The 72,089-nt window shown below is 41.9% G+C and overlaps 1 protein-coding gene across 3 annotated transcripts; it reads left to right on the top strand.

The window, feature by feature from the left end:
• The first annotated feature begins 44,490 nt into the window (after window positions 1-44,490).
• Window positions 44,491-52,072, top strand: gata5 (GATA binding protein 5). 3 transcript variants are annotated; one of them, XM_084015152.1, is made up of 7 exons: window positions 44,491-44,804; window positions 45,238-45,848; window positions 47,439-47,608; window positions 48,821-48,949; window positions 49,693-49,777; window positions 49,859-49,986; window positions 50,851-52,072. In XM_084015152.1, the coding sequence occupies exons 2-7, from the start codon at window positions 45,329-45,331 to the stop codon at window positions 50,968-50,970; spliced, it is 1,152 nt and encodes a 383-aa protein (XP_083871278.1). In that variant the 5' UTR covers window positions 44,491-44,804; window positions 45,238-45,328; the 3' UTR covers window positions 50,971-52,072. The 3 variants fall into 3 exon arrangements, with proteins under 3 accessions (XP_083871278.1, XP_083871277.1, XP_083871276.1); XM_084015151.1 differs by lacking the exon at window positions 44,491-44,804 and adding an exon at window positions 44,981-45,058; XM_084015150.1 differs by lacking the exon at window positions 44,491-44,804 and having other exon boundaries at window positions 45,031-45,848.
• Window positions 52,073-72,089: the final 20,017 nt, after the last annotated feature.

Below are 72,089 nucleotides of genomic sequence, written 5' to 3'. Positions count from 1 at the left end.
CTTGTCTCTTTTTTAGCCCTCAGTTTGGTTTCTCCCTGCTCCCATCTCCCTGTAGTCTTTGCTTCTTCTCACTTTACCTTGCTTCCTTCATTTTCCATCCCATCCTTCCTGTTCCTCTGATCTTGTTACCTCCTATCCCTCCCAGCCCTTACCTTTTCCTTTTTCTCCAATCCCTTCCGCCCGCCCACATCACCCTCTTCCACTTCTTGTTTCTTGTTTCATTTTCTTTGGGCCAAGGGAAGCGTCCTCTCCCCTTCCTCCTCCCCTGTTTGAAATGTGCGTGAGAGAGGAGAAGCTCTGGAACAGTCCTTTCCGAGTTTTCCAGGTCACGCTCTCCCTGCAGACAAATCCACCTCTGGCTTCCCTCTTTTTCTCTGCCACCTAATGCTTGACTTCATTCAGACTTAGAGATTTCTTTTTATTTTACTTTTAGCTTGATTGCTTGACTTGGTAGTCCAACAAATTTAAATTGTCAAATTGATAAATGACTTGATGACATAATTTGAGAGAGCAGCCAAGATAAAAGTCATGCTAATATACAGTAACTATACTAAGAGGTTGTGTTTCCATTTTAGGAATCTTGGAGGTTTTCCAGCTCTTGGTGCTGCAGATAAGTGTGACTTCTTCTGCTGTTTCTGTATTCACCGAGACATTATATCATGTGACATTTGTATGTAGGACACTTGTAAACAAGCATTGTAAATGTGAGTTTATGGTCTCAATCTCTAGTCTCAATCTGTAGTCTTCTTCAATCCAGCATGATGTTCATTTAGTACATTATGGTCCATTTAGAGTCCAACAGACCAGAAAGCAGGGGAAGCTTTAGGGACGGGGCTACCTGCTGATTGACAGGTAACTACCAATACAATTTTTTTTAACCTTTATTTATACAGGTTTTCTCTCCTTTTCAACTTGTTGAGTCATTTTCAAGAGAGACCTGTTTCAGACAAACAGAATACAATACAAGAATAACTACTTAGGGGGGTTAGCTCAGGAGGTAGAGCGGGTTGGCTGGCAACCGCAAGATTGCCGGTTCGATCCCCGGCTCCTCCTAGCTGAGTGCCTGGTGTCCCTGAGCAAGACACCTCACCCTAATTGCTCCTGATGAGCTGGCTGTCGGCCTGCGTGGTTTACTCTGCTGTCGGTGTGTGAATGTGTGTATAAATGGGTGAATGTCAGTCATTACTGTAAAGCGCTTTGGATAAAAGCGCTATATAAATGAGGACCATTTACCATTTTATTTAGTTACAGAGAGACAATATCAATAGTGTACAAAAAAGAAAACAAGAGTCCGTTGCTTTCTGTGTTTTATTTCGATAACTGTGTGTGTCCTAACCTCAGCCGCATTCACAAGCTCAGTAAGTGATCTACCATCAGTCAAAGGACCGGGATTCCGCCCAATGAACGCCAGTTCATTCACGAGCTCCCGTGTGATGGTAACAGCTTACTGACCCTTCGTGTATTACGCGCTCATTCCCTGCTCTCTCTCTTTGTCCCGGGTAACACACATGTGCACACACATACACCGCCCCCACACGTATCCTATGTCAGCTGTTTCCGTCTCTGGACGCTAGGAAGATAGCTCTACCTGGTGGCTGTACCCGGCCATCTCTTTCACTCTCGCTATTCTATCTGACGTCAGCGGTTCTGTCTCTGAACGCTGTGAGGAATAGCTCCACCTGGTGGCTGCGCCAGGCCATCTCTCTCTCTCTTTCCTCTCCCCACACACACATACACACACTCACACACTCCACGTGTGTCTCTTCCTTTGTTTAGCTTAGCTTTGTGTGTTAAGTAGTTATGTAATAAGGCTTTGTTAATTGCAGTGTTATTGATTGTGATCATTATTACTGATTTTAATAAATCTTATTATATTATAACTAGCGGTCTCTTGTGCTTGTTGTGTATATGTCACTGGATAACAGCAGGTTGTGAAGGCTAGTGCTTGAATTTCACGCTTTTTTAATTGTTCGATTGTTTTCTACTTCTATGCCAATGATCACGATGATTGGCATGTGAGTATAAAACCTTTATATTGAGACTGAATACAGTTTTAGTTTATCTTTTCCCTGATCCCAGGGTGGTGCCCCGTATATGCATGATTATATCATAATAATACATTAAATATAATTATTAATATCAATAATCATATTGACATTAATTATTATCTGTTGATAACCAAATCTGCTCCTGCTACTACCCCAACACAATCATGGAAAGGTACATACCCACGATGCTACCAAAAGGCATAAGATAAATGCAGACGTTGCTGGATTAATATCCATATTCACTCACTTCCTGATTACTGGTCATATGATACAGCTTTCTGTGTTTGATATCTGACATCCTAAAAGTAAACAAATACAGAAACACATACAATGACTTTAGAATGTAAATGGACTGGGATTAATACAGCCGATTCAGATCTTCACCAATCAAATGAGCTCCTCTCCTGCGTTAGGGGAGGTTCAGTGCAAGTTCCGTAACTTGACAACCTGATGACAGAAGCAGCGCCGCCGCTCCCACCACGCGCATCACGCGCTGTGCGCGCGTATCATAATAATAACAATGCCGATATTATAAAAAACAGGAGAGAGAGAGGGAGATGTTTTGGTCCGAGAGGCTGAGTTTCCGTTACACGTGCCATCCGCCTTTGATCTGACGTCAGATGTAACGGGACAATCTATATAGATATACATTCACGTGTTGATTCAATTAGTTGCATTAAATAGTGTTTGTTGTGATTATTTATTGCATTTAAATGTGCCTGGAACTGTGGAAACCTGCCTGTGAGGTCTCGGTGACGTGTACGCACTGCGCGCCATCAGCCAAACTTCCACTCCGCCAGCTGTGATTCGCCTTGAATGAATGGACTTTATTTACGCCTTGCGCCTTGCGCCGAAAGTAGACCAGGTTGGAGCTGGCGAGCTTTCAGCGCAGTCTCGACGAGGCTTTTTGCCACGAAACTTCCGCTACGCCAAGTTGAATCTGTGACGCCTCCCCCTGCTGTGCCGCCACACCCATCTTGGCGCAGGCGATCCACCAAACTGCCAAACTGACCGCGCGCAAGGCTGCGCGTGTCGAAACTTGCATTGCGCCGGCTCCGCCACCCTGCGCCGCCCTGCGCTGCGCCACGAAACTAGGGCCCTATGTGTGGTTCCCCTCCCATCGACCTGTCAGAACATCTCACCTCATTGTCCCAACGATGCTGAGGTGAACCACACAGGAAGGGGGCCTGCAAAACAAAAAAACACACTTCAATCCCCATCTGGACAGATGACAAAAATGGAACACATGACAATACTTTAATTATTGTAATTAAGATATATTACTCAGAAATTAGTCTTATTTTGTGTCAATTGAAAAAAAAAAACTGATGCACCAGTCTTGAGAAGGTGCTTTACTACTATCTATATTTGGGGAACTAAGTCATGCAAACATTCTGTGCAGATGTCCCTTTGGAGTGTTATGGCCCAATTACAATTTTTCCTCTGAACTGTCGAGATAATCCTTTAGTCATACTTCAAATGATTGGCCTTCACTTTACTGCTGCAGTAGTTAAATTCCTTGCTCAGCAGGGAAAATGTTGTCTGTGGTAAAATGTATTTATGTACATCCTATTTTTCACCAAATAGATGAGTTGGGCACAAATGTGGACAGATCTGCAAGCTGCAGACATTTCTTACCAAATAAAAATCCTTTGACCTGCATTCAAATGATTAATTGTAGATGTTTACATCCCCTCTCGGTACAAATTGTTTCATGTTCATTTTAATGGCCCAGTAGTGGATATTTAGCTTGTTAGATACCAAGAAAAATGTAGTTATTTTGCCCATCCCCTCTGGAGAATTGGCCAAAAACATTACTGCAGCCCTTTGTTTGTCCTGCATATCCTGCTATCCTCACCCCTGCAAAATAAAAACAATGAAACTGTTTGTCCCGGTTGTGTTCGCTGATGTCAGTTTTTTAAAATGATTGGTGAAAATGTCAGTATACATCATTAAAATGAGAAACAGGAAATGGTACAGAATGTCTTAGAACTCCTCTGTGACTGTGAGCCTATGGATGAGGGACGAGTCAGAGCACAGGGTTGATCAAGGGCCATCTCAAGGTTTTCTTCTGCCTCTCACCCACACACTCTCACACACACAGCTGGAGGTTAAACTCAAGCAGTAGAGCAGCCCAAAGTTTGATTGTGAAAGTCCACCTTCAGCGCAGCCCTGCAGAAGTAATTGATTTTCATTTTGGCGAACTGCTGGGTGCATTGCTCCGGAGTCTGATGCTGAGTGTTTGTTGCCATCTACATATCAGGCCATGCAGCAGTGATGACTCGACAGAATGTCAAAGTACAGCAGCAGCGAGTCCTTAGAGTCCTCATAGAGAACATTTAAAGTTGATGTGAGGAACTGTAATACTGATGCCCATATATGGCGTAGACAAGTAAACAAAACAATATATACAGAGGTTGTATTGAGGTACATTATGATGCGTTCAAGCTCTAACCAGTAACGAATAGTATCGGGTAAAAATTATAACATTATCGTGATATGTTCGAGGGTTATTTTGTAAAATGGCGGAAAAAAAGGAAATTTCATATGAATATAATATATAAATGTATATTTTAGAGGGAACGGATGAGAAAAGGCAAAGTGGTCTGTGTGGAGGCAACAGTAAAACGCAGGACTCAGGCCCGTTTCTATTGGTCCACTTTAACAGGACTGAATGTTGTTCATTTAGAAAGGACTATATGTGAAAACACCCTAAAACTTGTCTTGTAAAAAATCTCGTGAGAGAAATGAGGGATCAACAGTGAGCATTAAACAAAAAACAATGATTTATCTCAAGGATACACATGATGTGTCTGGTGGAGAAAAACTGTTCTATGAGCAGAAAGGATGTAAGTTTAAAAAATAAACTTTCCAGGCCACCGTTAAAGGAGTACTCCACCAATTAACTTTCACATACAGATAACCTTGGCAGACTCACACTTGAAGAGTTATAATCTTTTTAATTGTACGCACTTATTTTCCTTGTCAAAACCTAGCACTTACATTACCCACAATGCAACTCATCTACAACTAGTTCAGTTGGATTCTGGGTAAGTTCTGTTTGTAGAAGGCTACTGAGATAATGAGCAGTGAACTACAGAGGTCACTTTCTTCTCCACCTCCAATTCTTTCAATTTCAAACTTGACTCAAGTGACATCACTGGAGGACATCAGACTTTACACAGCTCCCTATTATTTCACTGAAAGATTACAACATTTTCAACACCTGGAAAGACACCTGGCTTTAATTTGGTTGTTTTTTATTTCTCAACTCAGTTTGCTGCAGATTTGCTTTCTGAATGTTTTTTTTAAAGGCTTTGATGAATGCCACTGGTCTGCGGCTCTGAACTGTTTGTACTGGTTCCAGTGGTTCCACATCATTACACCACTGATTCCTCAGGACCGTTTGGTTCTGCCTGCTTTAGACGGAGCCAAAGTGTAACTACTCTGCTAATCTGATCTTCTGTCTCAAATGAAAGGATGGAGTCAAACACCACTTTCTCTGTCTTCCTCTAAAACACACTCATAAACACACATTAATCTGTGGCTTTGCATGGTGACAGTGCCCCATTTTACTGACAGGTCTCCATCTGTAAGAATCAATGTCTCGAGCCAAGAGTTAAGGATGAGTCAGCACTCTCTATGGCTGTGTTCCAAATCACATCCCCGCTCATATTCATAGATGACGGAACATTGAGTATGTAGTGCATTTACACTGCATAGATCACATAGTCAACCCTTCCAATACAACTAAATTGCACTCTCAATTGAATTTAAAACATGCTAAAAAACAACTGGAGGTTAAGGTAACAAAACTACTTTGTTACCTTAACCTCCAGCTAGCTTTAGTACCCAACCCACCTGGTTTTTGGAGCCACGAGTTCAGCAGTCGTCATCTTGGATTTTGACTGTCGTCATTTTGGATATTTTGCAACCACTGAAGGAAGTGACCATATTTGGACTGTGGAGGAGCGGCAGATGGATCTGATGAACACAAGCGGCAGAACAGCACCCCGAGCAACAACCTTACTGGATCTGCATCAATCTGGATTCTGGTGTGAATCGGCTAACAATGTTAGCTTCATAAGTCAAGGCCAACTTTACAGCTAAGTGTTAAAGTCATCTTAGTAGCTAACTGCATTGGTGGCATGGTAGCCTGGTAGCTTTCCATCCTGGTAGTGAGGCCGTGGTAGAGACCTGTCAATCACAAGGTAGCCACACCCCAGGCCTGGACTGGGACAGAAATTCGGCCCTGGACTTTTTGGTCCAGACTGGCCCACCACACTCCGCGCGCAGATACTGTGCCAACTCAGCCCGTTGATGTACTGTACATATAATCACACAAGCCCTTAATAACACTACACTGAATAATATCCCCTTATATTCTGGAGTCTTAAATAAAATAAATGATGACTACACAGTATGTGTTGTTTATTTAACTCTGACTGGAAAAAAATATGTCAAGCATATTTGAACAAATTGGACAGTGGGCACGAAGAAAGTGTATTGATACTTAAAACACTTTAACTCTGGTGACCTGATTTGGGGGATGTAATTATAGGTCAAAAATTGTGAAAATAGCAGATCTACATGCTCAGTATCTTCTTCTCGACATTGAATTGTGGATCATAAACCAACATTGAGCGTATCTCATACAAGCTTGTTTGCTTCCTGGTTACAAAGTCCAATCAGAGCCAGAAAGTAAACTTTTGGCCAATGGGATGCAGCCGAGGAAACATGTGTTCCAGAAAGTACAACGAGAGTGTGCTTGTTATTGAGGTCAGCGTACGCCGTAAGGAGACTCTCCTGTACTTGGTATTAGTGGCTAGCTCCACCCGGGCCACTTACGTAAACTGGAAACAGCCAGACATTTATAACAAAAGTGAACCCAGAACCTGCTCCTAGCTTCAGAAAGAAACATGATATGATATCAATGTGAACATTTTAATTACTTTTATTGGAGAAATACAGTAATTTTAGATAAAGACAAAGACAAAGTTGTGATTTTCAAAGGGATGATTGACATAAACCCACTTAACAGTCTCTAGAGTGTTTTTACAACATTTCAACATGAACAGAGGTTAAAATAGGGAGGCTGAGCTCTACTAAAGTAAACACTGATGCAGGTTAGTGTGTGATTTCTTTTGCTTCCTCTCCGTTTCCTCACACTCACAATCTCTCTCTCTCTCTCTCTCTCTCTCTCTCTCTCTCTCTGTCTATTCCCCTCTCTCTCTCTCACACACACACACACACACACACACACACACACACACACACTCTCTCTCTCTGTCTCTCTCTCTCACACAGACACACACACAATCATTTTAAAGTCAGAACCACTTGGACCAGTTCTTCCTCTGTTGGTCGGAGAAGGAGCTCTGTGTTGTACTCAGATACTTCTGTCAATGTGATCAGTCTCCCTCTACTGGCACCGAGGCCTTTCTGCAGCAGGCGAACACACACCAATGTTCACCAGCAGGAAATGTGGGCTTTACAGTTTTTCTCAATTGTTTGCACACAAATACTGGTACTTGAGACACAATGACCACAACATGTAACTCATGCACCAACACCCTCAACTAACTCTGCTAAACTGCAAGCACAATTCCTGCTTTACACTCAATTTGCAGTTTTAAAACACACTTTTTTCAAAACACTACACACAATTCTCTGCATTTGGCACAATTTTCATGAAGAAAATCTCTTGTTTTCACAAGGAACACACTGCCATTCAAAATTCTAAAGTTAATTTCCCTACTACGCACACTGACTCATCACATGGGCAAACACCTGCAACACAGTTTTACAATTTGCAATCAGAGCATTAGCATAAAAGTGCAACAGGTGAGCTCTTCTGTTTTGGAGCAATGGATGCCAACATTGGCAACTGAGGCAGAGCCAGAGGAGTGAGAGTACGAGGAGGAGCCTAGCATGGATTTGCCATGCTAGGCGATATTTCCCCCGCTGCTTGGCCTTCGCTTGCATTGCCTGTGATGTGGATGAGGTGCTGTGGCCAGACCGAAACACAAGAGAGGATGCGGGATAGTTGTTGTTTTTTTGTAACTGTATACAGTAATTTCTTCTGGTTTTGTATGTAGACCACTGTATATGCAACTTTGTGTTGGTTTGGATGAACACTGTGTACATTACAGTATTCTTGTGGGAAAAATAAAATATATAAAAACAATATTCTAAAATATTTTACAACACATTTATGTATGTACTGTCTGTAGTGAGTGTAACACTGAACAAAAAAAGGCCTAAGTCATTATGGTAAATGGAGAAGAAGTGTTCATCGTGTTTTACATTGAGCACATCAGTGTTCAACTGGTTCTTATAAATGTCTATTCATATGATGGTTTGTGTGTGTCATTTGACAACAAAATACCATTTTGAGAAGAAATAACATTGTTTTGAATGTAAAGTTTCATTTCGCAGGAGAATTGAGGGGTTTTGCCCATTGTGTGTGTGTTTTTTTGATTTGTGTGTAGAGTTCTGAGAGTATGAGGCATGCATTCAGAAAATGTGTGTAAACGATCGGGAAAAACTGTAATGTGTTTCTCATATAAATATTGAAGAACATTGGGAAAATACATTTAAATGGAGAAGAAATTATAATATGATGTTTGTAGGAATCATGTGTGAAAATCAATGAATAAGTAAAAAAAAATTGATGAAGAAAAGCTGCAATAACCTCCAAAAAAGAGGTGTGAAAGAACATGCACCTGATATAATATGTCATGTCAAAAGGACAAGATATCCACCCTGGCTGTCCTGAGCCTGAGCTATTTGTATTTTGAAACTGTACACAGCAAAGCTGGTTGAATGCTGTCATGTCAGGTTTCCATGTTCATGATAGATGCCTTGTTCCCCACTGGCTGCAGACATGTAGCAGGGCTCAGGTAGGGTAGCGGGTAGTCAGGTATTCACAAGTCCTTTTTTTGACAACATACCCATTTTCCACATACACCCTTCGGTCCCACCATACTTGTCTTTGCAATGATCCATCCATCCCCATTATCCTTCCTAATGTGGCATATTCCTGCCCCACCTCCCCAGGGAGAGAGAAGGCCTGAGGAAGGGATTTCTTGGTGGTTGAGTGGAATATCAATGTGGGGAGGGGCCGACATGGACCAGGTTAAAATGTAATAACTTATATATTTTCTACTTGCAGATATGGTCACTGTCATCACAATAGTAAATCTTAGTCTCATGCCATGATTCTAAAAGTGTAGACATTTCCTTTAAATCCAGTTGCTTCTTGTGAAGAAAGGGACAAAATGTTACAATAGAGAGGCTTAGTCCCGCTCCTTCAGGTTGACCACCATGAGAGCTTTTTTCAGAAATAATTATTTACAAGAAATATGTACAGTAGTCAATGGTGAGAGACATCATTTCCGTGATCCCATTAGAATTGTGCCAGGAATTACACATATGGGGCCCTAGTTTCGTGGCGCAGCGCAGGGTGGCGCAGGGCGGCACAGGGTGGCGGAGCCGGCGTAATGCAAGTTTCGACCCGCGCAGCCTTGCGCATGGTCAGTTTGGCAGTTTGGTGGATCGCCTGCGCCAAAATGGGTGTGGCGGCGCAGCAGGGGGAAGCGTCACAGATTCAGCTTGGCGTAGCGGACGTTTCGTGGCAAAAAGCCTTGCCGAGACTGCGCTGAAAGCCCGCCAGCTCCAACCTGGTCTACTCTCGGCGCAAGGCGCAAATAAAGTCCATTCATTCAAGGCGAATCACAGCTGGCGGAGTGGCAGTTTGGCTGACCGGCGCGCAGTGCGCACACGTCACCGAGACCTCACAGGTAGGTTTCCACAGTTCCAGGCACATTTAAATGCAATAAATAATCACAACAAACATTATTTAATGCAACTAATTTAATCAACACGTGAATTTATATCTATATAGATTGTCCCGTCACATCTGACGTCAGATCAAAGGCGGATGGCACGCGTAACGGAAACTCAGCCTCTCGGACCAAAACATCTCCCTCTCTCTCTCCTGTGTTTTATAATATCGGCATTGTTATTATTATGATACGCACGCACAGCGCGTGTTGCGCGTGGTGGGAGCGGCGGCGCTGCTTCTGTCATTGGGTTGTCAAGTGACGGATCTTGCACTGAACCTCCCCTAACGCATTAAAGGAGAGGAGAGGAGCTCATTTGATTGGTGAAGATCTGAATCGGCTGTATTAATCCCAGTCCACGCCTCGTCTCTTCCTCGTCTCCCACTCACACCTTCTTCTCCTCCCTCTTTCCCACTTGCGTGGGTGGGAGTGACGGGAGGTGTGCCTGCGCGAGCCCGCGAGCCTGCGCGGTGCACGAAACTTGCAAAGTCCAGGCGGACACACCCCGTCGGTGTGGCGCACGTGCGCTGCGCGCTGACTATGCCTAGTCTACGAAACTAGGGCCCATGGTGCCCTAGTTTCGTGGCGCAGCGCAGGCGTAATGCAAGTTTCCCCCTTGTTGCAAAAAAACAAGGGGGAAATGAGACCGACCCGGGGACACAGGGGCCGAGGAATGAAGAGAAAAAAAACAGACCGGCATCGAGTGTGGGCGGAACGAGATCCGGGAGGCAGAAAAAGTGTTTTGCAGCGCAAAAAGGCCACGGTCACACCGATTCAACCGAGTTTGGTTCAACGCCTCCAAACAGCTAAGTGAAGGAAGGAGAATCAAACTGCCCTGAGAAGTATGCGTGTGCCAGTGCCGGTAGTGTCTATCATTGACGTCAGCGCGCTTGTCTTCCTGTCTTTTAGCGGCGGCGGAGGAGCACCGCCAGAAGGAGTACCAGGGCCGTGACGGAGAAATCGATGGCCGCCGGAGTCTCCGTGTGCCCTTTTCCCCACCAAAGACTGGAGTACTTCCTATCCCCATTGTTTTACAGACTTCATTGCAGGACAGTGTTTTAGCATTGCATTTTAATCCCTTTTAGTTATTTAAACGGTTTTAATTGCTGTTTTAAATCATTTTAATAAATAATTTAAACTGAAATAATGCTGTTCTAACAGTGGTGATCCTTTGTTGGTATTTTTTAGGAAAAAGATCCTCACACTATTGTGTGACATGTGCACACAACGACTCTTCATTAAACTGATCTAAAATGACTTAGCCAACTCATCGCGACTCAGTGGTTAAATACAGGTCACATGCGAGAATCAGTTTACGGAACACAAGGAGAGCAGAGACCATAGCGAACACAGGCTCAGGTATAAATACAGGGGTGAAGGCTTGGTTTATTTGTTTTCTAATGAAGCACCAATCCAATCTAATAAGTGATTTGGTGTGCTGTACTGCCATATCTTTTAACCCAGACTCCAGCATCAGCAATAAAGGGAGGGATTTATGATGGAGGCATTACAGAGAAGTGAGTGTCGGTGTCTCCGTTTGAGGGAGGAGCTGATGGCCGTATGAGTGGTAACATCTAAAAGGGTGAGGTGTGGCTCAGAGGGGGAATAAGGAAGATGGGGAGGAAGGAAGAGTGGAAAAACACTTAGAGAGATTAAACACAGTGGGATGAGTGAGGACTTTGTTTTTATGTGCATGTCTCTGCAAATGTTCTGGTGTATGTGTGTGTGTGTGTGTGTGAGAGAGAGAGAGAGAGAGAGAGAGAGAGAGAGAGAGAGAGAGAGAGAGAGACAGGCTTTTGGATCAGTTTCAGGTCCTGCCTGGCAATCCATTATGGATTAGTGGTGGGTCGGCCCTGTTTTTATTATGTATGGAATCTATCATTAATGGACATCTAGAGGACTTCATAGGTATTCAATGAGAAAGACATCACTCCACTGTCAGCACTAACACTGTTTGGCTCAGTGGCGCTTGCTGTTGTGGAACCAGGAAACGGTGTTAAACTACTATTATTGGGACAAAGAGTGATACTGGGCCTGTTATTCCATTCATCACATGATGACATCAGTGGGAACACACAGTGATCCACCACAGTGGATGGAAGCAACAGGAGAGAGTATATGTATTCATATGATCCGACCAGTTTTAACCCTTGAGACAAGCTGAATGAACATTTAAAATGAAAACATAAAGGAAGAAACCGTGATGGTTTTACTTACACTGAAGAGTAACTAAACCCCAGAGTTAAAACTGAAGTGCCTCCAGCCTGGAAATGAAATAGGCCTAATATGAAAAAATGAAAGCATGTGCAGGTGGGAAACTGCCCCAATCATTTCTAAAATGAGTGTAGCATTACAATCAGTGTTTCTCTCTTTCTGTGGCAAATGAAACTAGCTGTTCATCTGAAACCAGAAGTAGATGTTCACTTCACACTGTTACGTTGTAGGCCTAATGCTTCTTACATTATGTAAGAAAGTACACTAATGGTGGCTGTTATTTATTTACACTAGCTATGTTATTTGCTGTTATTATTTGAACACAGACCTACACCAGGTTTTTTTTTTTTTTTGCTGAAGTCATTTTCGTAATCGTTTTACAATGTTAACCATGTGGCCTTCTTTCTGCAAGCTTGATGTGAAACATATTTCTGGAAAAAAATTTGGTCCAGAAATATTGACATTCAACGTATCCCGAGCAGGCTGAATCAATACCAAAATTGTTTAGTCCCATGTTATTACACTTGATTCTGATTGGTGATTTACAGCATTCTAAAGCCTGATACTTCTTTATAGCTGCTATGAACAACAGACTGTTACTATGAACACAGTTCTAATCTCTGTACACAGTGGGAGGACTGTTTATTTGGTGGAAGTGTTCAAATAATTTTCAAATCAATATTTTATATCCAATTATTGACCTCTTTAGTAAGTAGCTGTGTAATAAGTGGGATCATGTACAGAGAGCAGGTCATTATTGTGAAATGAAAAGCAGGAATCACACTGAAGGCTCACTGTACATTATCCCTTACTTAATAGTCATCACAGGCATTCTGTCCTAAATCTTTTTGACATTGCATTACCTTACATTCATTTAGCGACTTGCAATTTCTGTCATCAAGCTCTTGGAGGTTGAATCCACTTATTGTAAGTGCACAGGGATTTGGATTGTTCTTCTTTCTGCGCCAGGTTAAGGAAAATAATAAAAATCCTTTATCCTTGGATAATTCAAGTCCAGTGAAAAAAAAAAGGCTTTATGTGCACATGGGCCCAAATCCCTTCATTCTAAATGAAAAGCGTAGAGCAAAATTGTGCCATTTGAAGTACAGATTGTCATCGCGGACAGGGGCAGAGCGAGTCAGTCAGGAAACGGTTGCTGAGGATGCAATAAAATCAAATCATTAAAATCAACTTCAGGTCCACAGCAATGTTGGGGGAAAAAATTGGGGGGAACAAGAACATCGGTTGCGACCGTTTTCCTATGTCTATTGCAGCCAGAACCCATCTATTTAAAAAAAAAATTGTGGACGGCCCACTTGACGGCCCATCTGACTGGGGTTACAGGGTCCCAAACAGGCTACCTATACTGCAGGAAGTGCTACAGTGCATTCTCCCTCCCGTTCAAGATCCATTCACTTCCAACTGCTGTATAACACCGGGCAATCGACACCATGTAACTGCTGGGACTAAATGGCCCCCAGTCCTCTGTTTGATGCATCCGTCTGCAAGATAAAAAGGAGAGGGATAGCGTTAGGTGTGTGGAGGGTTTGTTTCACCCTCTCAAACGCCAGCTGGCACTACTTCGTCCACTGGACCGGATCTGAGGCACCTTTCTGGGGTAGGTTAGTCAGGGGACTGGTCAGGTCTGCAAACTTCGGAATGAATCGCCGATAATACCCAGCCAGTCCCAAAAACTGCCTCACCTCCTTTTTGGTCTTGAACCTCAGGCAGGCTTCAATCACAGCGGTCTTATCAACCTGAGACAGTACCTGCCAACCACCCAAGTAGTACCCCAGATACCATACCTCCCTTCATTTAACCGCACACTTCTTCGGGTTGGCCTTCAGCCCCGTCTGCCTCAGTGACTCAAGGACCACGGCTACCCGCTGCATATGCTCCCCCCAGCTGTCGCTGTGAATGATGACATCATCCAGATGCAGCACCCGGTCTATGAGGCTTTGAAAGATGGCTGGGGCACCGAACAACCAGAACGTAATTGTAACAAATTGGTGTAAACCCTACGGAGTGGAGAAGGCCGTTTTTTTCCTTAGACTCTGGAGACAAGGGAATCTGCCAGTAGCCCTTGGTTAAATCCAGTGTCGTAAAAAAAACGAGACGTGCCTAATTGATCCAGGAACTCATCGATCCGGGGCACTAGGTAAGCATCAAACTGTAAAATATCACAGGATTGGTGGATTTTGGCACCTCATGAAGCAAATCATCCCTATCCATCACTGTACTCACCAGAGAGACAGGTAACACCTCTCTCCATGCTTTGAGGAGGTAGAGCTGGTAAATTTGAGCCTCTGAGCCTCATACCTCAACCTCATAGTCTACGTCACACACTCAACGAGTGGCTTGTCGTAGAGGGCAAACACCTTCTTGGGTTCAGGTAGGGACTCAGAGGGTAGGTTTGACTGGGAAAGAAAATTAGAGTCTGGCCACAGTCAATACAGAGCCTCTGATGGAGATGCCGTTGTCGTTCTACAGGGGCCAATCTCATCCACCCCAGCTGCATGGGGTCCTCTGTGCTGGGAGAAGATGGGGCTGTTGAAGGAGGAACAGTGGAGGATGCTGACAGAGGAGGTGCAAGTGGCACAGGCTGTCATAGTAACATGGGCTGAGAGAGGTAAAAAAAGGGACATTCCGCCTGTCTAATGTCTCCCTATGCCTCTCACGGAGGCGGTTATCTAACCAAATGGCCAGGGAAATTAACTCTTCTAACGAGGAGGTTTTTGTCCCAGGTGGCTAACTTGTCCTTTCACTCCTCACTCAACCCACAAAGAAAAATCCTGTGTAAGGCTTCCCCCTCCCACCCACTCTCGGTTGCAAGAATCTACAGAGTATGTTGAATAGCCCTGGAATGAGGAAAGGAGCCGTTTACTTGCTTCTTTTGCTCGTAGGGGATGGTCGAACACCTTACGCATCTTGCCCATAAATAATTGAAGGGAATAGCAGAAAGGTGAGTCACTGTTTGATACGGCCAAAGCCCAAGGCTTTCTTAGATAACAGACTCACTATGAACCCTAATTTTGATCTATAATTGGAGTAAGTTAGCAGCTGCTGGTCAAACACTAAAACAACTGGTGAAGATAATGACTGCATGACCCTTATTCTCCCATGGCAAACAGATGCTTTAACATTAGTTAGCTAGCTAATTGGTTAATAAACTGCATCAAGTCAGGCAGATAACTTCCAAAAGCGAATAGCTAAGGTTAGCAAGTACAAATTTGTAATAGATTGAGCCTTGAGCATTTAATTCTGTCCATCATTTTACAATTTTGACTGCTGTCCAACTGTGCAAATATGTCTGGTATTTAGTGCGCTTCCTGCTCCAGTACGCTTTTATTTTTAGTTATTCGGTATCTCCTTTTCCTTTTTGCTCTGCACACAATGTGTACTATAGCTCTCTGGACAGGTCAAGGTAGGATCAGAAGAAAGCCACCTCATTCATCAAGCAGGTTATGCTTTAGGGTGGGGCTACCTTGTGATTGTCAGGTTGCTACCACGGCCAGCCTCGCTACCATGCTACCAATACAATTAGTGAATAAGATTAGTTTAACACTTAACTGTGAAGGCCAAATATGGTCACTTCCATTTATTGCTAAAATCCAGGATGGTGATGGCCAAAATGCCGAACTCAAAACCGTAGTCCACAAATCAACAGGTCACGATGACTGCATCCACTTCTTATATACAATCTCTTTTGGCATCCAATAAGGATTCAAACCCACGGATCTGTTATTATCTGGCTTTTTTGGGGGGGTCTGGGTCTGTCTATATTTTCATGAACGCAATAACTCAGGAACACGTGGAGGGGATTTCTTCCAATTTGGCAGAAACTTCCATCAAATCCCATGAGCTGATTAGGGGGCGCTTCTATACTATGCTGAATCCTTACTGCAACAGCCCAGGGTTTGAGTCTGACCTGTGGCCCTTTGCTGCACGTAATTCCCTCTCTCTCCCTCTTTCTCCCCTTGGCAAATGGCCAAAAATATGATAAAAAAAGAATGAGCTGATTGGTGGTTATTACTACGCCTTAGTAAGCTACCTTGACTAAAGGCGCAACTATTAACATTAAACTATCAGACACAACTTCAGTAATTCTGTGGTGGATCTTCATATAAGTAACCATACTGTATAACTAGACTTTCATCTGCCTCTACCAACCAGTCATGCTGCAGTTTACATCCATGGCCATCCAAAATGTCACCTCTTTAGACATTTCCATGAATTAGTTGTAAATAACATGAATTCTTACCTTAAAACCTGTTTTTTGCACTTCATCCTTTAGTCCACGTGGATGTTTGTGTCAAATTTGACAATATTCCGTCAAAGGCGTTCCTAAGATATCACATTCACAAGAATGGACTGGAGGTGCAGATGGACACCATCCACAGCTGTCACAGCGTGGAGGCAAAGAAATTACTTTGGGCAAAAATATGTATCCTGATCTATTTTTGGGGTCATGAACCTGGACATGAACATACACACATATCAATCAGCCTGGAAGTTTGTCCTGCCATGAGTGTTTCAATAGTGATATGACAAAAGGAGAATGGTGTATGAACTTTCCAAAAGTCAAAGGATAAGGACTCCATGTACGTGGGAATGCATGTGTGGGACTTCAGGTGGAGGTCCTCAGGAGTCAGTAGGGGGAAGAAAAAAGAAAAGATGAGCAGGTTCAGGAGAACGTATTGATCGTGGCACGGCTGAGGCGGAGCGGGGCTAAAAACTATTAGAAAATGCCATCATGTTGTTTATATGAATAAGCCTAGCTAAAGTTTATCATGGCACATTGTTACCTTTGAGGCTATTGCACTTTGTGACAAGTCATATAGCAAGGACCTAGAGGTTTTTCAATTATTCCAACCAATTTGGAATAATGTAACTGTGACCTGAAGCCGTTTACGGTGGAGGCATTATTACAGGAGAAAGGGCTGAGTGCAGACGGAGGCAAAATGCAGAGCAGGGTGTTTTTTTACCCTTGGATTGCCCTAATTATACAGAGCATTGATTTTACAATGCATCCATGGATTGATTAGAAGAGCCCTGCACCTCCCCGAAGGAAAGGGGGATTCGCTCCCTGGTCTCCTGCTCACTCTTCTCCTCTCCTTTTGTCCTTTGCTCCCATTTCATTTTATTTCACCTGTTTCTTTTCTTTTCATAATTGTTGTATCTCGCATCGCTCGCTGTTTCCTGTCCAGTGCTCCTCTTTATGATCTCTACTGATGAGCTATGTCTATTTGACATTTAAAACTTGATTTAAAGTTGACACAAGGGGTTAACAACAGTCCTGTCGTAGATAGGAATTATGCTGTTTTCACACCAAATGCAAAGCAAACTTTCGCCTCACCTTACTCACCACCAACACCAATCCCTATACACCATCATGGCCAAGTTCCAGATATGCAGGTAAAACAAACACCGTCCTGTCTGGGTTCATAACATCACTCTGAAGTGCTCGGTAAATTTCACCAAGATGGATTCACTGGATCTGGAAAGACACACATCGGCTGGTTTACCACAACTGGAGGAACCCAACATAACAAAAAAAGATCCTGTAAGTCATTCAAATGAGAAACATAATAAAATCATTTTGCGATATTAAGTCATAATATTAAGAATGCCTCATTATTTGAGATATTGGGCCCTAGTTTCGTGGCGCAGCGCAGGTGGCGCAGGGCAGGTGGCGCAGGGCAGGCGGAGCCGGCGTAATGCAAGTTTCGACCAGCCGCAGCCTTGCGCACGGTCAGTTTGGCAGTTTGGTGGATCGCCTGTGCCAAGATGGGTGTGGCGGCGCAGCAGGGGGAGGCGTCACAGATTCAGCTTGGCGTAGCGGAAGTTTCGTGGCAAAAAGCCTCGCCGAGATTGCGAGACCTCACAGGCAGGTTTCCACAGTTCCAGGCACATTTAAATGCAATAAATAATCACAACAAACACTATTTAATGCAACTAATTGAATCAACACGTGAATTTATATCTATATAGATTGTCCCGTCACATCTGATGTCAGATCAAAGGCGGATGGTACGCGTAACGGAAACTCTCGGACCAAAACATCTCCCTCTCTCTCTCCTGTTTTTCATATCTATCCACTGCTAATAAAATGCATCTATGCCTGAAAATACAGCAGCTCGTGCCTGGTCTCGCGCCTCGGCAGCCTGTTGTGTCCGTGGAAACGTGCAACTTTGCCGCGAGCTGGAACAGGAGTTGGGGCTGCAGCTGGTCTGAGCGGCACGCGAGGTCCCGGTGTCCCGCCGTTCTGGTGTTGGACGGGGAATCCGGTGCAGCTGTGGAGCGCAGATGATGAAGACGGTGATGATGATGATGAATGGCCCGGCCGGCTTGCTATTATGTCTACTGCTGTGCGCTCTGACCCTGCTTTGTGATAGACATGCCTAAAAGGTGCCTAAAATTTCTATAGTGATATAATATCGGCATTATAATTATTATGACTATACGCACACACAGCGCGTGATGCGCGTGGTTGGAGCGGCGTTGCTTCTGTCATCGGGTTGTCAAGTGACGGAACTTGCACTGAACCTCCCCTAACGCATTAAAGGAGAGGAGAGGAGCTCATTTGATTGGTGAAGATCTGAATCGGCTGTGTTAATCCCAGTCCACGCCTCGTCTCCTCCTCGTCTCCCACTCACGCCTTCTTCTCCTCCCTCTTTCCCACTTGCGCGGGTGGGAGTGACGGGAGGCGTGACGGGAGGCGTGACGGGAGGCGTGCCTGCGCGAGCCTGCGTGAGCCTGCGCGGTGCACGAAACTTGCAAAGTCCAGGCGGACACACCCCGTCGGCGTGGGGCAGGTGCACTGACTATGCCTGTTCTACGAAACTAGGGCCCAATAAGTCATTTTGAAACATAAAGTCATTATTTTTAGATACTTCTTAGTTTGAGATGCAAAGTGAAGATATTGAATGTTTTGTACAACTGTCCTTACAGAGTGTTTGAAACAACACTCATTCATAACTTGTCAAATATTGAAGCTTGGTCAGTGGCCCTTTGCTTCCAACCATGATAATCTACAAACCCTATAGCATCAGTTTTGGACATCAGGGACATGTCAAAATAAACTTCCCTTTCCTGGGTGAAAGTCCTGTGTTTAATTGACTGTCTGAATCTGCCACCACTCCGAAGTGGACTACCGATGCTAAAGGCTGCCTCTATGTGTCGGCTACCAAGCTGTGGTATTTGACGAGCAGGGAGTGATAACGGATTCCCTGGAAATGTTCTAGAAATATGCAGATCCTAGTACATAAAAACTGCTGATATCAACTTTTTGACAACACTGACGAGCAGTGCGAGTCTGCGCTGAATAATTACTAATATTTTAACGTATTTACACGTCTGATAAAAACACTAGAAAAACAGGTTCAGTCTGGGCCAATTCACACTTCTTCCAAAAAAAGTGTACAAACTATGTCAGCATCTCTCCTTCTTTCTGCCCCCCCCCCCCCCCCCCCACACACACACACACACACACACACATCTCTCCTTCAATCCTGCCCTCCCTTCTTCTCATTCACTCCTCTCTTCCCCCTCTCACCTCCCGCCTTCCTCCTCTCCCACCCTCCCCTATGTGCAATAAGGTGCGCTTGTCAAATGGCAGGGAGGGGCTGAAGGGAAGCCAATATATAATAAAAGACAGAAATGCAGAGATGATGATGTTTATCTTATAATGAATAGATGAATATAGTGGTATACAGTCATATTGGAAGGATCAATTGCCGTGGGCAACAGGGGGAAAACTAGTAGTGCAGGAATGGAGAAAGACGAGTGTGTTTAAAAATCAATTACACAGTAAATATGACAGGAGTCAGCAACGACGTCCTCGGGGGAACCCAGGAAATATGTTCCTGCCTGCATGTCGGTAAATCTGCTCCCCCTACAAATGAATTACTAATTTTATGTACAGGAGTGGGAAGAAAACCCCACCCTGTGTGTATGCTGCTTATGTACACAAGCTATAATTCCCATGGGAGGGAATTATTAATTGATGGAGTAGAGTGAAGGAAGTTTTTTATTTTTTCTGCCGAAGGAAAGGAGGAACGAGCCCAGCGCAGACCCGGTGTTACCTCTGATCTTTGGGAGTGTCAGCAGGTCGGCGAGCCAAAGGAAATCACTGCAGCAGCTCCTGCTTTGAACCAGCCTCAAAGATGAACCTGAGGAGGCTGAGAGGAGTGTGAGAGGTCAGGGAGGGAAGAGGGAGGAGGGGAAGGCCAGGAATAACTGACAAGCATGTGGTGGAATGATGTGGGAACAGAGGTCTCGATGGGAGTTTACATTTTAAAAGTGACAATGTGATGAGAAGACTAGAAGATTAGAAAACTGGAGACAGAGATGCTCGTACTAAACACGCAAACACAAAAAAAAACACAAAGCACATTGATCAGGAAAGCTGTAGCATCTTAACCAATATTATTCTCTCTGCTGGCCATCAGGGGGCGACTCCTCTCTGAGTGTATAGAAGTCTATGAGAAAATGGTCCTACTTCTCTCTTGATTTATTATCTCAGTAAACATTGTAAACATGAGTTTATGGTCTCAATCTCTAGTTTCAAGTATTCTTCAATTCAGCATGATGTTCTAAGTTAGCTAGCTAGCTAGCAAGACGACCTGAAGGCCGTGTTGGTGACGTACGTTGTGTGAGACCAGAGATGTAGTTCACTGAGCAGTTTCACACTAAACTAAATGATACGACAAACTGAAACTTTCTTGACATGCAAAGTTTTCTTTCAGGTTCTGTGGTGAACATCAGTAGGGTGTGACTCGTCTCTTTATTTGGAGTGTGTTCCTCCTGGAAGTGCTCCTTGCAGCATTTGGAGAGCTGCTCATCACTCGTTGACTTGAAGTGAAGAAGAGTTTGGTTGTAACGTTAACATATCATCCAGCAGCAAAAGTGAACTGCAGTCAATGATGACTGACGAGTGATTATACAGAGCCCTGAAGTCATTCATTCAAGGTTTCTTCCTCTTGAAGGTGTCGCAAGTCCAAGTTGCACCGACTTCGAACCTTCACATCCTTGTGATCCTGGCAATACGCCTGTCTTTTCTTCTTAATTGTCTATTTCTGTGTGAATATATTTAGAGAAATGCAAAAGCTCATTGTCTTTGTATGCATCATGCTTGGCCATCAAAGCTTATTCTCATCACAATTGTGTTATTGTATACCAATGAAAACCTAGAAGCTTTGTAACTTCCTGTCATTGACAATCAAACCCAATATCACTGGTTCCTACTGAAGATCGTTAAAACGTCAAAATGAAGTATTTTTTTTCACAAGGATCAATAAGAACAATTCCAAGTCTTTGGAAATACTAGTCCATTATTTACTTAGACTTTAAATCTTGATGCTAAAGTGTGCGTAGGATCGCAACACGAAAGACGAGCGTGTGCAAAAAACAAAGTTTATAAAAATGAGACACGAAGAGACTGAGAGTCTGAGGCGTTGTGGTCAGTGAACTGAGAGCTGCACTATATGGTCAATCTCATGCTATATATTCAGCACATCATTAGTACCATCACTGCATCTCCTCGCATTAATATGTAAGGATCATTTCCTCCCCAAGAAACTATAAAATACAAAGTGACACAACTGCAGAATCATACAAACACATTGCCAGTCTCTCTCTCTCTCTCTCTCTCTCTCTCTCTCTGCATTTTCACCAGCTCTGCAATTCCCCCCTATAGTCTTCATTTGGGTGGCTGGCTTGGCTTGGCAGGGCAGCAGTATTGGGTCCGGCCCTAATGAAGAGCATTGATCCTTGTTGGGTTATGAGCAGGCTTTAGTGGCCGCGTTGAGATGTTAATAAGTCTGGCCTTATTCCGGAGGAGCTTTAATTAGCCTGTTGGAAATGTGCTTACGGGGCGTACTGTCACTCTGTTGTGGCACACATTGCTGAACACGTACACACACTCATACACACACATACAGGAGAGGTCGCGCACAAGCAAACGCATGCAAGGGCACTCACACACACACACACACACACACACACATACATACACCCACACCCACATAGTAAAGTCACTCATTTCATGGACCACCGAGATGGTGATCAAAACAACATTCCCCATTTATTCAATTAATACTTTCATTAGCGAGTCAGGCTGTGTAAATTCAGTTACTCACGCCACCCACACACACTCATCTTCAACTACTGTGCCGTTTGTACTCTCTGTTCTTTTATTTGTCCTCGTTGCTTCTTCAACTTTGGTTCAGGGACTTACCCAAGGCTAAGCATTGATCCCTGTTGCTCTTAATTCTTAATTCCTGCGTCCTGGTTCAGACGACGTGATATTTGTGTCACACAGCCTCCAGTCTATGTGAAAATTATCCTACGTCTCACATGATTTATTATCCCAGTAGACATTGTTAACATGAGTTCATGGTCTTAAGCCTTCTTCCACACAGCATGATGTTCATTACGTAGTCCCCTTTAGAGGGCTGCAGGGTCTGCTTTAGGGCGTGGCTACCTTCTTATTGACAGGTGGATACCACGGTGTCGCTACCGCACCGTCGCTACCGTCGCTATCATCGCTACCGTCGCTACCACTCTACCAATGCAATACGCTATCTCTCTCTCTCTCTCTCTATCTCTCTCTCTGTCTCGCTCTCTCTGAAATCCAATCCAGACAACACCGACACTGTGCTCTTGTTTGACGCTTATTGATAGTATTTTTAAGGCTGCTGACTCTTGATTAATGAAATTGACTAAAATTTGCATCTCTACTGTTACTAACTCGACTCCTCCTGGGATTACTCCTGGGAGTCGCTGTGCTTTCTTGTCCGCTGAGGTCCTGACCGACGTCGACTGCTAACTGGCCTGATGATGAAGCAATATATTGTGGCTCTACCTGCTGCTGTGATGCTGCTCATTACTGACGGCTTTCTCTTCTACGGGCACGACCTGATGGAGATAGATCCATCTAAACATGACTGCGCCTGCCGCCATGGACGACTACGGTTAATACTGCTACTACTGCTAATATTACTTCTGTTAATATTACGATGACTGCTAAGTATACTTATGTTAATATTACTACTACTGCTAACATTACAACTACTGCTAACATTACTACTACTGCTAATATTACTACTACTGCTAATATTATTTCTGTTAATATTACTATGACTGCCAATATTACTTCTGCTAATATTACTACTACGGCTAACATTACTACTACTGATAATATTACTATTAGGCCTACTGCTAACATTACTACTACTGATAATATTACTATTACTGCTAACATTACTACTATTGCTAATATTCTGCTAACATTACTACTACTGCTAATATTACTTCTGTTAATATTACTATGACTGCTAATATTACTTCTGTTAATATTACTACTACTGCTAACATTACAACTACTGCTAACATTACTACTACTGCTAATATTATTTCTGTTATAATATTACTATGAGTGCTAATATTACTTCTGTTAATATTACTACTACTGCCAACATTACAACTACAGCTAACATTACTACTACTGCTAATACTACTACCAACACCAGATGCAGATGGAACCCAAGATCCTGGTCTACTCCAGATTTCTGCCTCAAAGTCTGTTACGGCAGTTTTCCTCGCCACTATGTGGCGCTGTAACATTGCTGCTGGTGATGTTGGGACTTTGAAGATTATAAATATTTTTGCATATTTGCATTTTTTTGTAATCTTGTAAACAATTCTCAAAAGTTTATTGAAAATGTATTATGTGTCATTATAATATTATTAAAATCATATATTGTGCATCATTTAGATTATATGTTTAACAATGTTTAATTTATTGCATTAAAGTGGTGATTAGTGGGCATATAATTCCTCCCTTTCTGAATTCATAGCACCAACATTGTTCACATTGTGCAGAGCGCTCTGTGCTCCTGTTGTTCAAAATGATGGAACGTTCGTGGAAGGCAAAACACCCTGCAGCAGTTGTCATCTACAGCTGTACTGTCGAGGAATATTGTGATATTAATTTGTTTTATATCTTAATTCTGCCAACACTGCAGCTGTACCAAAACCAAATTCCACCACCTCTTGGCGTGTGGCCATCAAAGCCAAAGTGACTCACAGTGACACCTGACTTAAAGGAAAACACCACCGCATTTCCATACTGAACTATGTTCTGCTCTGATCTTAGACGAGGTGATACATACCTCCCTCTCCTCTGTGCGTGCACTCAATGGCTCTTGCGCGCACTCCACGCGGCGCTAATTTGCTAGCATGTAGCTTGTCCCAGTATATTCCTTAGGATCCAAAGGGGGGTGAAGTTAGAAGCGACCAAGCACTTCCACGTTGTCCCTATTTAAATACGGTTACGTGAGTAGTTACACGACCCAAGTTTGGTTACACAAAATGAAACATGCCAATTTTTCTAAGCGGATAACAAGGATAACTATATAGTATGGCGGAATAACAACTGGAAGCACTTCGACGTCGGCGCAGTAATATCATCACTCAAAACATGACGGGACTATATACCTTCTGCTTGTTTTCACAACCCTGTACGATGCACGTTATAACCATGATGTTTGATTGTTCACAAACTATCTTACTACAACCTGATGCTTCCTCAACTGTGCACAAACTACTACAGGTAGTGCAGGCGACGGCGTGCAGGTCACGTAGGTTCTATTGACGGAAGTAAGAGGGGGAGCGGAGTGATGATATTACTGCGCCGACGTCGAAGTGCTTCCAGTTGTTATTCCGCCATACTATATAGTTATCCTTGTTATCCGCTTAGAAAAATCGGCATGTTTCATTTTGTGTAACCAAACTTGGGTCGTGTAACTACTCACGTAACCGTATTTAAATAGGGACAACGTGGAAGTGCTTGGTCACTTCTAACTTCACCCCCCTTTGGATCCTAAGGACAAGCTACATGCTAGCAAATTAGCGCTGCGCGGAGTGCGCGCAAGAGCCATTGAGTGCACGCACAGAGGAGAGGGAGGTATGTATCACCTCGTCTAAGATCAGAGCAAAACATAGTTCAGTATGGAAATGCGGTGGTGTTTTCCTTTAAGTAAGGCGTCGCCTGCAAAAAAACATTACCTTCCTCTGGTGAGACATGTCTCTTGCCTCCTTTATTTGTAGTGTTGTTTATATGAGCATAAAAGTTGAAATATTCTCAACTTTTCAGCGGCAGGCACGGAGACACACCGCTCTCAGTGTTACCCTTGGCCTGGGCAGCCAATCAAATGGACCAAGAGCCGGTTTTGAGTACTTAACCACTTCCTTCCTGTTTTGGTGGCAGTTGATGTGGTTGCAACGGACAATGAAAGGTTGATAGTAGTGTTTTCTGTCCCCCGCTGCGAGTCCTCTGGGAAGCAGCGGCTCATCCACGGTCATGGGCTGTTGGGGGCTCAGCTATCGTCGTGCATTCTGTGTAAACCTACAACTAAAAAGATGTGTTTAATACATTATTATTTTTGTCACGGAAGCTATTTAAGTCTTTTATTTGCTATTTTGTGGGAAACCATAAATATGTATTTGTTAGCTGTTTTAATATGAATGGAAGTTGATCACAATACTTTCCTATAACAGCTCATCTGTGAGCTGTTGCTATTCTCGCAATATTAAAATTAAATTACATTGTGTATTGTTGACACAGTAAATATAATTGAACTAGCTATCCATGTGAACACACCATTCACATGCACACAAAGTCGCTGCCTGCAAAGAGTGAACTTCCCAACTGTTGGTCTGTAAAGGTCTTGTAGTTGTTGATATGCTGACCTCAGTGCTGTCCAGGAATAGCTACCTGGGCAGGACCCCTAGAGCCACATTCTAATAACCAGCATGGGGATCGCTAGGACACCCAGCAGACGTACCGCCTGTCCACCTCTCTCTCTCTCTCTCTCTCTCTCTCTCTCTCTCTCTCTCTCTCTCTCTCTCTCTCTCTCTTTATAACAAGCTCAAATTTCCCTCATGCAAAAACTCCCTGTAGTCAAAAACAGCTTTGGACAGCAAACCTGAACAGCTCAGGGCTGCAAGGACACGCTACCCAAAACTCGATGCATTTATTAATAGACAGTGAGTTTGTCTGTGTGTGCACTATATACCTGCCTGTACATAAACTGCTTACAATTCTGGGAGGATTGTAGATAGAACGTACAGATATGATTACACAAGATAACAAATGACATTTCACTTTTTTTGCAGTAAATTGACAAAAAAAAAGTCTCTCTCCACACACACACACACACACACACACACACACACACACACACACACACAATGTGTCCTCTCTATTGCACATGTGCACTAGTACACACACCTGAGTGGACTGCCCTAGTGCCACGGAGGCCCACTTAGTGGTTGTGTGGATTTGATGAGAAGGGCCTTTTGCTTTATTTAGTGAAGTGCTGCCTAATATGATTATGGTCAGCATGCTCCTATTCTCTCTGATACTGGAGAACACACCAGGAGCTATTAATCAAGTCCCCGATGACCGAGCCTTTTCCTGGAGAGAGAGACCGGAACCTTAAAACATCACAAGGCAAGTATCTCTGGGAAATCTGACATTTGTAGGCAGAAAGTCCTTTAAAAAGGAACTAAACCACTTTGTGAAAACCAAATATCTCTTGGTAAGCATCTCTGAAGAAGGACTTGTCCCACGTAAGACATTACTGGGCAGCTCCTACAGTGATTGGCTGCTTCACCCGCGTGGCGTAAAGGAGGGATACCGACAGAGCTTCCTTCCTGCTGCTGTCAGACTTCATAATAAACACTGAAGCCCCAAAATCGCTCCGACAAATAACATTATCAAAATCCTGTGCAACTCAACATTTCATTTATGTGCAATAATGTCAACTCAATCACTGTCTATGATTATATATATATGTATGTATGTATATATATATACAGTATATATATATATATATATATATCCTTTATATTGTGATTTAAGGAACTCTCTTTTTGAATCAATTCAGTTTAAAAATCCTGATATATTTTGGAAATATGAAGGGGAGATTCTGTGTTGGTTGTTTGAAAATTATTTTTTTGCTTTGGCAAAATTTATAGAAAAGGCCTGGTATCTGCGGCAAAGTATTCTGTATCCTATATGACAATCCATTAGTATTTGTATCCATATTTTTAATGGTTTAGTTATGTTATGATGTGTTCTGTATTGTCTCACGTGGCTATCGTGGATGTAACTGTGAAATGATTATTTGATGAATATGATTAGTGTCTAATAAGCCGGGCACCAACTATGGTATTTGACACTTAAATAAACCAATCAATCAATCGATCAATCAATCAATAAAATAAAATAAAAAAATATATATATATATAAATGTTCCTGTTTATTTATTTATTATATGTTTACTGTTACTTATTTATTTATTATATTTGTTGTGTTTGGCCTCTTGTTGTGTGTAGAACTTCCCTCTGCCTGTGAATTTGTGATCTAAATATTGAGTGCAAAGTATTTGAATTCTAGATATTGTATCATAGATATACATAGCCACTGCTCTCTAATGGTTGAAACCCAGCTGTTGTGATTGAATTTACTGATTTGGAGCCAGGTGGAGACAGTTTTAGTCACCACCGTCACCACCGAACCTACGCTGACACGGGGGGATGCACATTCAATACTTTTTATTCACCTTCTTCTGGGCATTCTTGAATTTGCAAGCACTTTAGCCAAATCTCTGGGGTGTAGTTATTCTTTAAGGAGACGCACTTGACTTCTTCAGGCGTAACAAATAATCCAGTCTGCGTTCAGGCATAACTGATCATCTGTCATTGTTCCGCAGAGGTCACATTTAATAGGATGCTGGCAGTCAGCAGGCTTGATGAGGGACGAGCATTAAGCATTGAGAAGTGGTTCCAAAGCTCTGCAGCTCTGTGGTACGTCACAACACACACACTATACATATTGCATAGACACACAGGATAGGTTTACAAGTGTGAGGCTTATCAAAGCACTCTCAGGTCTGATATAATGTGGATCATAAACAGAGCACCCGCTCAAACATAAGACGGTCGTAATGTAGCAGCGGTAAGTAGCGCTACGGGTGTCACCGAGAGCAAACACAATTCATTCTGAGTGATTGCTCCACAAAAACAATGATTATTTTCACCACTTAGAGGAGAGCAGGACACTGATATCTGTACACCAGTGTGAAGCATTAAAGCAGATAAAGATGTTCTCAAGTAACAAAAACACAGCAAAAACAAGGAAAAATGATGTTTTAACCATCAGGAGTATTGTAAAGTGAAATGTAAAGTAATGTAAAGTATCTATTGGTGATGAAACATTGTCACATCTTGCCCATTGATTTCCACATAACAGGCTGGCAACACTTTAAACTGAGAGTTTAGAAGAATCCGATACTGACTTCCTCTTGTGTGCCACCCGTTACACCAGCTTATTATTTGCAGGAGTATATATATACATGAAATGTCTTTTTAATGTCTTTTCTCTCCCAGATGTTTTGCCCTAACACAGCACACGTTGCTGCCCTGTGAGCGAATACACTGTTGGCCTATAAATATACAGTAGCAGTGGATCAGAACATCCAGTCCAAAGAAGCTGCTGTGACTTGACTGCAGTTCCTCAGCCCATAGACGCAGTGCAGGGAGCTGTCACAGCTACCAATCAGAATGTCCACACTGCCCCCTCCTGGTAACTTTCTGAACAGCCGCTCCTGCACAGGGCAATAGCTCACCATTCACCCTGCTGTTGTCTTCAGGGGCAGAAATGATCCTTTGATAAGGTAAACAGCAGTAAAAACAGTTTTCCAGTATGGCACAGTGGACATCCTGGGAATCTACATTTTGCATTTTAAGGAAGATGGAAATGTCCGTAAACTTAAAGGAAAAGGATTTGATCATTTTCTGTCAGGATATTATGTTTTTTTTTCACAGTGTACTATTGGGTTATTTTTACCTGGCATTTATAAAATAATAATATACAGATTAAATTACCTAAATAAATGATTTTGAACAGTAAGTATAGGAAAGAACACATGCATCATTGTCTCTACCTCACACCGAATCTGTTCTCGCTGTGAATCTGTCTCACTGCAAAATAGAATTGTGAAGCCATAATGTCAGAAAGGCAACATCAATTAGTATCTCAGTTTGTCTGAAGCCGCACATGTGGAAGTTGGTCAGAAACCCTGATTACCCAGAAGCCCAGGCAGCCTAAGGTTAACTCAACAGGTTGGCAACCTCCGGTTCTGAAAGGTGAAGCCTTAAACTTGCATTCTCTACTGGCTAAGCAGGCGACTCATCAGATTACAAAAATAATGGATGGATCCAGATCCAGTAAGGTTGCTGCTCTGGATGCTGCTCTGCTGCTTGTGTTCGTCAGATCCACCTGTCGCTCCTCAGGAGTCTAAATATGGTCACTTCCTTCACTGGTTGCAAAAATTCCAAGATGCCGACAGCCAAGAAGCTGAATTGGGGCTTCAAAACTGTATTTCTTTTTATTTCCAGGGTAAATAAAGGCAATTTTCACAAGACTTATTATGGCTGCTGTGGACTCAATACATCAATAACAATAAGGCGTTTAGCACTCTGCACTCTGCATCTATCACACAACACAAGCAATTCGTATTGCCAGAAGATGATATGATTTTCTGTTTTTTGTTTTATTCTGGCATATCATGCTTACCGTTAACCGTTAACGCTTTCGAATACAGGGTTAGTGATTTCACCAATATCTTCCTACGTTTTCTTTTAAATTGGTTCCACTAATTGTTCATTAATTCTTAGAATGATGAATCCTCCTTAGTTGAAGGCATGAGCCCGCTGATCCTGATTAGCATATAAATGTCCTGCTAATCCCCATAAAAGGCCTTGAGCCTGCAGGACAGTGTGACCTCACAGAAACTCCACATTAGCGTTCACATTAAGCAGCATCAGTCGTGAATATAATATACCACAAAGAAAGATGCATGGGATGCTAGTCCTCTGAAAGTGTTGAAGTGTTTGTGTAATGTTTATCTATTTTAAAAGACCATAATGTTTGTAAAATAGGCTACAGTGGAAACCTCTTATAGTGATCATTTGTCTGAGTCAAATGGATAGCTATAAGCAGATGCTTATTATAACTTTTCTCTCTTTCTCATGGAGATTAAAAACTAATAGAAATGTGTATGTTTATTATATGAATATAAAGTAATGAAATGGACAGCTTCACTATTTACTATTTATTTATGTCAGACTCTAGCCTAAGCATTGTGATCCACTGTAATGAAAGTATTTATTGAAAATATTACTTTTACACTATTATTAGTGTTATTTAAATACTGTGTTATTGTAATTTTACTGTGAATGTTTTTTTTCTGGATTGTTCTTGTTTTTACTAAACTGTTTGTTATTTTTTGTTGTTGTTGTACAGCACTTTGATGGATTATTATAATAATAATTATTATTATTATTAGTATTATTATTATTATTATAATCACAAATAATAAATCCTTTATTTTACTGTAAAATTGAATAAAATGCAAAAACCAATACTTTTTTTGATCAATCTCTGGCACAAAAATGTCCTTCAGGATTAATACTTATCTTTTATCTTATCTTATGAATGTTTGGTGATTGAGGCCCCATGTTGCTCATCACTGATAATTCCAGTACAGTATAAAAAAAATGAACCCTTGCATTTACATTTTTTTTTTAAAGATTTCCGTTTAATTTTTATTTGATTAAAAAAGTATAAAAAACTTTTTTTTTTTAAACAAACTGGCATTCAAGTATAATTCTGAAAATTAATTTATATTTTCATATTTATGATCAGGAGTGATTTTGGTCAAAAGATGAACTCTATTTTACTTAAAAATAATATTTATATTTAGTATGTTATAGCAGCAGTTCTTTTTCCATCAGCATCAAAATCAATGTAGCTGCTAATTTCTGACATATTACAAATAGTGAAAAAGGGGGATGCATAGAGTTTATGACTTTCATTACACGGAATGTTTAGATTTCTTTATCACCTATATTGTAACGATGACTTGACTTGTCCACAGTGGAATGGTTTCTCTGCAGTTACACATCAACCTCACAAGAGGGCCGCTTGTTTCTTTATGTAAAGCTGAATTCTTGTTTGACCCAAAGCTTTGTTTTTGACCCAACGTGTGTCCACGTCTTCAGTGCCAAAGGTGCCTTCAGATTGAATCGTCCATATGTGTGTTCGGTGCTGGAGATAAAAGAAGCCAATGGTCAGCATAATGACCCAGGTAAAGCTGATGCAGCTGATTGCTCTTGCATAATGCCAGCTAATGATTAGAGGAAGGCTCCACCATCAACACTCAGTATTTAACCATTTGTGAAAACAACTGCTTCCATCATAATGTCTCTTTGGGTTTTTTTTATCTATTTATTCTTCTCTTTCTTGTTGGAACAATGCTGCTAGTTAACACCAACCTAAAGTGTATTGTTGCCTCAGCCTAACTTCCTGTGGAGACACTAGAGGGGAACGCTGAGCATCACACTTCTGACCAGGATGAAGGTTTTAAAGCGTTGGTGTGAGAACACGTTGGACGTGAGGCCAACTGGGACAACTTTGGCCGTGGCAATTTGGTCCGTTACCAGACCCATTTCAGAAGGGGGCGTTATTTGCTTTAGAATTGCAAATATCTGGCTCTTGTGGGATGATGGCGCTGAAGGAATTCATAAAACATTCAAATAAACATTTCCAGTCATTTTGCAGAGTACAATTACACAACAAAATACAGTTATCATCTCACCAGAAGTGCAAAGAACTGCCAGATTGCCAGATTGCTCATGCCTGTAGCTGAGACTTGTCTACTATGTTTGATAGGAAACTGGGTATGATGTTATATAAGATCGTTAAAAGGTGAATTCATAAAGACAACAATGAAAAAAACGTTGGCCTCAGACCTCAGAGGGTTAATCATAACAATCAGACATGCGATCGCAGGTATCCTGTGTGTGTATGCACAAGCATACTTCCGACGAAATGCATTGTGGGAGCTAACAGTGTGTAGTTTGCTGACTGCAACACTGCAACAGCAAACTACACACTGTGAGGAAGGAAATCAGGACAAAAAGAATGTAGAAGAGATGAAAAGTATTAAAGCGCCTTCAGATCAAGTGTTTCTCGATAACACAACGTTAATGACAACATCGACAGTCAACAGTCTTAAGTTGACTGTGTGGGTGTTGTTTGATCAGATAGAAATATTATACCCCATACATATATATATATATATATATATATATATATATATATATATATATGAATAAGAGTGGGAGGCGTCCTGCACTAAAAAGAGCAGGTAAGTCAGTAAAGTACTTACCTGAACATTCCAGCAGGCAGACAGACGAATGTGTGGCGCAGCATTTACTCAAGATAAGAGCGGTGTGATACGACACGAGGCCCCGCCTCTCTGTTTGACTGGCAGCCACTTCAGGACACACAGCTGTGAACCAGTCTTCAGTACAGTTTGAAGCAGGAGATATGATCAACAGCTTCAGACACTTGTGGAGGGTTCTCTGAAAATATTTTACCGTGTATAATCTTTGTGATGGTAGAAACGTGCAGTCTATCCCTTTATACTGCTTCTCAAACACGGAGTAGAGTAGGACTTAATTTCCCAGAATTAGTCTTGTTTAAATTAATACTGTTCATATATTAATTCTGTAATTCATGTATCAATATTGTTTAAAAAATATTCTATGGTCTTTAAAAATGATTAAGGTTTAGTTTTTCCTGTTTAGTAAAACCTATTGTTTATTTCCGGGACAGAGAAGAGCGGCTGTGTTTTTCCTCGGCAGAGAAAGAAGTCAATGTGTAGAGACTCGAACTTAATGTTGGCCCAGATATTGCACTGCCCAGAGAGACCTAATCAGTCAGAGGACTCTTTTCACGTATCTCCGTCGATTGTGCTTGCTTTAAGCGACGGTTATGTTTTTCTCGAGCAGACAGCGTGGGCCCATCACTAGCTCCGGCATTAGCCGGGGACGCTGGCTAACATATGACAGCTTCTGCTCACAATAATATCACATATTTTGCACACATGCTCAATTTGACAAAGTAATCAAAGCCATCCCTCTGTCATTAAAAGGGTTAGTCCATAACATAGATAGTCAATTGGTTGTGTTAAATCTACCCACACTCCATTTTAATGGTAATAATTTTTTGGACGAGGGAAATTCCCTCAAATTAATTTGCATTCATCTTAATAATATACTCTTCCCAATACGATCAAACAGAAACTCCATCCTGCAACTTTTCTCAGAATCAGACGTTAAGAAATTTAGAACCGAATATATCAAGTATCCTGTAAGCCCATTCCAATTATGAGTAATATTTAACCATCCAACGAGCTGCTAAGAAAAAGATTTGGTGTGGATCATAAAAATTGTAACTTTTGTGATACTAAAACTACTGATCACCTGTTTATACTTTGTATGTACTGGGAAGCCTTTTGGGAGATTTACAAGACTGGCACTCAACCAAAATCAAACTTCTCACTCCTCTCACAAGAGAAAACATTGTGTTTGGTGTTATAATGAAGGACATTAAGACTGACTTGATTCTGAACAATATGATACCGATGGCAAAGTTTTTCATCCATACCTCCAGATGGAGGGGAACAAAACCCCTTTTTTCTGTTTTTAAGCGGCACCTTGTAGCCAACCATCTTTGCGCCTTAAAACTAATGAAAGGGAAACCAATGGGTCAATAGCTCTCCTCCAGGCTGACAAGGAGATGAAGGTGTTTGAGGACCCCTAGCAACGAAAAAAGAAGACAGATTCATCACTATTATTATTTTTCTCTCTATTTTATCATTTATTTTGTGAATTTAATTTATTACATTTTAGGTTATCCTCTCTATCCAATGTGCCTGTTATGTATACTGAGAGGTGTTAATGACATGTTTTCTATGTTTATATTGTAAATGAACTTTCTCAATAAAGTCCAAAAAAAAAAAGCTCAGACATTAGCTCTGTTGTGAGTTAGCTCGCTGCAGAGAACGAGCCTGCTTCACAACAGGACACGAGGAACGACATGTGCGGGTCGTGAGGATGGAGCGGACGGCGGACCAGGTGCAGCAGAGAACGAGGACGTGTTGCTGGGAGCCCAGGCTACGGAGTCGTCGGGGCTGTCTGGACATCGCTCTACGGCCTGGCTGGCTAACACCATATTGCATCTGCGACGGGAGGTTTTGTGAGTACTTGACATTGGCACAGGCTCAAGCGAAAGGCGGGACTTTGTTAAAGCAGACTGTGTGAACTGTCCCGGTTTCAAAGTATAACTTCTTGTGACTGGATAAACTTCATGTGGACCAACGCTATGAATGGGCCCCAACAGTTATAGAAAATTATCCAAGCGCTTGGGTTAACTTTTCATTGGTAGCATTATCACTTCTCTTTATTTCTATGTGAACTGTTGTGGCGAGCGATCGCTGACAACTGAGCGTTGTCGATCTAAAATAAAGACAGGTTCAGCAACTGCATAGCTTATTTCTCGCCTAAAATGTTTTCAGAAACACATTTCGGTGAACTATGTTCGTAAAATAAGAGGGAGGTGGGAGGCCGCTAGGGGAGAACGATACGAGAAGGAGGAGCACAGAGGGGAGGGGTGTGTGTGTGGTGGGGATATGCTTTTTTCAAATCTTTGAAATTGTAGACTACAGCTTTAAGTAGCGAGCCTGTTTTGAAAATGTAGAGAGGAAAATAAATACTCAAGTAAAATAGGCTAGACAAAAAAGTATTTCTACTTCATTTCTTCCCTCCTCTGCTGGGTAATGTGGTCGGGAACCGCAACACTAACAATGCATGAATTATGTTTTTGGTGTTTATACCAGTTGTCGGCTGATCCACTTTACGTAAGTGGCCCGGGTGGAGCTAGCCGCTAATATCACGTTGAAGAGAGTCAAGGGCGACAGCTTTTTAGTGAGAGAGAATCACACACAAGTATGACATCACATCCTCTTCTTAAAGCTACAAATAACTAAATAAAACCAAACATGAACACTTAAACATACACCAGCATGATAGGAGCTAACTATTATGACAGGAAGCATCTTTTGGAGAAAAAAAATATATTTTTCTTGTTTGATCCATGTCCCATCCTGTAACATGTGGGTGGTGTTTATGATGTCCAGCTGGCCACCAGGGGGCGAACGAGATGTTTTAGCTGCACTTTTGAGGAGCTGTCAGTCCTCCATCTTTAATAAACCCTTTTACAGCTGGCGTCATCAAAAATATGTTTTGCCCCAGACATCCAGACGAGCAGCAGGAGAGGAGCGTCTCTGGTTGGCATAGTAACGTCAGTCAAAATGGTTGGCGTAGATAATAAAAAGATGCAAGGACAACTACATGTTGTGTTGGTGTTTTCAACAGCTGCCGTCCGCATTTAGCCACCAGTTAGCCCGGTCACTGGTTAAACCCAAACATCGGCGGCGTCTATGACTGTTTGGAGCTCCACTTTAAACCTCAGTAAAGTCAAAGCGTGTTTGCGGTTCTGTACGTGACCTCCGATAATGGACTGGATCATCTGTTGACTTGATGCTCGTAATGTCTATAATGTAATATAACAAATATATATGTACTCACAATATGTGGACACTAAATGTTAGGTTGTATTCAGTGGGCAAAACTTTATTTATATAGCACATTTAAAAGCTTGTAAAAGTTTACAAAGTGCTTTTGACAGCAGAATATACATCTGGTCAAGTACACAAATACAACAAACACATTAACAGGGATAAGGTGAAAAGACAATAAAATATGAATAAATAAATAACATTAAAATAAATAAAAAGTAGAAACGGGTGACATCACATAAAAACAAGTCCATAAAAGTGTGATTTAAAAGAGGACACTGATTCAGCAATTCATGACAAGGTATTTTCATTGTGCAGGAACTTCATTTCTACTTTCGGATACCATACAGGGTTTTCACCACTGCGTGACATTTTATAAAATGTCTGAGGAAAATGTCGATATGACGGCCTCATCTTTCTTTCCTCTGTCTGCTTTGCATTTCCACATGGCCTGTCCACTAGCTTGGTAAATTGTTAGCGACAAGAGAACAACCATCAGTTTCCATATTGAAGCATATCGCGATCACGCCTCCTCACGCTGTTGCCGCAAGCTCAGGAAGAGCAAGAAGCCAAATATCGGAGTGTGCTGAATCAAGAGTGCGTTTATGTTCATGAATTTATGTCATTTGTAACAGAACACAAACATGGTAACTCACACAAATCACTCTCACTGCTACACGTCTGACTGAAAAACAACAAGTGTTGATGACGGCATTTTCACAGAGTGATCACATGCTCATGTGTACATAAATATAAATCAATGATACTGCCCAAAAGCCCTGGAAAGCAACATTGGTCTCTCTCTCTTACACACACACACACACACACACACACACACACACACACACACACACACAGTCTCCATCCACTGCATATTTGCCAGCAGTCTGTGTGACAGCTGGTTGTGTTGTGCGATTGAACCGCGGGTAAATGATCTGTGTAAATTGGCCTTTTATGGGACTGTGGGGGAAGATGTTTCACGCCCTATTTAACTCTTCATCATTGTTTGGTCAAAAAAGGCTCAATCCACAGGAGATTGAGGAGAGTAATGATAAGTAACAGTAATTCAACACACAACAAAACACGCTACAGTGAACTCGGACCAGCCTCTCCCACTATGGGTTTGTCTTCTGACACCACAGATCTGTAGAACAACGTCCTCACACACACTCGGCCTTTGTTGTCGCTACCATGGTTACCGTTGCTACCAGCAGTTAGCTACTAAGATGACTTAAACACTTAGATGTAAAGTTGAACTTGAATTATGAAGCTAACTTTGTTAGCAGCTTCACACCAGAATCCGGATGGATCCAGATGCCATAAGGTTGTTGCATCAGGTCCACCCGTCGCTCCTTCACAGTCCAAATATGGTCACTTCCTTCACTGGTTGAAAAAAGTCCAAGATGGTGACGGTCAAAATGCAGAACCCGAGGCTTCAACAACTCCGTCCACTTCTTATAGTCTATAGTGAATGTACATCTACAATTCTGTTCGTTGACATTTATTTGTGTTAAATCTGGAAGCCATCATGGAAACTAGAGAAATGTATCATTGTTGATAGCAAACAGCAACAACATCTCACTTGATTTATATAAATGCTGATACAGCTCATTAACAGTGGCGGTTTTCATTGTGAGCCTTCTGTGGTCAAATGCATCTATTTTGTTTTTAATGAATATAATGTAAGAAAATTATAGTAAATGTTGGAACATGAGATCATTAAAAGGCAAAATCTCTGAGCCTCTGATACGACTTAGTTTATGCATCTCCATAAATGAATATTCAGTCATTCATTTTTCCATTGATGTGTGTGTTCTCACACAGTAGAATGAACTTCATTCCCACATAAACAAGAAAAAAAAACAGGCCTTACACCAGTTTAACGTCTTCACTTTTGTTGGTTATTACCAGGAATGCATCGTCATTATACTGTTGATAAAGAAGATTCTGATTAACACAAACACATGTGTGTCTGAACAGGGTGAATGTTTTATCAGTTATGGTGAAGCTGTGGGGATGGAGAGACATGTTGCTCACTCAGACTGATTTCTGTTTCCATCATCCAGATTGTCCAATTTGTGCAGTTCTTTGGTTTATGACCCAATACTGTCAAAGAGATTACATTCCCATCAGCCTAGTTGTACTTTCTGTTTAGTGTTACTTTTCATATTGGCAAACACAAATAAACAAAAATTAAATAAATAAAAATGTTAATATGCAAACATGTTAATCTGATTTACTGAATTTGACTACACAATAAAGAACTGTTTATTTCTCATGTATTATACAGTTTTTTTTATTTATTTTAAAGGTATATGTGACAAGAGTAAATGCATGTCAAACTAAACGTGCTCCAACTTAAAACAAGAAACATGAGGTTACAGTGACACTGCAAATAAAGCAAACACTTTGAGTATTTTAAAAGATGTCTGGAGCAGATTTGAATCTTACAAAACCACTGTAAATGCATTTTGATGCAGGTGACTGTAAACACTTCTAGAGATGGTAGATGTACATATATCAAATAATCCCTGTTCCTTTTTTTATGCATTACACCAAGCAAAACACAACTCATTTTCTTTGTTTCATTTTTGGCTCAGAATCATTCCCAGAATTGTATAAAATGATCATGAACACAATTCTATTCCACTGAAGGAGGATAAACAATCATGTCAAAGCATTCCCAGTCCCGTGGGAGTGTAAGTCCTGTTGGCCCTGCATGCTGGCCGTGGACCTGAACCCAGCAGAAGCAGCAGCACCAGCAGCCCAGTTGGCTGACAGGCTGAAATGAAACACACAGATAGGGCAGAGGCAGCCAGGCAGACAGGAGCCAGTCTCTCGTGTGTGCTGGAGATTAGCCTGACTCCTACTTCACATTCCCCATTGAGCAGAGCACCACAGGGGTGTTTCCCCACCCTCCAAGGCCTTTCTTCTGCTCTATGTGCTCCCTGCGTACACTGGAAGTCGACGGAGGCCGAGTTGTAAAGGTGCGTTCACACTAAACACAAAGGGAATGTTCACCTCCACAGCGAGCAGGTTTCATCCCTCATCCTTGAAATCACCACAATTGCTGCTTTGTGGATGTTAGTAAACCAAACTAGGCTATGCTAACATTGTAGCTGCTCCATCAACACTCCAAATAAGGTAATCTAGACATAAATACGGCAGAGACCTTGTTGTTTGGACCACAGACAGTCTCTGGTTTGTCCACATAGTCTGGTCTGGTCTCTGGACTAATGTGAGCTACTATCTAGACCTCTGGGGGACCACAGACACAGGAGACAACATTTATTTCCTCCATTTAGGATTCAAACGACTCTGTGTACGTGAATGATCAGTATTTAAAGTTGTATTGACTTTGTATGCAAAGATCTTTGCTTGATGTTTGGTGTGAACAAGGTTTAAAGTCCAACTGATTCCACAAAACGTATTAAACAAGTTTATGCTGAAATATGACCAAAAATTGAATGTATATTTATATATGAAAATAAAAAAATTATCTGGAAAACAAAATGACACGTTTACTTCAGCTAGTAGCAATCAATTTTAACCATATATATATATATATATATATATATATACAGTAGATGTTTCATCTAATGATTGCTCAACACATGTTTGTATTTCCATACGGCACAAAATAATCTCTGGGTGGTGTGTGCATCTGGCATACTTGTGACAATATTTATAGACATATGCATACATAGTCATAGGGTGTCTGGACCCTGAACCAGGGATTGTGGTTCAGACACCAGTCAGGATTAGAGAGGAGAGATCTGCTGTGAGGATGGCTACTATCTGAGCGTCGCTGTCTCACTGTCTGCTCCTGTCTCACTGCCTGCTCCTGTTAACCTTCTCCTACCATCACCAGCCCTGTCACAGCTATTTCTACGGCTCTTTGCTAACTGCTTATTGTGGTTTGGTGTTGATAACACTGGATGATTGAAGACTGGGAGAGATCTTATCTTGAGTGATCATAGCATCAATTTGCACCCCTGACAAGAAATTAGAAAAAGAAATGCCCCTAAAACTAGACCAACAGGACACACACACACACACACACACACACACACACACATTCTCAATAAATACCTTTGGAAAATTCCTAACTTATCTTGCAGGTATGTGAAATGAAGATAGAGGCTGAAATTTCTACACTCCAGTAGAAAGCGGTCGTAAAGGACGGCGGCATTGCGTTCGAGGGTGATCAAAGTTAGAAGGCATGTCTCTCTGGTGGATCGGCCTATCAGCCGTTCCACAGTCACGCAACCAAAAACTGACATAAACAGCAGATATCTGGTCATTTTTATTGACATAACCACAGACTGACCGGGGAGGGGGGGGACTAACCGTGCCACGGAACCCCGAGACCGCCACGTGGAGCGCCGTGATGGACGGTGCAAATGAAGCTGCGGCGAGGCAGCGAGGCCCTCACCAATCACCTCATCCATAAGGTCCGCTATCTGACTCCAGCACTGAGAGATGAGAGTGACTCCATGAGCTGCACCATCTCTTTGGCTTTTCCTATGGGGGGGGGGGGGGGGGGGACTGACGGCTATGTGGGGTTTATGGTCGGAGGGTACGAGTTAAAATCCCTTGTGTTGTGATTGAGGATCAGGGGTCCGTTTCACAAAGCAGGTTTAGTGAAAACCTTGAGTTAGTTAACCCTGAGATGAGGGAAACTCTGGTTTTTCGGTTTCACAAAGCCAGTTCAGCATAAATCTGAGTCAGTTACCCGGGTAACATACTCCGTGAACCTAACCTGCTCACTGGCAGTTTGCTTCAACAAACCCTGAGTTTCTCCCTACATGTCTCCGCCTTTTTCCGGAATCTGAACCAACTCTGAAAAAATGTGCCGTCCTTTCATCGTCAACCTAATCGATATGGAAATAAAAGTGATTCTGGCAGCTTTGCGTTGGGAGAGAATTTTGATTGCCTTTCCTTCCAATCACATTAGATATTATCTAAACAATATTCTCCGACATTTTCAACATTTCATATCGAGGACATAATCCGCAACCAGATTCTTTGCGGAGCTAGCGTTTTTGCGAACGGGAGATTTATGAAATGTTTAAGTACATTTCTGTGTTGACATACCTGCTTATACTGTTTAATATGTGAAATATGATTAAAATCATATGCCTTAGTCAACGTATTTGCACAATATTCTTCTGCTTTCAACTGACACCACTTTCTTTCTGTGCCTGGGGGGATTACACCCAATGAAAATGATCATTTATTTGATGCGCTACTTTGTGAACTACAGGAGTTGAACCCCGATCCCCTGCACCGGGGGCAGCGTTGCTAACCATTACACCCAATGTTGCTCTGCAAGGTTGAAAATAAAGACTTATTACCTTTAGATCAATAGACTGTTTCATTCAGTTATACACATTAGATCGGGCCGTAATTGTCTGCCATGCCAACTATCGCTACTTTGCTGCAGTTACGTTGCTCCGCTTTCTCAGGATGAGCTTGTTTTCTACATAAACACTCAGTAATATCTAATAACGCTCTCCCCGTTGCCATGGTGAATCGTAGTATCGGAGCTCCATTGATGATGGCTTTATAGAGTCGGTAGGCACGCGCGTAACTCAGAGTTTACATACTCAGAGTTGACTGAACTAATTCAAAACCGCTGTTCTGAAACTGAAAACTCAGAGTTGCCCATCTCAGAGTTGGTCAACTCAGAGTTCAGGGTTAGGTTCAGAGTTTGTTGAACCTGCTTTGTGAAACGGGCCCCAGGTCATACGAGGGCAGGTCTGTTTTTATTCTGCCTTAATGTTACTTGTGTTTTTAGTTTGGTTTCGTCATGTCGTTATAAAAGTGGATCTGGATTCTTGTTAACGATTTACAAACTTACATCAAAGCCTCTTGCTGTGTAAATTCAGAATGTAGCTAGCTTTTATAAACTGAACATCATCTTGTTTTGTTTGTTTGTTTTTTTTTACTTTGTGTATATTACTGCCTCTTAGTATAAAGTTACATATGAAATTTAGATTTGACTTAATTAAGGTTCATTTACTGTCTTTCTTCCAGACCTTTATGGGGCACGCTCCGTTACTTCATATTATTCCCACTTTTTTCAGTGGTGAGCAGAAACCAATATACTGAATTTAAATTGATAGGGAGAGAGAAAGAGAAGGTGAAACTATAGCATGATTGTAGTTCAGAAATGATTTTGAACAATCAAAATGAAAGCAGCAGGGGCCGCAATATCATCACTTTTAGTCTCTTAAGCTCCAGGAAATGCGGATGCTCTACAATTCCCACAAAGTCCCCGCTTCTTTCTTTTTGTCCTTGACTTTTAGTATTATCAACCTGTGTTGCCAGAGCAACCTATTCTGTTAAATTCCAAGAGCTGTGTCACGTTTTTTCTTTAATCAGCGTAATTTGTCTTGTTATGTCATTGGAAGAATAAACATGTATTAATCATGTTTTGCAGCATCCTTTAGTCCACCGTGTCCAACAATGTTTTTCTGTTGCATCAAATGCAAATATTCTGAAAGTCTGCAAAATGTCACTAATGTGTTAGAGCGATGTTCTTTATGAGGTACACTTTTATTTGTTGAGAAATGGCGTACTTGTTTTGTAGCATTTCACCTCTCAGCAAGGACGAAGATGAGGAGTCTTCATCAGATGTGTTTCATGCTGCCTCCACCAGCACGGAGGCCTCGGATCAGCAGGAAACATCCAGCAGCCTGCAGCTCCGACCGGGACCTGAGGGATGTTGTTCACACCATACTGTTGGATGCCATTTAGGCATACGTTGAGGAATTATTAACATGTATATGTTTGTGTTAGGATATGATTGTCTTTCTTTCTAAAGGAATGTTTGCATTTATGTATTTTAATTGTGCAGCATTACATGCAGAACACTTTGATAATGCAAGATCAACAGAAGATGCAACCAAACAACACGACAACTAGAGATAAGAAATGCACTTCAGTCACCAAGATAATGACAGCACAGATATCGTCACACATATATAATTATTATGTAAATATATGTACAAATTATAATATATACATCATAATATGTTTGTCATGCATTGTAATGGGATCACTCTACGTAGTAATGAAGTAAAAGTAAAAATGTATTTAACAATGTTTTGTGTGTTGGTTCATTTAAAGCCAACAGTAATTGTATAATAACCGTGATTATAATGGATAACAACTGCATAAATATATAATATATAATATTAAATACACATTATAAAATGTTTATATATATAATATTTATCATTATTGTTATGAGGCATTGTGAATATTTCAGAATGCTTATTATTACACTATAAGCAGATGCCAGATAAGGAGGCTAATTTGACTGAACGGCCCCGGAGTGATGGGGCCCAGCAGAGGGGAGCTGTTTGCTCTGGAGGCCCATAAACATCTCAACGAGCCCGCTGCGGCTGGAAGATGACTTCCTTCAACACTAACAGGATCAGAGCTGGATATAATAACCGAGTAACATGCTGGATGATTGGAAATGACACCACACGACATGATTCTCTGGAATCGAACTATGATAATACAAACGAGCACATGCTGTAAATATCTGCAGATGTGTGCTGCGGAGCCGTTTCACGGATCGGCATCACGTGGTCGGCCCTTAGAAGACAGACAGGCAGACAGACAGGCAGACAGACAGACAGGCGACGGACGGATGTGGACGGATTAATTGATTGACTGCAGACAAGCGACGGTGTCAGACTTTAGAATGAATGTATTAGTGAATAAAAGATGTCGGCACGTCTGACTGAATGAAGAGAGTTCTGAGGCAGCGTTGATTCTGCTTCACACGTTTATTTTATTAAACACGCTCCGGCTGCGCTTTATAGGCCGAAATATCTCCTAAATCGGTTTAAGAATTTAAAATAAATGTGTGTGTGTGTGTTTTATATATATATATATAGTTATATATATATATATATATATATATATATAGTTATATTTTCTGACAAAGTTAAGAATAAATAGTTGTGTGTATATATAGTTATATAATATATAAAATAATATGATATTAATGTGTTCAATATATATTTATACTGTATTTTTTTAAAATGTTTTAATTATTATTTGAAGTTATTGATGATTTAATTATTACACATTTAAAATGTTGATCTATAGCATATTTAAATTATGAAGGGCTAAATTGTTGTATAGGCTTCTGGAAGCAATACATGAGCCGCCGTATTTACGGTATTATCAGCACAATGATTGTGTTGCTGTGGACCCATAAATATCGCCCATAATCCGAGCTATCATTCCTTCATATCATACGGCGCACAAACATTTCCTCCGGCTCCTTTGACAACATGAGCGTTGTTTCCATCATCGAGCTGCTCGATTGTTTCTTACCGGGCTCTTACAGAGAACTCACTCACGTTCATCTCAGCATAGGCCTAAACATCATCATCATCAGGTAAACAACCACCAGAGAAACGTAACCATTCAAATCCCCTTAAACACCATGTGATGTAAACTGTCATGTCATGCAAGAATTCGGTGTTGATTAATTTGCACTAATTGTTTTTTTTTACAATGTACAGAACACTTGTAGACATTTTACATGAGTTCCGGTAAGAACTGAGAGAGAGAAACAGGCTCCTCTCTCCTGCAGCTTGTCGGCCCCTCATCCCGGACTGGAGTGGATCCAGTCTGAGGTAAACCCGGCAGAAAGGTGAGCTCAGGTGCGATTACAGCGCGTGCTCCCCGTCAACCCTCTCCGACACCCAGGGGCCCGGCCTCGCTCCCTCCCTCCCTCCCCACCTAGACACCGCCCTCCATCCCCCACTTAGGCCTACCTCGGAGCGGCGGACTGCGTCACGTGGTTTTCTCCCGTACAAATTTTCCAGTAGGGGAGCGAATGGGAGCACTCCCATAACAGCAATTATCAGCGACAGTAAGTATCTCCAGATAGACCTGCGGGAAGAGAAGCGCTGCGGACCTCAAAACGGAGACTTTGGGTTCGTGTATCTCCGATCAGTGCGCGCAGCTTTTACGCACTAAAAGGAGATATTTGGAGACGCTCCGCTGTGCGCCGCCGCCCCGTCTCCATCTGACTGGAGGGACAACGTTTCTCTACTGAGCTCTGGACGTCTGAAGGACCGGGCTGCTTTATCACCGACCGTCCTTATCTGGTGAGATAATGCGCTGAGAGCCCTTGGAAAGAAACCCTGGTCCGCGCAGCGAGTCTTATTATCAGCCTTTTATGTGATTCGAGTTGCTTATGATAAAAAAAATAGCGAGGAGCTCTCTATCTGCTGTGTGCTCTTTGATTTGGTTTCCGTTATGGTTATGATTTAATGAGCTGCAGGATGTGTGGGGTCGCTGATAGTCGCCTCCATCTATCAGCGTCATTTCACTCCACATCATGTCAATCACAATGCCACAGGTGAAATATGATCCCGAGCTCTGTTTTCATAAGCAAATATTAGAGTTGAACTCATGCAGATTATTGTTTGGAGGTTAACACAATGATTGTATGGTTTTAAAAGTCACTCGGAAAGTGAAAGATGCTTGGACACTTTTTACAAGATGTCTTATTCGTTTCTTCCTCATTTATTCCAAAAGGCCCAGACAGATCCTTGTGAGGAGGTGGACGGGATCACGTCCACCGGACCGGGACCAGCCTGAGAAAGCATCCGACTGCCAGTCTGTTAAAATGTATCAGAGCCTGGCCTTGTCCTCCAACCAGTCCCCTTACGTGCATGACCCCGGGAATTACATGCACCCCTCGGCCAGCTCTCCGGTCTACGTCCCCACCACCAGAGTCCCGGCCATGCTGCCCACCCTGCCCTACCTGCAGACCTGCGACTCGACCCACCAGTCTCACGGCCTCGGCGGGCACCACGGCTGGCCTCAGACCGGCTCGGACGGCTCCTCCTTCGCCCCCAGCAGCCCTCACCCTCCGCACGGCTTCTCGTACTCACACAGCCCGCCCGTCAGCAGCAACACCGGCCGCGAGGCGACCTACCAGAGCCCGCTGGTTCTCGGAAACGGCACTCGGGCGGATCAGTACGGCGGTGCGCTGGTGCGCTCGGTCGGAGGCTCCTATTCCAGCCCCTACGCCTACATGAGCCCGGACATGGGCACGTCCTCCTGGACGCCGGGGCCCTTCGAGAGCGGAGTGATCAGTCTGCAGGGCCGGCACGGGGGTCTGTCTGGGAGGAGGTCCAGTATGGGTAAGCACGCGCCCCAAAACTACATTTTACATATCAGTAAGACCAAATGTCAAATATCACCGGCAGCTGATTCTTCATGTCGACTGACTCGTTTTATATTTAATATTATATTAAATCACAATCGGCTTTTATGGTCAAGTTAATAAATTAATGTGAACAAGGATTTAAAAGCGGAACAATACATATTTTAAAAATAAATTAATAAACATATATATATATATATATATATATATATATATATATATATTATATATATATATATATATATATATATATATATATATATAATAGAGTGCAAAATGATATTTGACAATTCTAAATAATATTAATAATATTCCCTAACTCTCACCTTTTCCTCCAAATAGCCTACATCAATTTAAATGTTCTTCGTTTATATTTTATCATAAATAAGCCTATAATTTTTGTCCGTCTTTCATTATCACCAAACGAATATTGAAATCACATTTCTGGACTGTGACCTCATATGCAGCACATATTACACATTCTTTGTATTTGATATTCGTATATACGTGTGTATTTGGTTGGTGTGTGTGCAGCCTATTTGCCGCGGCGCTGTTATTTTGACACAGAGGATTATTAACAGCCTGCCTGAGATTCGATCAGTCTCAGAACAATCCCGTAATGCATGAAGACAATGGGCATTCTTCAGAAGAGAGGCTCTAAAAACAATCAATTAAACATGTAAATGTGTCCCGCTGTTTTGATGAGCGAGCTGAATCCACACGGAGCCGCTGGCCGGAGGACCGGCCCTTCTCACCTCCAGACGGCCGCAGCTCGGCCTTCCAGCCGCAGCCGGACGTTGTGGCTGCGGGAGGATTTGTGATCATCAGCCGTTTGTTTTCGCACCTCTATTATTGACTCGTTCATTATGACTGATATGATTATGACAGAATGATTCATTAACACAAGCGGTCGTGAGGTCGTTTTTTCCCCCACTTGTGGAGTAATGAGGACCAACAAGGAAGCCAGGCGGCCCGGGGACAGCTCTGCCCTGCCCGGGTGGGTGGGGTCCTCCTCGAGTCTCGCTCTAAATTGAGGGATTAGGAATTTGGGCAATTAATGCCAGGAGTCCGTCGTGTGTCAGGGCCGTGATGGATGGAGGGACCCCTGGATCCTTGAGGCTGATAACGCACCGGCCCGGGTCCTTCCATCACTCGGTCTCCCCGTTGATTCATGGAGGGGTTTGATCTCTCTTCGTCACAGGGAATGAAGGGGCTTTAAATTCCTCCCCGGCTATCCATCACGCACCGGCCCGTAACCAGACCCCCCTCTTTTTTAGAAGTCCGGGTTGTTTAGGCCTATCCCGTCTTCTCTCTCAGAAGGCTAAATGTTGTGAAGTCAGAGTTTGGTCAGACTTTTGGAAATATCATGTTACAGATCGATAAAGCATGACTGCAGCTGAACACCATTAAAAATGTCTCACGTAATATTTGCAAGAAATATACGCATAATTATGAACAAATAAATAAATACAAAACAAAATAGATGCACACAAATAAATCAACACACAGATACATATAGAAAACAAATACTAAATACGTGCATGTGTTTCTATTCTCCGGGCTGCAGACCTGATCGACGACATGGCCACGGAGGGCCGGGAGTGCGTCAACTGCGGCTCCGTGTCCACGCCGCTGTGGCGCAGAGACGGAACCGGCCACTACCTGTGCAACGCCTGCGGCCTCTACCACAAGATGAACGGCATCAACAGGCCGCTCATCAAACCACAGAAGCGGCTGGTAAGAAACAGCGCAACACATATAGACATGATGATCATTGGATCAACTATTTGACTTCAACAACCCAACGGTATTACAGCTGCTCTCGAGATTAAAAAAATACTTTATATTAGAAAATAATACTGTCAACCATGTTATTCCTGTATCATAAAATGAACGAATGAACGAAACAGCCCGGATAATGCATGAGAATTATATAAATGTTTATATATTTATATAAACAGCCAAACTGTGAAGTGGTTTGCTATTATTTGTTCTAATGTAATTGATGCTACCTGAGAGATCAAAGCAGGTAATTGGCCATTTGTGGTGTAAATGGGACAATAAGGGGTTTTATTGGTTTGCGATTAAAAATAATAATATATATATATATATATATATATATATATATATATATATATATATATATATATATATATCACTTTTATATAATATAGTCCTGCTTTATTTATGGGGGATCTTATTTCATATCTCATTTAAGATTCTTTTTTTTGTCACACAAAGACTGAATACGTGTGTGATTGAATACAAAAGCAAAATGTAAAGTGAGTCAAGTATGAGAAGTTTAAACATGATGATTATCAGGCGATAATCGTGACATGAAGTGTGTATATCATCCCATAGTTGTAAACATTTAGAAAACCCCTCTGTGGTGGTGAGGTGAGGGTGGCTGTTAAGGTTTCAACTCACTTTCCCAGGAACTCTCTGGAGCAGCTGTGAGTTACCCTCCTCCTCCTCCTCCTCATCCTCCTCACCCTCCTCCTCCTCATCATCCTACTGCCTTGTCCTCCTCCTCCCTTCTCCTCCTCCCTTCTCCTCCTCCTCCTCCTCCTCATCCTACTGCCTTGTCCTCCTCCTCATCCTCCTGCCTCCTCCTCCACCTCCTCCTCCTCCTCACTGGGCCGTTTTCCCTCTTTATTTGTCCCACAGTGACCTTGCCCTTGGACGGGCCGTTTTCAGTCGAGGCTCTCTGAAGCAACGTGACTTTTGCTCCACACTCGTGTGCAAAACCAAGTTGATAGTCAGTCACGGTGTGAGACAGACAACATGTATTCACGTTATCTTTAAAGGTTGTCCATCTAATGAGTTATGAGAATATTTACATGTGGATGTCTCAGGAACACAGAGACGTGACTCTGCCTGACCGCTTTGAGATGTGAGTTTCAGCCAGCAGGAGTCAATCAGCTGTCCTCTCCTCCTCTGTACCTGCAGCAGACCACCTCTCGCCGGGCGGGCCTCTGCTGCACTAACTGCCACACCAGCACCACCACACTGTGGAGACGCAACGCTGAGGGGGAGCCCGTGTGCAACGCCTGTGGCCTGTACATGAAGCTGCACGGGGTAGGTCACACCAACGCACGCACACATGCATGAGTCCAGTGGTGTCCTGATGCTTCGGTACGACTTCTTTTTCCATCAGTAGCAATGAGATTACACTACAAAACAAGCGTCATGTTTTGGCAATACAATCACCAGTTAGGTTTAGGAAAAACATCCGTAAAAAAAGAAAGAAAACTGGTTCCCTGTACATGAAACTAATATGTTACTTATTATTACATTTTACATTGAGGGCCTTCAGCAGATGCTTTTGTCCAAAGTGACTTCCAATCAGTACATTTGTCAGGAGAAAGTGAAACAGCAATATATGGCTGTCAGTACAGTCAGGATGTCAATAGAACAAGTTTCAAACACTCCCAATTGCTAGCTTAACCCATTACTGTGTACAACACAGATAGCTTGGGTAAGAGGCTACACGATGTAATATTTTTTCAGTGCCAGGACGTACGAACATACAAGTTAGTGCAGAAGCCTATGGTGGACTTGCTATGAGACTGGGCTGTGACGCCACAGTTCTTCTTTTCTTGGCCTCTTATCTTTTCTCGGCCTCCTATTCAAACCCAGTCTTCTCATGGCCTCCCCCCAACAACCTGTGTGTAAAACCTCTCCAAGGGCATTGTGGTCATTGTTATCGGAGCGGCGGTGTGGGAGGGGAGCTCGTGTGGGTTGTCATGACACCGTGGCCTCATGCTGTATCAGGGACTGGGAGGCACACCAACTAATGTGTTTGGCTCTCCTCCCTACAGGTGCCCAGACCTCTGGCCATGAAGAAAGAGAGCATTCAGACAAGAAAGCGCAAACCCAAGATGCCCAAGAATAAAACATCCATAGGTAGGTCCGACAGACGGATAGGGGGGAACAACGTGTTGTGAACTTAACGTACAGTTTGATTCACTGCCATTTCTTCTTTAGGATCCTCCACCTCGGACACCAGTTCCCCGTCCTCCCTGTCGGTCTCAGAACACGCCTCGACCATTAAGAGTGAACCCAACATGACCCCTTCACCCTACGCCGGACACACGGTCACATCGGCCAATCAGGTAGACCTCCTTTGCATGCAAATGTACTGTATGTAGCATAGAAATCAAATACAAGAGACATTCCCGTTCAAATAATCGTAGCAGGGTGGTCAGAGAGGCGGCCATATTTCTAGTAAACATCCGACTTCTGCATCAGAGCATGTGAGCAGAGCGAGAGCGAGTGGGGGGGATCTATATTTATATACATATTTATATTCTAAAGGAACGGAGCCCTATATATATAGCGGGGGGGGGGGGGGGGGGGGGGGGGGGCGTTACTGGAGTTGAGCACTGACCGATGAAGAGCGGAAAAGCCTACCTGGGGGGGTCACAGTCAATTTGTAGCATAGCGACGGCAGCTGTTGAAAACACCAACAGCTGGAGCAAAACGTACTCAAACTGTTGTTAATAAGGGTCTAAACAGCTCTCTTGTTTCTGCTTTTCTTTCAATGCTCTTTGGAATATGTTCACGTTCATTTAATAGATTCACATTTTTCAAATGACGTTTAAGCCACTTTGATTTCGTTTGAATTTGTACGTTATATCGGATCGGTTGAAGCTGGACTTTTCACCGTTCACAATGCTTTTAACTATCTCAATAATTTACAATATTTTATAAACCAACCGTTTATACATTATTTTAGCCAACTCTTCAAACTCTTTATCCATTACATTTAGCTTTTTATTTCAACTGTTTAGTTTATTTTATTTTCACACTCTATCCATTACTTTTAGCAACATTTTAGCTAACTCTTCTGACGAACATTATTTTTCGCTAAATATTTCTTCTAATTATCACCAGAGAAGTTCTCCTCATGATGAGTAATTTCGCTGTTTCGCCATCAATGATTACTTTTGCTTTAAAAGTCTCTTTCCTCCCTGCAGGCGACTTCTCACTTGGACAGCACGGGATCGGGACATGTGGACATTAAATATGAGGACTATCCCTTTACCCCGACCTCCATGGCCCCACAGAACACCTGGTGTGCTCTCTCTCAAGCATGAGGGGCCGCGACCGGACTGTAACTTCTCCTCTCCACTCTGGAGCTGTGGACAAACGTGTCGCGTAACATTGAATTGGGTTTCTGTAGTATCGATGGATACACGTGATCTCATCATCAGGATCATGACCTAATCCGCTTGCCGTACTATGAACTGTAACATGCTGGCAGATTCAACACAGCCTCACCTGGATCATTCTTCGGCCTCACATGGACACAGGGTACCTGTAACAGAAAGGATGTGTGTATTATCCACAGCATGCCGAGGCAGCAGCTCAGTCAAAGGCCACAGTTGAACCCCGACTAAACCTTCACCCAACAAGCTACATTCCCTCCGCGGGACAACAAGAACTTCCTATCACTAAAAGACTTTTTTGAAGAAACACAGCACCGATGCAAAGACAATCAAGTGGAATGTAAAAAAAGACATGGATACATTAACCTCTTTCTATAGCAGACGACTGATTTTAGTCTCATTCAGTCGTGTTGGTGTTTGTTGATATGACCCTCCCTGCTTTCTGGTGTTTTGAAGAACATAGAGCATATTATTGTCATCACAGAAAGGAAAGAGTAAAATGACCAGAAAATACCTATTTTATGGCTGTTGAACATGTCTCATTACAAACATGTAGATGATTAACTTTTATAGGCACATTATTTATGTTGAGATAAGGACAGTAAAAAGTCATGGTGGACAGTAAAACCAGCCAGTAATAGCCCGCTGCTCACTGCTGGAGAGCGGCCTCTAAGCTATGATGCTTACATTGTGTGAGTGAATTTACAAGATATAAACCACATTTACTCATTTGGAAATCAGAACCAGTCACTGTGATTCTGATATCATGACGACATATCAGAAGTCTATCATTTTACTGTTATAATATTTGACATAAATAAAAGTGCAATGACTACATTTTTCATTGAACCAATTGAAGGCACATGAAACAAGTGTGAATGATGTTAAACATAATAATCTAATTTTATTGTCTGTATTTTGTTAATATGTAAGGGAAATTTATTGTTAAAATGTTCTAAACTCCCTTAGTCTTTCTCTTCTTCAATGCTCTTTGGAATCTGTTCAGGTTAATAAATTGATTCACATTTAATTAATTTGATTCATGAAAATATTTCATCCTGTTTTTACATTACTTCTACCTAACTATTTCAACTGTTAAACATTACGTTTACCTCATAATTTAAACTGTTTATACATCACCTAACTATTTCAACTTTTTATACATTACCTTTACCTAATGATTATTCTTTATTGATTAATTTTACCTAATGATTCCAACTCTTTATTGATAATTGATCTGTTTATAAATTAGTTTAAATGACTCATACATTAATACATTATTGTTAGCTAAATGTTTCTACCAATTATCAATAAATTTAAGCTTCATCGAAAATGTATGTTTTGTAAACCCATTTGGCTTGACCACAAAATCATAAATTCTATTATCTATTATTTCTATAAGGTGATTTATTTCTATTGACAGTAGAATCCCTTCAGCTGAAGGCCATATCATCTATCATTTACTATTAGTTTCTTTCTCCTTATTCAGATCCCCACTCCATTGTCTATTGATCATTTCTGCAAATATGTTTGTGCATGTATGTGTATAGCAAAGCTTCATTTGCCAATGTTCTAATGCAGGTGTATGTAAATGAATGTGTGTGTGTGTGTGTGTGTGTGTGTGTGTGTGTGTGTGTGTGTGTGTGTGTGTGTGCGTGTTTGTGTGTGTGTGTGTGTGTGTGTGTGTGTGTGTGTGTGTGTGTGTGTGTGTGTGTGTGTGTGTGTGTGTGTACAAGGAAGGTGTGTTCACGTGCAGGTTGCTTCAGCCGTCAGTGTCGTCCAAAGGTTGTGTTCCAACTCTGCTTTATTGCGGCCGGGTTGGAATTGACCACATCGTGGAGGAAAATACCGACCTGTCAGCAACAAAGGTGCTGCTTTACTGCCATCATAGCGACATCCAGGCACCACCATCACAGCCCATCTTTATGACCGTTGGCCAAGTTGTCTTATCTGCTGCTGGGAGAGGCCTTCTCTGGTGTCACGTCAAGAGGCAGACACGTTCATTTTTGTCTGGCAGAAGAGTGAAGTAGATGCTTGAGATGAGCAGCAGCAGCTTTAGAGGCAAGATGCAGGATTGAATATCCATCATGTAGTCCACTGTCTGTTATACACTAAGCACCTTTTTATTAATGTGAAGCTGAGCATTAACTGTGAAAATGAACCTGTGTATTCAGTGATCTACATAATATTTGAAACAAATGAACCCTTATAAAACGGAAACTTGAATATTTTGAAACCTGTTGTCAAAAAAGACATTTTTAGCTTCAGAAGCAAGTCACTAACTATTCCAGCTAATTAGTATTGTAATCATATAAAATGGGGGCATTCACAAAAGATGGATTTGAAAAAGAATGGATGCAGCAGATCCAACAACTTGAGTTTAATCAAAAAGCTGTATAAACAAATAATGCATTGTTTATAACACACCAGGATGTATTTTTAGAAGTAATTACCTATTTATAATAAATATGTTCAATACCCCCAAAGACATGTTGAGCTTTAATGTTCATGCAAGAAACCCTAAAGGTTCACTTATTAGATTTTATCTGGCGCTGTCAGCCACATCGAATGGACTTCATCAACTCAAATTTACGATTATCCTGATAATGGAAATTTACCACGTGATCATGATCCACGATAAGATAAATAAAATGATGCATAAATAATAATTATAATTTGTCATAAAATAGCCTACATAATGTGTTTTATGAAGACATATTGAGTTATGTTATATTGTCACTCATTCATCATTGCATCTTTCACAGTAACAGTTATAGTTTTTAACAAATACATTATTAAAATCTTAAATATTTTCCTTATTTCAGTTTACAACTATGGGATACCATATTGTAAACAATAAATACATGTTTCAACATGCTTGCAAATGTAAAATACTAAACTGTTGGCTAAACTTTGTAATGCAGGCTTTCTGTTAGAAATGTTAGAGCAGCCTGTAAGCAGGTACACTAAAATGACCAGGACCTTTTCCTTCCCTCCTTCCTTTCTTTCAACCCAAAACAATCCACAGATTTACAGAAGTCCTCTGAAGCATTCAGGGATTCTTCTCAAACCCAGGACCCTCTTGCTGTGAGGTAACAGTGCTACCTACTACACCACCATGAAACCCCTCTTTAACATGTATAATTTTAATAAGCATATTATTATTTTACCACTAAAGTGTGTAGAAGGCTTCCCCAAATCCAAAAATCTAATTAATATTTTCATATGTGAGGGCCTTTTTTTTAACAGGCTACAGCATCAATGGACCAAAGATTTTCAACTGTTCCTCAAAGTCAACACAGCACCCCCAGCCATCCCTAAATAAACACACACAGTCAGGGCTGAGTGCTTCTCCTCTCAAACTATTCTCACGGCCGCATTTACACTCAATTGTTTCTTAATTGAGTGACTTCATTACAGTCAGTTCACAGAAAAACCTGGATACTTGAAGACCTCCTGTCAGTTTCAACTTGCCCAACTTGTTAAATTAGGAAGACTTTCTGAATGCCTGAGTTATATTTTATTTAATATTGTAACCGACCCTCTGTAATGAAATAACCGACAGCAGTTATTTAAGTTACCTCGCGAATGGTTTATTTTATAGAACGCCAAATCTGAAGTGGCTTAAACTTGCATTCTCTCTGCCGGCCATCAGGGGGCAACTCTTCTGGTTGCAAAAAGAAGTCTGATTGTATGGAAGTCAATGAGAAAATGGTCCTAATTCTCTCTTGATGTATTATCTCAGTAAACATTGTAAACATGAGTTTATGGTCTCAATCTCTAGTTTCAAGTCTTCTTCAATCCAGCATGATGTTCATTTAGTACATTATGGTCCATTTAGAGTCCAACAGACCAGAAAGCAGGGGATGCTTTAGGGGCGGGGCTAACCTGCTGATTGACAGGTCGCTATCAGCTACCAATGCACATAGCTGTAAAGTTGACTTGATTTATGAAGCTAACTTTGTTAGCAGCTTCATACCAGAATGGATCCAGATCCAGTAAGGTTGCTGCTCGGGGTGCTGCTCTGCCGCTTGTGTTCATCAGATCCACTTGTCGCCCCTCCACAGTCCAAATATGGTCACTTCCTTCACTGGTTGCAAAAAATCCAAAATGGCGAGGGCAACATCCAAGATGGCGATGGTCAAAAGGCGGAACTCGAGGCTTCAAAACCAACATCATGACTACATCCGCCTCTTATATACAGTCTATGGTTCTGTATTTGAATTGGCAGACTAATAATAAGAAAAATTCTAATTCTAAAATTAATTCTAGCAATGTGCATCACTTTTAAGTGCCCCCTGGAAGCAGTTTCCATGGTCAGTGTTGTGTTTGTCAGTCGCAGCATGTTTCTGTATATGGTTGTGTTTTCTGTATTGGCAGTACAATTTCTGGATGTTTTTTTCAAATGTGTTCAGATGTTTTCTTGCAGTGCATCTCTGAGGACCACTGTCAGCAATAGAGAGCTGCAGGGATGAGATATTGTTTGTCAGCCTGATAGCAAGTTAGCATCGCACTGGTTCCTTTGACAAAGAGCCTGTGATGACTGCAGCAACTGCCTTTTTAAGACACATAAAAGCTTCAACATTCATGAGCACTTACTAACTTATTTCATATCCCAGAACAAGACATTAACATCTCTTAAACTTGTGATTAAGAGATGTGTGTAACCACAGACCTGGAAGCATCGAGGCCATCCGTCAGACCTGTGTCAAGGCCTCACTGACTGCTGCGTCTCTCCAGGAAGACTAATGATACATCACGTAGGTGCTACGCTATGAAACAGCATCATGACAGTCTCAACACTACTCTCTGCCACAATGCTTTGATTGACAACTGACTTGTCGAAATAGGACCGGGATTTTTTTTGACCTGACAAAGAAGCAGGAATGATTTTCTCTAATGTTGCTGTGTCTCTTTAAGATTTTTTTGAGTTTGCTGTGTTAGCATGACCCATAGACCCTGGCCTGTCCTTACAGAAAGAGGGTTGTGTTTTCAGTAAGAGAACGAGAGATTTAGCTCCTGAGGGCTCTACAATTCCACTTCCTTCACGTTCTCCGCAGTATTCTGTCTTCCTGGACGGCTCTGTGACAGCTAAATGTGTGTGTGTGTGTGTGTGTGTGTGTGTGTGTGTGTGTGTGTGTGTGTGTGTGTGTGTGTGTGTGTGTGTGTGTGTATGTGTGTGTGTGTGCGTGTGTGTGTGTGTGTGTGTGTGTGTGTGTGTGTGTGTGTGTGTGTGTGTGTGTGTGTGTGTGCGTGTGTGTTACAACTCAATTCCTGCAGAGACATGGGGGAAAGGGCTACAGTCCAGCAATAATATGAGTGACCGATAGTGAGAAATGGCTTTTTTCTTCTTTGTCTACAGCTGCAGACAGGCTTTCCCAGGCCTGTGCTCCTTGACTGTTCCATTCAATTACTGCCTCCAAGCAAACAGGATATTCTCTTCTGTACTGTGGGCCCTTGTAGGGTAACTGCCTTTTGTGAGTATGTAGGATGTTGGAAAGTAGCACGTACATTTATTCAACTCATTTCAGCCTTTAAATCAAAACTTCCGCCAGCTGTCTGCTCCGTGATTCGCCCTGAGGTCCCATTCTTCACTCTGTGTGACGGGAACACAACGCTGTGTGTGTGTTGCACTTAGATATACTGTATATTTGAGAGTTTTTGTTCCATGCCAAAGCCTAATGTTGTTCTCATGGGATGTGTTGATTCATACAAGTCTCATCACTGACTGCTGTGGTGTCTCTGGGCTTCAGTCCACTGTTTCCTCGGGACAACGGAGATTAAGCACAAATATGTTTTCATCCTGCAGTAGAGTCTGTAAATGACTCCATGTTATATGATAAATAGACACGGCAGGTCATGAAAACAGTCATGAAATTACGTTATTGGTTTTGTACTCTGCAGCGCGAGTCAGGACAACATTACGCTACAAGATGAAACTTTCTGCAACAAAACCACTTGGAAGCGCGGTCAGGCTTAAAGTCCCATTCTGCAACATTGTTTTGATCATATTCACTGAAGCCGACACTACGCTCCGATAGAACAACATAAATCATCCAGTTTTAGAGAAAAAAAAACGCGCCTCTACCTGCAGGTAGAGCCTGTTGTTTGTTTTGCAAAGATCGACAGCCCGGATCATCCTGTCCAATCAGCATGCAGGGCTGTGTTCGTGCACATTCAGAGCCCCTCCCCCCTCGGGTCGTACCACTATCACAGGGGGGAGGCGGAGGGAAGTAGGAACAAGCTTCCAATTCCTCGGTTAAAAACTGAGGAGGTCCAAAACAACCAAGGAAAAGAAAACACCGGTGGAAAAGAAGGAAATAAAGAAAGATTGCGACGGTGCCCGTGATAAAACCAGAGTCAACATCGGACCCGCGTTTCAAAGGTGGCGTGATCTAACGGATTTCAAAGGGCACGAAGTCGAGGGGAAGGAGCTCGGTGGTCGTGGGGGGGGAGCGTGAGAGTTGCAAACATTCAAAATCTGCGAGTGCCCTTGATCCGCTGGACTTGCCGACTGGGACTTTAAAGTAAGTACGTAATTAGGTTTAGACAACAAAACCAATGTTAAAATTGTACTCCATAAAATTTGAGATGCGTTGCTTCTAGCGGCCTCTGTGGCTGTAGATTGAACTGCAGGCGAGCCTCTGGGACCTCATCTCTCTCACCAACAGTGTGACTGTCTCTCATCTGCGTGATGCCTTCAAATGCTCCACACTGAAAGGAGGTCCGTGGTTTCCCCTCGTTGGCGTCACTTTGCTTCTTGATGACTTTCCTTCTTCACTTCCATTAGTTTGTTGTTTCTTTTTCTTGGACTGGAAGTTGAATGTTCTTCTTTCTCTGCCTGTTGATCCTCCATTGTGAGTCAGCAGTAATGAAATGTACCTGGTCAAACACTTTAGACTAGAGGGAGCCTGACTCAGCAGTGGGAAGTTACTGATTTCCGATTACAAGTTAACGCAGCATACTTCGATGAGTACTTCACCTGCAGACCAACCGCTGCTGACTGATGGAAAAAGCATCACTCATTTCGAATTTTGCAGGAATGTGGCCCAGACACGGAGATCCTATTTCTTGGCAAAGCACTTCAAGTACAAGCACTTTCATTAGTTGGTCACATGATCAACCACCATTGTTTGAACTCACTTTGATAGATAGGAACTTAAAAGACAATTACATAGATGAAAGTGTTACGGACTGCCACTTTAAGTTCAAGCAATAGGCAACACCAATGATTGTTTCATTTATTTTAAGACTTTTCAACAACAAACTGAGGTTTTTCATTTTTACCACATTCATACCTTAATTAATGAATAACTCAAACAACTGTGTATAAAGTTGCATTAAGACTAATGTGCACAGCAGAACACGTCCTCAACAATCTAAAGGTCACAGAACAAGCAGGGCAAAGGTTATACTATGACGACGGCTCCATAAACCAAAGTACTCTCTCCCCGCGCACACACACACACACACTCACACATTTAAGTTTCAAGGTTCAATTTATTGTCGTTGTAAAATTTGTATAACGGGAATACGTTTGTAGTATCACTTGCTACATAAGAAAATACACCAAAAACTTCCAAACCAATATGATGTGGTGAAGGGTGGAGGACAAAGCTCCTCTGAAGTCTAGTGGTGCATCAGCTGATACTGGTCCGAGGTGTAACTTTCAGCCAATTGTTTATACTTTGGTTCTGCCCTCTGAGCTGTCAATCACAACAGAGCCAAGAGAGCCGTTGGGCTGAATGTTATTACGCCTGGAAAAATAGTTCATTACAAGAATTGAATTTCTAGGAATTTTCTGGAATTTAAACTATAAGGAGCATTTTAACGAAGAGGTGAGTTTTAACGAACATTGACAAACATTTTCAGCTACATTCTGAAATGTTTATTGAATATGGACAAAATCTAAACAAACATCAAAAATCAAGAAATTTTGGTAAACATGGTAGCGGTTTATGGAAACCATTAAGTAACACTGGTATGATCCTTTAAATATAATATTCTCATTGATGTGTCTCAATCTGCTTTCTCTACTCATTTTTCCTTCTGAGCAATGCGTGATGGTATATATTGCTCATTCAGTGACCATCGGTTGTACATTACTTCTCAAGATGAATTGTGGGATACTTTGGGTCTGTAGGGTTTACGACAACATGAAGAGTTGCGAGTTGTGAGTGACTTCAGACAGCCTATGAATTTCATGAGGACTGAAGATGCATTGTAACAGATGTTATTCATTAGAATAAATGATGGTGCCTCTTTACATTGAATACCATGCATCCTAATTGGAGAACATTAATGTTTGGATGAATGAAAATTTCAAGCAACATAATTATCTTTTGTTTTGTAGCGCTGGCTGCCAGCATGTCCTGTCGTCCTGTCTGACCTCTGCTGTGGGGTTATGGAGGTGTCTGATTCGTCACCATTGTTCTGCTGAGGTGAGACCAGCATTGTTCTTCAGCATGCTCGTCATTCCTCACCTCGCTGTCTTTCCCTCCCACTCATTAACCGTTCCCTAACCTGCCTCACTCCAGCTTTGTCATTTGACAGATTTCAGATTTACAGAAGTGTCTGTAGGGATGGCATTGGTACACATAAAAACCCTCTGACCATTTAAATGAGAATAGAGGCAAAGCTGCCTTGCGGTTTCCACCATGCGAACAAATAAGATAAATAATAACAATGTCAATGGCAAGAGAAAATTATACAATTCATAGTACATTTTAACAACTGTATCATGAATTTAATAAAGAAATACCATGGTTGTCGTAGTATGATTTAGTGTGAAAGTGCTCAGTGAACTACATCTCTCGATGTAGATCACCAACACAATTAGCTTGGCAGGCAAGCTAGCTAGCTAGCTTTCACCATTCGACTGTTGTTAGTGTCCTGTGAGAAGTACTTTTGTTGCATTTATTTTGTTGTTGTTTGGTTTCAATTTCATTTTTACTAAACCTAGCCAAGTAGTTTTGTTGCATAAACCTGACCCTTTTGTTTGGTAGCATTTCTTGTTTGTTTTTTGTTTGTTATACACGTTTCAAACTGTTTCGAACTGCGAGCATTCAGTCGAGAAAAAAAATAGAGTATAGTTTAGTTGTGCAGGAACATAATTTTTGTAGGAGACAGGGTTGTGGGATCCGGCAGGAATAATGCTCACGTTTCCCAGTGAGCAGGTTGGTTAGCCGTTTTGAGCTGGTGTTCTGAAGTTGACCGGCAGTCACGCTGGTCAAAAGTGAGCTGGCTTTGTGAGCAATACCTAAAGAGGGCTGAGCCACTGATCTCACTTTGTGGCACTTGCTTCTCTAGGTCATCTCTTTACTTAAATACAATTACATCAGATAAATCACATCCCAGCTGCATATAAGGACAAGTTCCTCACAAGAACAAGTCAACTGAGAGCAGAAACTGTTCTGCCCAACTGAATGGAAGAAGTCTGGCCAACACAGACAAGCCGATACAGGAGCAACAGGTTATTTGAGGGGCACAGTGAATCCACCTCAGCTAACCATGCTTCATTCATACTTTTATCTAGAGTCAATAATACTCGCCCTGCATGCATGGAGCCAGAACCAGAGAGCTTACACTAAGCATTGGATGACCTTGATTCTTCAATACATTTTACATGGCAAAGAGAAAGAAAGAGTCTTACTCGGCAGGCAGACGTGCACATGTATTTATTTTCCCTCAGCAAAGACCATGAATCACACAATCCACTGATATTATTAGCTCTTAACCCAGGCTGGGTCTATTCACGGACTTATGCTTCCATTTTTAGTAAGAAAAACACAACAGGAGAGGCCGAGCGAGGCTGAAAATAAGACAGAAAACAACGGGGTGATGGATCACTCGGAGACACCCGAGAAACGATGACTTCCGTGACCATGAGTTTGATTGTTTCCTTGAGAAGAAAAGGTTACAGGAAGAGAGAGGAGGGGCAACGCAGCATGTACCCTTGAAGGGGGAAATCAGCAGAAACGTTCTTTATTTGCACACTTGCATCCAGTACACACATGCTCTGACTGTATTGTTATCCATACATCATCATCCATGGATGATGATGTATGGACCCAAAGTTCTTATCCCTCAGAAAGATGTGCCTGAACCCAAGCCACAAAGTCCGAACAGTAAAAAGTGTCCATCGCCAGCTGTCATTTTTATTGTCAGATGGCACACGCTGCCCTGAGGGACACCGAGAGCTACATTCCTGTTCTGTGATTCCTTGTCCACATTTCTGAGATGAAAAGCATTTTTTTTCTGTATACAAATGAATTATGGTTTTCTCTTAGTGTTGACCTGTCTTTATTAACACAGAGTTTTAAAGTTGTTGAAAGCCGCTTTTATAGACACACAGCTGAACAAAAAGCACTTCATCAACAAACAACTAAGAAAACTTCCAAATTTCAAGGAAACAAACTGGAATGAAAAGGTATGAAATGAAAATTATTTTCATTTTTTTTAATGCTGCTTTTATTTATTTGAATTCCTTTTTCTTTCTATTGGTAGTATTGCTTTGTTTCAGTATCACTCTTTAAATTTGACCTTTTTTGTCTTGCTTTGGCACACAAAATTCACAGGTGGGGACTTACCTTGGTTTTGGGGCACACTTCGCTACATCTTCCGTACAATAAGAAAAACAAAGAAAAATGCAGAAAATACCCTTTTATGTTCTTTTATTTTGGAAATGATTAACATTCAACAGTTGCTCATTATTACCGCAATTTAACACCTAAGATATTCAAATACTGGCATAGTGTCAAAGGAAAATAAATAAGTTAATGTGGAGAAAGAAATGTCTAACCTTAATGTAACGCAAACCTCCACTGGGATCAAAAGAATATTTCTGATCGTAAAATGCTGCATCATAAGACTCGGACCTGTTGATAATTCATTAACTGGGTTGTATATTTATATTTGAGCGGAGGCCAAGCACTGTGACCAAATCCACCTCCAGAATCTGTGTGTGAGTAGTTGACACAAATACGCAATGTCATGTTCTCTGTGATGACTTTGAGACGGCGCTCACAGATTTACAAGTTTAAAAAGTGGCAAATTTACGAGAAAAATCTTGGTGGTGGTCGTGGTCGTGGTTTGGCTAAGCTAGCGGTAGGTCATAGAGGAAGTAAACACGTAGCTTGACCTGGATGTTTGCTGTTGCTATGACAACAAGTGAAAGCTACCGCTAGCTTAGCCAATACACCTGATCAATAAACACAAATAAGATGACAATTTGGCATTGTTTGGCACGTTGTGATGTATTAATTAGAAGGATAAAAGTGGCATTCCTGGGACGTTGGCTAGCATAAATGCCGGTTGTTAGCAACGTAACCTACCGCTAGCTGAGCCAAACCACCCGATCAACAAACACCCATAATGATTTGGCCCATGTAAAATTAACCAACAATAACCATCAACAGCCATCATCCTAAGGACCTTAGCAAAGTGTTGTCACACGTTGGGATGGATTCATTAAAAAGATAAAAGCAACATTCATGGGAAGTTAGCTAGCATAAATGCCAGTTGTTAGCATCAGCGTCTGTGGTTGTGTTGAGGTTGCTTGAAAAAAACAAAAATTTTCCGAATTTTTTCTCGTAAATTTGCCACTTTTTAAACTCATAAATCTGCACGTATTTTCTCGTAAATTTGCCACTTTTAAAACTCATAAATCTACAACATTTTTCTCGAAATATTACCCCCCTCTCCCGGGTCCGTAATTTTTTTTTCTTCATACTTGGCCCTAATACGCCATCGTACTATTCAAACAGGATCATGAATATATATTAGTTTCTCACCATTGACTACCGTACATATTTTTTTACTAATTCGCATGGTGATCCACAGGAAGGGGCAGGGCCTAGCTTCTCTAAAACCACGTACAATAAAAGCTGTACTGTTGTAGGCAGACACATTCACATGCACAGTGTGTGGATGCAAAGTGATGTGAAGACAAATGGATTTGTGAGCAGGCGCCCAAATGGACATCCATCACAGGATTTCATGTCTCCCATTTCTGAGATTGACTCACCGACTGTGTGTGTGTGTGTTTTAGACTTAATACAAAAATGGATGCTATCTGTACTTCACACGTGGGAGTGTTGTAAAAAGAGATCACTCTCCCTGCTTGTGTGTGTGTGTGTGTGTGTGTGTGTGTGTGTGTGTGTGTGTGTGTGTGTGTGTGTGTGTGTGTGTGTGTGTGTGTGTGTGTGTGTGTGACGAGCTGCCTCTCCATCCATCATTGGTTCAGGGATGGAGTGGAGACTAGTTGGAGCCCAGAAATCAGGGGTCAAGTCCAGGCTTACTCAACCCCCACGGGAACCCCCCCCCCCCCCCCCCCTCCCTTCGCCCTCTCCCCGTCACCCTCTCAGATGGAGGATGGAGGGAGGGGGTGGGTGGGATTCTGGAGGAGGGGGAGGTGGTGCTGAATGGAATGGGTGAAAAGAAGAGTTGATGAGAGGAGGAGGAGATCTATGAACAGTGAGGGAGCAATAAAAAAAGGAGGATTGAGGAATGGAAGGTTTGAGGATTACTCTCGGTGAAAGGAGCAGACGAATGGAGAGAGAGGAAGCCAGAGAGATGTGGAGACAAGAGAGAGCAAAGTGTCAGTGGCTGCTTTTTCCAAATCAGGTAGCCACAGTGATACTGAACAGATTGACGACTCACAGTTTACGGTTCTTTTCTAGCTGGAAGCCACAAGAAGCTGATCCAGCTCTGGAAGGACACTAAAGACTCATCTGGTTTAGGTCTGCCTTCTCTGTTTTCTGTCCCCAGAATCAAAACTAAACATGGAGAATCAGCATTTAGTTGTTAGGTTTCATACACTGAAAAAGGAAGTATAGCCTACTGAAAACTCTGACTTTAAGTATTTCATTATTCCACGTATTTTTTCCATTTAATTTTATTATATCAGTTCAGTGTAAAGCATCAGGTTACCCGTTTGTTTTCTTCTGGAAAAACAGGTGAGTGATGAGACCTAATCAGGAAGCCAGTTCTCGTCTCCACCCGTCCAGACCATAGACTGTTTATAAGAAGTGGACGTAGTGTGAAGCTGTTTAAACACACTTAGGGCCTGTCCACACGAAAACGATTTCAGTGCGTAAACGCAGAAGTCTTGTGCGTTTCGCCCTGCCACGCCGGATTCGTGTGGAATCGCCGTCCAGACGAAAACGAACACGAAACGGAGGGGTGCCGTTTTTTTCTGACGTCAACCGTCAAACGTCATCGCCCCGCTCCTCGACCCTCGAACCTGACTTCTTCCCCCGCGACGTCTCGTAATAACAACAATAACGGCGGCCTCCATGCTCGTAGCAGATATTCTGCTCGTCTGTACGACGGCGTATCAGGGCCACTGTATGAAAAAAAACGGAGCCGAGAGAGGGGGGCGATATTCCGGGAAAAAAGTCGCAGATATGCTACTTTATTACGATGCTAACAAACAACCGCTAGCTAACTTCCCATGAATGTAGGCATTTATTTGTCTAATTACGTGTGACAACGCCTCGTCAAGGTCCTTAGGGTGACGGCTGTTGATGCTTATTGTTGGTTTTATTTATACGGGCCAAATTGTCATCTTATGGGTGATTATTGATCGGGTGGTCGGGTGGATATTTAGCCGTAGCTCTCACGTGTTGCCACAGCAACGGCAAACATCCGGTCACGCTCCGTCTCTTCTTCTGCATTTTGTAGCAGAAACAGCGCCACATATAGGCCTGGAATATGTACTACAGCGCGCTGAGTCGTTTTCAGTGGATTCGTCTGGACGCGGATTTTCTTGAAACGAAGCCAAGGCAAAACGGAGAAAAAAAAGTTTGTTTTGCTTCATGTGTACGGGGCCTTAGCTTCCATAATTCAAGGTCAACTTTACAGCTAAGTGTTATCGCAGTAGCTAACTGTATTTGTAGTGTGGTAGCGACCTGTCAATCAGCAGGTAGCCCCGCCCCTAAAGCATCCCCTGCTTTCTGTTTGACTCTAAATAATATATATAATATAAATGTGGGGGCGGAGCTAATGGTGAAAAAGGTGGTGAAGAACAGAAAAATGGATAGATGGGTAAGATGAGATACCTAGAGAGAATGGTAAAGGTCAGAGAATGTGTGTGTGTGTGTGTGTGTGTGTGTGTGTGTGTGAGGTGCAGAGTGATGTGTGCCAGGTACAGCCGTCCAGAGGGGGCGTCGCCGGCGTTCTCAGAGCACCACCTCAGAGTCGTTGTCAGGGTGGCGTCGGCGATGGCCGGCACAGAGGCTCCAAGGGTCTGCTGGTATTTTTAACAAATGCACACGCACACACACACACACACACACACACACACACACACTATCACCTCCTGTTTGGCCGGCAGGTCACTGACTCATCAGAGATGGACTACTGCCTGATCTCCCTCAGAAAGGTCCTTTTTTAGTGATAGCAGTGTGGCTACTTGTCCATTTTAGAAGGATTCCCACACAGTACAAAATTATTTGTTCCAAAAGATGTCAACATTACAAAAATACAACAATACCATTCCAATATAAAAAAGACTAATGTTTCTTTCTCAATTTCTTGAATCAAGCTATGAAATGTTAATAGAAGATTTTCTTTTCATCAAAGTAGACCTCATCACATTTGGTTGTATTACATCACATTGTAATACAACCAAAACCCAAATGAAAAAGAAAAATCGTGTTCTTGTGTAAGCGAATGGAAATGATTCATTATTACAGAAGAAAGTCTTTAGCTGGTCTCCTCAAATGATAACTAAACTGCATTGTAAATTATGTTTCAAGGAATACATGCTTTATTAGTGGATTGCATTTGCTGTTGGTAGTCGCATTTACATCTTTTTCCTTTTTTTGGGCTGTGGAGGAGCGACGGGTGGATCTGAAATGGCAAAGCGGCACCCCGAGCAGCAATCTTACTGGATCTGGATCCATCTGGATTCTGGTGTTAATCTGTTAGGTTAGCTTCATAATTCAAGGTCAACTTTACAGCTAAGTGTTCAAGTCATCTTAGTAGCTAACTGCATTGGTAGCGACCTGTCAACCAGCAGGTAGTCCCGCCCCTAAAGCGTCGCCTGCTTTCTGGTCTGTAGGACTCTAAATGGACCATAAATGAACATCATGCTGGATTGAAGAAGACTTGAAACTATGATTGAGACCATAAACTCATGTTTACAATGTTTACTGAGATAATACATCAGGAGAGAAGTAGGACCATTTTCTCATTGACTTCCATACAAACAGACTTCTTTTTGCAACCAGAAGAGTTGCCCCCTGATGACCGGCAGAGAGAATGCAAGTTTGAGTCACTTCAGATTTGGCTTTGTTATTGTGAAACAGGCTGACGTTATGTTAGCTGACTATAGTTATTCATAGAACCTGTAAAAAACAAATTAAACTACTTGTAGTTTTGGCTGACATGACCTGGCTTAGAAAATAAACCATTCACTTTTATTAGGGTTATTTTCTCATATTTCTACACAATCAGACTTATTTTTGCAACCAGAGTGGCCCCCCTGAAGGCCAGAAGATAGAATGCAAGGCACTTCAGCTTTGGCCTCACGTTTCATTACCGGACGTTGCCGCCTGATAGAGCTACCGTAGGCGTTGACTTGGTTTACTTGCTTGTCAGCTGGATAGCATAAAATCCTCTGGTTCAATTTCCATGATGAAAGTTGGTGAATGGGTGAAGAACGGGGCGATGAAGAACCCATCAATTTTGCAGCAGATAAACACATTGTTTTCCCACTTCTGTAGAGTGTGCCCCTCTAGTTTTTCTTCTGAATATATGTTTAGAAGAAATGTGTCTGTGTGGCTGCAGCAGCGCTGTTCTTTCAGGGCTGCTCCTTTGTTTGTCTACTCCAGAATACACAAGGCCGCGGTTCTACCTTCTGTGTATTCTCTTTGAAGACACACTGGTTGAGTTCAGCTGTGTTGCAGTGTGTTGCCAGGCACTGTGTTTGATCTTCTGATGAAGCTCTAGTTGGTGAAGTCATTCCTGCTGCTGCCGCCGCCCTGCACCTAAGCACGGCACTAAATAATGATCATTATCATCGTAAAGCTCTGCATGTGGAGTTCTCTCTCATCCTTCTTCATTATCTCTTCTTTCTTTTCCTTCCATCTGTCCTCTGTCAGAGCAGACGTGGACACTATTCTTTGTAACATCATTTTTATTGCGTCGTCATCTCATTTGCTTACCGTGTAACTCATTCTCCACACGCCTTGCGTCTTGCTCCGCTATTTGGTGATTTCCTTTGGTTTTTGATCTTCATTTTCCCAACTCTCCAGTGCACACTTTGGCCTGAGTAAGCCTCCTTCTTGTCGTTTTAAGTTCATCCCCTGGTCTCTGCTGCTCCATTCCTTTCACCTTCATCTGTTTCTCTCTCCCCCGCCTTTGTCAGCTGCCATCTCTCCCTCGCTCTAACTTCTCCGTCCCGACCTTCATCCGTCTTTCTGGCTCATCTGTTTCTGTCTGAGCTTCTGAATGTGCACTCTGGATAACCCGCAGAACAGCCTCCCCTTCGTTTCCTGCGCTGAGATGCACCCTATTTATTTCATTGATTTTCACCAGGGAAAGAATGCACAGACCAAAGACTGACTGGCTGCAGTGGGTTTAGTCAAGTCGAGAAGTTGGGTGACCAGAGGGAGGGGGGAAGATGGTGAGCATTTGCATGTTGTAAATGTTTTTGGCAATGTCTAAAGTCATCATTTGTTTGGAATGAAAGGAAGAAAGTAAAACAAAGAAACAATGAATTAAAAACGAAGGCGAGGGTTGGATCTGACCCAGAACCTTCTCTTTTGTGACATCATTTTAATCATGATTTGTTTGATTAGATGGAGGAGTGGACTTCTTTTTTCTTTTTGTCTTTACTCCTTTTGTCACTGCACTAATTTTCTACTTGGGATCAATAGTTCACACAAATTCTTTCCTTACTTAATAAAAAGTCAGGGCCTGCTTTGGTGTGGGGGGGTTCCAGGTACTGGTGAGGTGATGAAATACGATCCAGGAAGAACAGTTTCAGTGATAGATCTATGTATTTAAAGTGTTTTGAGACAGAGGTTAATCCGAGTTTGTCTTGTCATCTACCAGGAACATGTATGTGGCCCCGCTGTGTCAACGAGTGGTCCCATTTAAATCAATGATGCTACTGATGCTACCACTGTTGCTACGGCGACAGGTTCCCGAACTACTACTGTAGGGTATGACATATCTGACGTGCCTCCTCCTCAAAAATGGAATGGCACATTGAGGCTACGGTGGCTACAGAGACACCCGACCTGTTCTCACTCTCCAAACGCATCACATACAGACGCTCGGTTAGGTTGGTTGGGTTTCAAGGATATTAGTGTCCCTGCACTCTAAAACAAATCAACAACAAAAATTAACAGTTTGCGTCAATCTTTTTAAGTCATGACAACTTCTAATGAAGTTAAGTTCAACCAACACACTACTTGAGTTGGGGGAATTCACTTTTCTTCTGCAATCAAAGGTATTTCTAATTATCAATACTTAATTATTGTTAGAATTAAACATGATTTTCAAGTTAATTACACATAAAATGATGTTGTTCCAAATAGTTTTTCCACATTATTTAAAATTATTTTAAGTGATACGTACTTAATTAGGGCTGCACGGTGGTGTAGTGGGTAGCACTCTCGCCTCACAGCAAGAGGGTCCCGGGTCCGATCCCCGGGTCGGCTCCGGGTTTCTTCTGTGTGGAGTTTGCATGTTCTCCCCGTGTAAGCGTGGGTTCTCTCCAGGTTCTCTGGCTTCCTCCCACAGTCCAAAGACATGCAGGATGGGGATAGGTTAATTGGTGACTCTAAATTGCCCGTAGGTGTGAATGTGAGTGTGAATGGTTGTTCGTCTCTACATGTCGGCCCTGTGATGGACTGGTTACCTGTCCAGGGTGTACCCTGCCTTCGCCCAATGACAGCTGGGATCGGCTCCAGCCCCCCCGCGACCCTGAATACAGGATAAGCGGTAGACAATGGATGGATGGATGGACGTACTTAATTACAATAATTATGAAGACAGGTTGTTATGTTGACAATGGTTTAAAAAAGAAGTTGGTCCAGTTATATTTTCTTCACTACTTTAGCTTTTTAAAATATTAATATATTATATTATAATATAATATATTATAATATAATATATATAATAATAATAATACAACTTTATTTATATAGCACCTTTTTAACATTGGTTGCAAGGTGTAACCAACATTAACATCAGCAAAAATACATTCAAGGACAACGCACACAAAGAAAGCAAACAGCAACCAGTTTCCACATAGAGCAACCCTGGGATTTTGAAATGATACGAAAGCCAACTTGAAGAAGATATTTTTTCAGTCAACAGACTCAACAGATCTGACATGAGAGTGGAGATCATTCCAAAGTCCAAACTAGACTTTAGGCCTTGTGGCCAACAGGATTTGATTGGATGACCTAAGGGGACGTTCAGTGGTGTAAGAGGTTGGGATACATGTAAAGACACACTTACTTACTGAAAGCTGGCATCCAACCTTGTCTCAGCTGCCTCAGAAACAAAGGCTGATTGCTGCATTCTTCTCACACACCAGCTAAACGTACAGATAAGTGTCTTTACAGCAGCCGAGAGAGAAAAGAAAGAAATAGTTCCAGCCAGCTCAGCCAGAACGAGAGACGGGGCAATCAAACAAATGGCCCAATTATGTCAAACAGTGTCTCATAATCATAAAGTTGATTACATGTCTGAAACAGCTCGGCTTTCACCAGTGAACATGTACAAGAAAAGGTATCAGAGATCAGATCTATAACTGTGATTTTAATTACATTTGGGAAATGTGTTAAGAGCAGGACAGGACAGATATTTGTTGCAAATACTACAGGTATAAAAAAGTAATAACCAGTACATGGTAAACAGTCTCCTATAAACCCTGAGTGGATACAAATGAAAGGAACACTTAATTATCACAGTATAATGCCAAGTCAGTTAAATTTCAGGGAGATCAATCTGTCCATTTAGGAAGCAACTTCACCTGCTTTGATGCAAAAAAATGAAGAGACAACAGGAGCAATGGAGGCAAAAGCAGGAACACCTCCTTATCAGGATCAACCCAGACCTTGTCGGGAGTTCAACAGGCGGGGCCAAACACACTACAGGGTCACATGATGAGTTTCCTTGATGAAGTTGGATCAGCCTGTGATTAGAAGGTTTTAATGAGATTTGTCCTGTGATTTTGAATCCAGCCCTCCAGGGGTTGATGGTTTTGGTTACAAAATGTAATAAAAATTAAAATGATGAAAAATTGTTGCAAAGGCTATGGTATGCCACATTAGTGCCACACCAATTAAGTACATGTGATATGTTGGGACTTTAGTGGAAATGATTTCAAAATAATATATGCTGCTATTTTTAATAGAAATATATCATAATAAATGTAACATTTAATATGCCAATATGAATATGAAATCAATAAGGACATTTTTAAATATGTACATGCTCAGGTAATACAATATTTATTTTTTAAATTCCAATAAAATATAGGAATAATAATGATTATATTATTGAAAGGGGAATCACACAAATAAAAACCTGGTCTGCGGGTTGTAATTACTTGTTTGTAGGGTGGTAATATAAACAATGCAATTAGTATGAATAAATAAAACAAGTACTCATTTGAAATCATGCATGCAAAACATGCATAATTTAAGTGCTACTGTAAATAAGGGATTCAAATGGTGCACAGCAAATGAGGAAATTAAATAAATCACATAAATTAATGATGAATAAAAAACAGATACTTCAATTATAAGGTATCAATAAGGTCTAGCTGGAGTTATTATTATCTAGTTATTCATTTGTGTGAATCCATCAATATTGTTGGGATTGCCTAAATTAACTGCAAATAAGGCTAGGTAAAAGGTTATGGTCTTAAACAAGTAAAAAGTAGTCATGCAAAATAAAAGGATAACAATTCATTGTTTTGGGTTGCAGTCCCCCATTACATAAAGGGAGAAGACATGTTAAGGTTAGTTTAAGGTTAGGTTTAGATCATCTTTAGGATACTGTTGGTAGCAGCAATGGTTAGGGTTAGGGTAAGTCTCCTGCAAATGAATGCAAGTCAATGTAACATCCCCAAAACGAATGAAAAGGCACCCGTGTGAGTGTTTGTGTTTGTGTGTGTGCATGCTGGGATTCCTCATGCCTGTCTCATTGTCCCGGGGCCTGTAAGACAAAGGGTTAAGTAAATGTTTGGGGAAGATAAGGCCACTCACCATGACAGGCAGCAGGCCCCACTGCCCAGAGGGACCCAGACCCAAATACATCACACACACACACACACACACACACACACACACACACACACACACACACACACACACACACACACACACACTGTACCTTCACACAAAGATTCATATTCCCTATTACAATCATCCATCCCTCTTTTTCTCTCCCTCTTTAAGACACACGTTTAGATTTGACTCCTGGAATTACCATCGTCTCGTCGCCCACTAAATCACCCAGTGAGTGTTTGATGTACAGCGTCGTACGAGCCAGCAGCTCAACATGTGAACTTGCTGAAAGTGTTGGGGAGGTAGAAAGGCGTTTGGCAGGAAAGCATGTTGGCAGGAAAGCATGTTGGCATTCCATGTTTCTGCAAAGTACGGATCCGTTGAATGCGGACGTTGTTCATTGGTTTGAAAGGTGGAAGATTGAGCAACGGGGCAGAGCAAGTGACACAGTAGGTTAAGTGATAGAATAAATAGTATACGAGCAAGAAAGTCCACTAAGGGTAGGTGGCTCAAACGAACACAGAACTTTCACCCAGGAGGCCACTGTCCGTGTTCCATGTGAAACCAAAAGTAGACGAAAGAGTAAGAAAGTGTGCTGAGGGTGGATGTTGTGTATTTACAGTTGTTTCACTTGTTACATAAGGCTAAGTATGGAATATACAATAAGGGTGGTTGTTATTTATGTGTTGTTGCTATGTTGTTACACTTGTTACATAACGCTACATCAACAAAATCCACAAAGAGCGGTTCTTACTTATTTGCGGTTGTTACATTGTCACATAATGTTTCATA

This window comes from Eutrigla gurnardus (genome assembly GCF_963514095.1).
Source record: "Eutrigla gurnardus genome assembly, chromosome: 8".
Taxonomy (NCBI): Eukaryota; Metazoa; Chordata; class Actinopteri; order Perciformes; family Triglidae; genus Eutrigla; species Eutrigla gurnardus.
Note: the sequence above shows the minus strand (reverse complement) of the source record. Positions and strands in the feature narration are given on the sequence as shown.

Coding starts and splice junctions, on each gene's coding strand:
- gata5 (XM_084015150.1), top strand. CDS start 45,149: ATGGTTTTAAAAGTCACTCGGAAAGTGAAAGATGCTTGGACACTTTTT. Junction 48,950..49,692: donor TGTACATGAAGCTGCACGGG/GTAGGTCACACC, acceptor TCCTCCCTACAG/GTGCCCAGACCTCTGGCCAT. Junction 49,987..50,850: donor CGGTCACATCGGCCAATCAG/GTAGACCTCCTT, acceptor TCCTCCCTGCAG/GCGACTTCTCACTTGGACAG.